A 60948-nucleotide genomic window follows, 5' to 3' on the forward strand; every position below is an offset into this window, starting at 1 on the left:
GTTGAATCAGAGATGATTTTGTTCGTTTTGGTAACCAAGCTGTTGGTGGGATCTCTTTTTATTTTTGTATAGCTGCCATCGTTGAGTAGTTCTTGAATTTTGTTGTTATATTCTGTTTTGTCCATGATGATAGTGGCATTGCCCTTGTCGGCTGAGAGGACGACAATATCATCCCTCTTTTTTAATTAAGATAGTTCAAAACGTTCGTCTTTGCTGGTGTTGCTGGGTGGCAACTTAGCGTTTTTGAGGGTTGCAGCGATTTCAGATCTTGCTATGTCTGCAGCGATGGGACTCAAGCCCTTGAGTGCAACGTCGACATGGGCAATGATATCATTAACCGGTAAGCTCCTAAGGCTAATGATTACTCCGACTACACAATCCGCAAAGCTATCACTCCAACCATGAAGAAGGACCCTCTTGAGGAGCCTTTCAAAACCATCACCTTACCCTACATTGCAGGGGTCACTAAAAAGATCTCCAAAATCCTGAATAAACACAAGATCCAGGTCCGATTCAACACAATACATAAAATCCGTGATCTAGTTCTATCTGTAAAAGATGCTGTTCCAGACATACAGTACCCGAACGTTTACAAACTAAAGTGCCTCTGTGGTAGTAGCTACATTGGAGAAACCAAACGACATATCTCGGACCGCATCCGTGAACATAAAGCAGACTTGAAACACGGTAGGACGAACTCCTCTGCCGTGGCAGATCACTGTTATAATTCAGTGGGCTCACATGACATTGACTTCTCCAAGACGGAGGTTCTTTGCAAACCAACCGGCTACCATGAGAGATTCGTTCATGAGGCCATTCACATATACAAGCACAGAGACAATTTCAACCGAGAAGATGGATTCTGGCTTAGTAACCATTGGAAAGATGTTTTAAACCGTTTCTGTTCTTAATTAATTGTATTTTACGATGACCTTCAGACCGCAGCTCTTTCACCAGCATTGACTCTTAATACCTCTCACACCACGGTTAATGGTATGGTTTACAACATGGAGTATAATAGCGCCTCGCAGCTGTCTCTCTCCCCCTCCTCTGTTCCGACCTTGGATGAACTCGTCCGTCTGAACGGGGCCCGTAGCTATCCGTGTTGCTAAAGTTGAGGGTAAGAATCCACCCATTTTGTCGCCATATAGCATTGTGATATATAACGACTAACATAGCCATTTCTGTGACCAGTCACAAGCTAATCACTCGGCCATTTCAATGCTAAATTATATGCTAATTCCTTTGTCAATGCGCTTTGTTTCTTCTGACACAGCTTAAAGGTCGTGATCTGAACGTGGCTTTTTTCACTCCAGCGCTGTCCTACCAGACAGTCTCGTCCCTTCACCTGATGAAGGCCGCTTGTGTTGTGGCCGAAACGTCGTGAGAATATTATTGTGTTATTTTATTTTATCAATTTATTACTTTATTCTCATTCTAAGTGACTTTACCGAAAGAACCAAAGAAGATTAATCCTTGCAGTCACGAAAGCTTTAAATCGAAATTTAACCGCCTCTACGGGGAGGGATTTCACACATCCTTAAGATCATTCAACAGACTCCGGGATAAGAAGTCTCAACTAATCGAGTCTCTCACCTTTCTGAAGAGATGCCGCGACTCTAAGGTAATACCAACCGCATTTACACTAACCTCTGCTGTTGCAACTTCTCTCAATGCAAAACGAATTCTAGCTAGAACTAGCTTCGCTCTTATCTCGGAAAAAATCAGACTTACACGCACCAAACTCGATCAGTTAGACAAGACACTCTACAAATCACACTTAACATTGACAGCAACAATGTCTACATCGGATTGGGAACATGTAGACAATATGACTACCTCTTCGGCTGCCACTATGTCGACCAAATGTAGGGACAATTTGATTTCCAAATTCAATCACCTCTCCAGCAAAAAATCGGTCCCACACACTGAAAAGATAGACGTCAACAAAGTCGTAATTAATCGCAGTAACAGTTCCATTTCTGATGGTCTGAAATCCGTTTTAGCTAAAGGTCTAAACTTTGCTGTCACACTGAGACACTTACCGGTTAATGATATCATTGCCCATGTCGACGTTGCACTCAAGGGCTTGAGTCCCATCGCTGCAGACGTAGCAAGATCTGAAATCGCTGCAACCCTCAAAAACGCTAAGTTGCCACCCAGCAACATCAGCAAAGACGAACGTTTTGAATTATCTCAATTAAAAAAGAGGGATGATATTGTCGCCCTCTCAGCCGACAAGGGCAATGCCACTGTCATCATGGACAAAACAGAATATAACAACAAAATTCAAGAGCTACTCAACGATGGCAGCTATACAAAAATAAAAAGAGATCCCACCAACAGCCTGGTTACCAAAACGAACAAAATCATCTCTGATTCAACATCATTAATTGATGAGACCAAACAGTTCTCGTTGAAACCCTCTGCTGCCAGACCACCAAGATTATATGGCCTTCCAAAGATACACAAAGAAGATACACCCCTTCGTCCCATCGCCTAGTATCGACAATCAAAGGCATTTCCCTGTCCCCAGACGACCTGCTTGTCAGTTTTGATGTGGTGTCCTTGTTCACCAAAGTCCCGGTACCTGACACCATCGCTATCATTGAAGACCTGGTTCATCAAGGACTGCACACCGATGTACCCCCCTGGTGAGACATTGCTTAACCAACACATACTTCACCTGGAATGGAAATTTCTACAAACAAACTGAGGGCACCCCAATGGGCTCCCCCCTATCTCCGGTTGTAGCCAACGTATTCATGGAAAAATTTGAAACTGACGCAATCCAGACTGCCACTCTATGCCCGACCTTATGGAAGAGGTACGTGGATGACACCTTTGTCATCTGGCCACATGGCCAGCCTGCTCTAGACCAATTCCGCGACCACATCAATTCCATACACCCAGCCATCAGATTTACCATGGAGGTCGAAAAAGATGGCAAACTACCCTTTTTGGATGTCTTAATTAAAAGGAGACATGATGGTTCAATGAGCCACTCTGTCTACAGGAAAGCCACCCATACAGATGCTTACTTGAAACCGGATTCCCACCACCATCCATCACAGAAGAACTCCCTCATCAAGACTCTATACCATAGAGCCCAATGCATTTCCGACCAGGAACACATTGCCAGTGAACTCAAGCACGTACACCAGGCTCTCAGGGCTAATGGTTACTCCGACTACACAATCCGCAAAGCCATCACTCCAGTCATGAAGAAGGATTCTCTTGTGGAGCCACTCAAAACCATCACCTTACCCTACATTGCAGGTGTCACTAAAAAGATCTCCAAAATCCTGAATAAACACAAGATCCAGGTCCGATTCAACACAATACATAAAATCCGTGATCTAGTTCCATCTGTAAAAGATGCTGTTCCAGACATACAGTACCCGGGCGTTTACAAACTAAAGTGCCTCTGTGGTAGTAGCTACATTGGAGAAACCAAACGACATATCTCGGACCGCATCCGTGAACATAAAGCAGACTTGAAACACGGTAGGACGAACTCCTCTGCCGTGGCAGATCACTGTTATAATTCAGTGGGCTCACATGACATTGACTTCTCCAAGACGGAGGTTCTTTGCAAACCAACCGGCTACCATGAGAGATTCGTTCATGAGGCCATTCACATATACAAGCACAGAGACAATTTCAACCGAGAAGATGGATTCTGGCTTAGTAACCATTGGAAAGATGTTTTAAACCGTTTCTGTTCTTAATTAATTGTATTTTACGATGACCTTCAGACCGCAGCTCTTTCACCAGCATTGACTCTTAATACCTCTCACACCACGGTTAATGGTATGGTTTACAACATGGAGTATAATAGCGCCTCGCAGCTGTCTCTCTCCCCCTCCTCTGTTCCGACCTTGGATGAACTCGTCCGTCTGAACGGGGCCCGTAGCTATCCGTGTTGCTAAAGTTGAGGGTAAGAATCCACCCATTTTGTCGCCATATAGCATTGTGATATATAACGACTTCTTGTTGGTAGCTTAACTGATTGGAGAATATAGAGTTGATTGATAACATTAAGGTAATTTATATTTTAGGTTTTTTATTGGTTCACTATGTAGTATTCATTATACATTGTATTGTATACCCGTTACTGTGAATAGCTCAGATGTGTAGACCTTGACTTCAACATAGCCATTTCTGTGACCAGACACTAGCTAATCACTCAGTTATTTCAATGCTAAATTCGCCTAGTTATTTCAATGCTAAATTCTCCTGTTTGATTTGTACTAGGTGCCTCGGTGAATGTGTATGCTCTGACTTTAAACATAGCTATTTCTGTGACCAGTTACAAGCTAATCACTCAGCTATTTCATTGCTAAATTCTATGCTAATTCCTTTGTCAAGGGGTGCCTCTGCAGATGTGTATGCTTTAACTTAGCTATTTCAATGCTGAATTCTATGCTAATTGCTTTGTCAAGGGGTGCCTCTGCAGATGTGTATGTTTTAACTTTAACATAGCCATTTCTGTGACCAGTCACAAGCTAATCACTCGGCCATTTCAATGCTAAATTGTATGCTAATTCCTTTGTCAATGCGCTTTGTTTCTTCTGACACAGCTTAAAGGTCGTGATCTTAACGTGGCTTTTTTCACTCCAGCGCTGTCCTACCAGACAGTCTCGTCCCTTCACCTGATGAAGGCCGCTTGTGTTGTGGCCGAAACGTCGTGAGAATATTATTGTGTTATTTTATTTTATCAATTTATTATTTTATTCTCATTCTACGTGACTTTACCGAAAGAACCAAAGAAGATTAATCCTTGCAGTCACGAAAGCTTTAAAGTGCTGTACTAGTATACTACACTATACACTACACTATACACTAGTGCTGTACTAGTATACTACACTATACACTAGTGCTGTACTAGTATACTACACTATACACTAGTGCTGTACTAGTATACTACACTATACACTACACTATACACTAGTACACTACACTATACACTACACTATACACTAGTGCTGTACTAGTATGCTACACTATACACTAGTGCTGTACTAGTACACTACACTATACATTCGTGCTGTACTAGTATTCTACACTATACACTAGTGCTGTACTAGTATACTACACTATACACTACACTATACACTAGTACACTACACTATACACTAGTGCTGTACTAGTATACACTATACACTACACTATACACTAGTGCTGTACTAGTATACTACACTATACACTAGTGCTGTACTAGTATACTACACTATACACTAGTGCTGTACTAGTATACTACACTATACACTACACTATACACTAGTACACTACACTATACACTACACTATACACTAGTGCTGTACTAGTATGCTACACTATACACTAGTGCTGTACTAGTACACTACACTATACATTCGTGCTGTACTAGTATTCTACACTATACACTAGTGCTGTACTAGTATACTACACTATACACTACACTATACACTAGTACACTACACTATACACTAGTGCTGTACTAGTATACACTATACACTACACTATACACTAGTGCTGTACTAGTATACTACACTATACACTAGTACACTACACTATACACTAGTGCTGTACTAGTATACACTATACACTACACTATACACTAGTGCTGTACTAGTATACTACACTATACACTAGTACACTACACTATACACTAGTGCAGTACTAGTATACTACACTATATACTACACTATACACTAGTACACTACACTATACACTAGTGCTGTACTAGTATACTACACTATACACTACATTATACACTAGTGCAGTACTAGTATACTACACTAGATACTACACTATACACTAGTACACTACACTATACACTAGTGCTGTACTAGTATACTACACTATACACTAGTGCTGTACTAGTACACTACACTATACACTACACTATACACTAGTGCTGTACTAGTACACTACACTATACACTACACTATACACTAGTACACTACACTATACACTAGTGCTGTACTAGTATACTACACTATATACTACACTATACACTAGTACACTACACTATACACTAGTGCTGTACTAGTATACTACACTATACACTAGTGCTGTACTAGTACACTACACTATACACTAGTGCTGTACTAGTATACTACACTACACCATACACTCGTGCAGGAGGGGGTAGGCTTGGTAGAGGCCACGTGCCCAGTCTTGTACCGCATCTTGTCACTGCTGTGCAGATTCCAGGGCCACCTTCCCCTACCACTATGCAGATTCCAGGGCCGCATCCCCCCACCCTCCCCCAGGCTATGCAGATTCTGGGGCTGCATCCACCACCCCCTCCCTCCCCGGCTATGCAGATTCCGGGGCACAGGGGCAGCTGCTATTCAAATTCCAGGGTCTCTCCCACCCCCAACCACCCCCCCCACTCATCCACCGCTCCACGCTTCCTCGCTCCGTCTCCTCCAGAGAGGTTCCACGCGCTCCACCACCACCCCCACCACCTCCACCACCCCCACCACCTCCACTATCACCACCACCCTCCTCCACCACCTCCACCACCACCTCCACCCTCCTCCACCACCTCCACCACCACCTCCACCCTCCACCACCTCCACCACCACCACACTCCTCCACCCTCCTCCTCCACTACCACCACCCTCCTCCACCTCAACCACCACCTCCACCACCCCCACCACCTCCACCACCACCTCCACCCTCCTCCACCACCACCACACTCCTCCACCCTCCTCCTCCACTACCACCACCACCCTCCTCCACCTCAACCACCACCACCACTACCACCTCCACCCTCCTCCACCACCTCCACCACCACCTCCACCCTCCTCCACCACCACCACATTCCTCCACCCTCCTCCTCCACTACCACCACCCTCCTCCACCTCAACCACCACCTCCTCCTGCTCCATCCTTCTCGCTCGAAGCCTCTCAGCGTGGAGCTCTTCCTGCTGCTGCTTTGGCTGAGTAAGTGACCAGGTGTAGTGAGTGACCAGGTGTAGTGAGTGACCAGGTGTGGTGAGTAGCCAGGTGTAGTGAGTGACCAGGTGTGGTGAGTGACCAGGTGTAGTGAGTGACCAGGTGTGGTGAGTGACCAGGTGTAGTGAGTGACCAGGTGTAGTGAGTGACCAGGTGTAGTGAGTGACCAGGTGTAGTGAGTGACCAGGTGTAGTGAGTAGCCAGGTGGTGAGTGAGTAGCCAGGTGTAGTGAGTGACCAGGTGTAGTGAGTGACCAGGTGTAGTGAGTGACCAGGTGTGGTGAGTGACCAGGTGTGGTGAGTAGCCAGGTGTAGTGAGTAGCCAGGTGGTGAGTGAGTAGCCAGGTGTAGTTAGTGACCAGGTGTAGTGAGTGACCAGGTGTAGTGAGTGACCAGGTGTAGTGAGTGACCAGGTGTGGTGAGTGACCAGGTGTAGTGAGTGACCAGGTGTAGTGAGTGACCAGGTGTGGTGAGTGACCAGGTGTAGTGAGTGACCAGGTGTAGTGAGTGACCAGGTGTAGTGAGTGACCAGGTGTAGTGATTGACCAGGTGTAGTGAGTGACCAGGTGTAGTGAGTAGCCAGGTGTAGTGAGTGACCAGGTGTGGTGAGTGACCAGGTGTAGTGAGTGACCAGGTGTAGTGGGTGACCAGGTGTGGTGAGTGACCAGGTGTAGTGAGTGACCAGGTGTAGTGAGTGACCAGGTGTGGTGAGTGACCAGGTGTGGTGAGTGACCAGGTGTGGTGAGTGACCAGGTGTGGTGAGTGACCAGGTGTAGTGAGTGACCAGGTGTGGTGAGTGACCAGGTGTAGTGAGTGACCAGGTGTGGTGAGTGACCAGGTGTAGTGAGTGACCAGGTGTGGTGAGTGACCAGGTGTAGTGAGTGACCAGGTGTGGTGAGTGACCAGGTGTAGTGAGTAGCCAGGTGTGGTGAGTGACCAGGTGTAGTGAGTGACCAGGTGTGGTGAGTAGCCAGGTGTGGTGAGTGACCAGGTGTAGTGAGTGACCAGGTGTGGTGAGTAGCCAGGTGTAGTGAGTGACCAGGTGAAGTGAGTGACCAGGTGTAGTGAGTGACCAGGTGTAGTGAGTGACCAGGTGTGGTGAGTGACCAGGTGTGGTGAGTGACCAGGTGTGGTGAGTGACCAGGTGTAGTGAGTGACCAGGTGTGGTGAGTGACCAGGTGTGGTGAGTGAGTAGCCAGGTGTGGTGAGTGACCAGGTGTGGTGAGTGACCAGGTGTGGTGAGTGACCAGGTGTAGTGAGTGACCAGGTGTAGTGAGTGACCAGGTGTAGTGAGTGACCAGGTGTAGTGAGTGACCAGGTGTGGTGAGTGACCAGGTGTAGTGAGTGACCAGGTGTGGTGAGTGACCAGGTGTAGTGAGTGACCAGGTGTGGTGTGGTGTGGTGAGTGACCAGGTGTAGTGAGTGACCAGGTGTGGTGAGTGACCAGGTGTAGTGAGTGACCAGGTGTGGTGAGTGACCAGGTGTAGTGAGTGACCAGGTGTGGTGTGGTGTGGTGAGTGACCAGGTGTAGTGAGTGACCAGGTGTGGTGAGTGACCAGGTGTAGTGAGTGACCAGGTGTGGTGAGTGACCAGGTGTGGTGAGTGACCAGGTGTAGTGAGTGACCAGGTGTGGTGTGGTGAGTGACCAGGTGTGGTGAGTGACCAGGTGTAGTGAGTGACCAGGTGTAGTGAGTGACCAGGTGTGGTGAGTGACCAGGTGTAGTGAGTGACCAGGTGTGGTGAGTGAGTGACCAGGTGTGGTGAGTGACCAGGTCTAGTGAGTGACCAGGTGTAGTGAGTGACCAGGTGTGGTGAGTGACCAGGTGTGGTGAGTGACCAGGTGTAGTGAGTGACCAGGTGTAGTGAGTGACCAGGTGTGGTGAGTGACCAGGTGTAGTGAGTGACCAGGTGTGGTGAGTGACCAGGTGTGGTGAGTGACCAGGTGTGGTGAGTGACCAGGTGAAGTGAGTGACCAGGTGTGGTGAGTAGCCAGGTGTAGTGAGTGACCAGGTGTGGTGAGTGACCAGGTGCAGTGAGTGACCAGGTGAAGTGAGTGACCAGGTGTAGTGAGTGACCAGGTGTAGTGAGTGACCAGGTGTAGTGAGTGACCAGGTGAAGTGAGTGACCAGGTGTGGTGAGTGACCAGGTGCAGTGAGTGACCAGGTGAAGTGAGTGACCAGGTGTGGTGAGTGACCAGGTGTGGTGAGTGACCAGGTGTGGTGAGTGACCAGGTGTGGTGTGGTGAGTGACCAGGTGTGGTGAGTGACCAGGTGTAGTGAGTGACCAGGTGTGGTGTGGTGAGTGACCAGGTGTGGTGAGTGACCAGGTGTGGTGAGTGACCAGGTGTGGTGAGTGACCAGGTGTAGTGAGTGACCAGGTGTAGTGAGTGACCAGGTGTAGTGAGTGACCAGGTGTAGTGAGTGACCAGGTGTGGTGAGTAGCCAGGTGTGGTGATGACCAGGTGTAGTGAGTGACCAGGTGTGGTGAGTGACCAGGTGTAGTGAGTGACCAGGTGTAGTGAGTGACCAGGTGTAGTGAGTGAGTGACCAGGTGTGGTGAGTGACCAGGTGTAGTGAGTGACCAGGTGTAGTGAGTGACCAGGTGTAGTGAGTGACCAGGTGTGGTGAGTGACCAGGTGTAGTGAGTGACCAGGTGTGGTGAGTGACCAGGTGTAGTGAGTGACCAGGTGTGGTGAGTGACCAGGTGTGGTGAGTGACCAGGTGTGGTGAGTGACCAGGTGGGGTGAGTGACCAGGTGTGGTGAGTGACCAGGTGTGGTGAGTGACCAGGTGTAGTGAGTGACCAGGTGTGGTGAGTGAGTGACCAGGTGTGGTGAGTGAGTGACCAGGTGTAGTGAGTGACCAGGTGTAGTGAGTGACCAGGTGTGGTGAGTGAGTAGCCAGGTGTAGTGAGTGACCAGGTGTAGTGAGTGACCAGGTGTGGTGAGTAGCCAGGTGTGGTGAGTGACCAGGTGTGGTGAGTGACCAGGTGTAGTGAGTGACCAGGTGTGGTGAGTGACCAGGTGTAGTGAGTGACCAGGTGTGGTGAGTGACCAGGTGTAGTGAGTGACCAGGTGTGGAGAGTGACCAGGTGTAGTGAGTGACCAGGTGTGGTGAGTGACCAGGTGTAGTGAGTGACCAGGTGTAGTGAGTGACCAGGTGTGGTGAGTGACCAGGTGTAGTGAGTGACCAGGTGTAGTGAGTGACCAGGTGTGGTGTGGTGAGTGACCAGGTGTAGTGAGTGACCAGGTGTAGTGAGTGACCAGGTGTGGTGAGTGACCAGGTGTGGTGAGTGAGTGACCAGGTGTGGTGAGTGACCAGGTGTAGTGAGTGACCAGGTGTAGTGAGTGACCAGGTGTGGTGAGTGACCAGGTGTGGTGAGTGAGTGACCAGGTGTAGTGAGTGACCAGGTGTAGTGAGTGACCAGGTGTAGTGAGTGACCAGGTGTGGTGAGTAGCCAGGTGTAGTGAGTGACCAGGTGTAGTGAGTGACCAGGTGTAGTGAGTGACCAGGTGTGGTGAGTGACCAGGTGTAGTGAGTGACCAGGTGTGGTGAGTGACCAGGTGTGGTGTAGTGAGTGACCAGGTGTAGTGAGTGACCAGGTGTAGTGAGTGACCAGGTGTGGTGAGTGACCAGGTGTGGTGAGTAGCCAGGTGCGTGAGTCTGTGGTCTCCGTGTGAGTCTCTGTATCTCTTGCGTGAGTCTGTGAGTCTCTGTATGAGTCTCCGGATCTCTTGCGTGAGTCTGTGAGTCTCCGTGTGAGTCTCTGTATCTCTTGCGTGAGTCTGTGAGTCTCCGTGTGAGTCTCAAGTTCTCTTGCGTGAGTCTGTGGGTCTCTGTATGAGTCTCCGGTTCTCTTGCGTGAGTCTGTGGGTCTCTGTGTGAGTCTGTGGGTCTCCGTGTGAGTCTGTGGGTCTCTGTGTGAGTCTCCAGTTCTCTTGCGTGAGTCTGTGGGTCTCCATGTGAGTCTCCGTGTCTCTGTGTGAGTCTGTGAGTCTCCGTGTGAGTCTCTGTATCTCTTGCGTAAGTCTGTTAGTCTCTGTATGAGTCTCTGTATCTCTTGCGTGAGTCTGTGAGTCTCTGTATGAGTCTCCGGATCTCTTGCGTGAGTCTGTGAGTCTCCGTGTGAGTCTCCAGTTCCCTTGCGTGAGTCTGTGGGTCTCTATGAGTCTCCGGTTCTCTTGCGTGAGTCTGTGGGTCTCTGTGTGAGTCTGTGGGTCTCCGTGTGAGCCTGTGGGTCTCTGTGTGAGTCTCCATTTCTCTTGCGTGAGTCTGTGGGTCTCCGTGTGAGTCTCTGTATCTCTTGCGTGAGTCTGTGAGTCTCCGTGTGAGTCTCCGTGTCTCTGTGTGAGTCTGTGTGTCTCCCTGTGAGTCTCTGTATCTCTTGTGTGAGTCTGTGGGTCTCCGTGTGATTCTCTGTATCTCTTGCGTGAGTCTGAGGGTCTCCGTGTGAGTCTCCGTGTGAGTCTCTGTATCTCTTGCGTGAGTCTGTGAGTCTCCGTGTGAGTCTCTGTATCTCTTGCGTGAGTCTGTTAGTCTCTGTATGAGTCTCTGTATCTCTTGCGTGAGTCTGTGTGTCTCCGTGTGAGTCTCCGTGTCTCCGTGTGAGTCTGTGGGTCTCCGTGTGAGTCTGTGGGTCTCCTTGTCTCCGTGTGAGTCTGTGGGTGTCCTTGTGAGTCTCCGTGTCTCCGTGTGAGCCTACGTGTCTCCGTGTGAGTCTAAGTCTACGTGCCTCCGTGTGAGCCTGTGGGTCTCCGTGTGAGTCTCCATGTCTCCGTGTCAGTCTATGGGTCTCTGTGTGGTGAGTCTATGGGTCTCTGTGTGAGTCTGTGGGTCTCTGTGTGAGTCTATGGGTCTCCGGGTGAGTTTTTGAATCTCCGTGTGAGTCTCCGTGTCTCCGCGTGAGTCTACGTGTCTCCGTGTGAGTCTGTGGGTCTCCGTGTGAGTCTCCGTGTGAGTCTCCGTGTGAGTCTCCGTGTCTCCGTGTGAGTCTACGTGTCTCCGTGTGAGTCTGTGGGTCTCTGTGTGAGTCTATGGGTCTCCGGGTGAGTTTTTGGATCTCCGTGTGAGTCTGTGGGTCTCCGTGTGAGTCTACATGTCTCCGTGTGAGTTTGTGGGTCTCCGTGTGGGTCTCCGTGTCTCCGCGTGAGTCTCCGTGTCTCCGTGTGAGTCTCCGTGCCTCCGTGTGAGTCTGTGGGTCTCCGTGTGTCTGTGTCAGTCTACGCGTACGTAGCCGACAGCGCCCATCGGAGGCGCGGTGAGTCGGAGGTCGGGCGATTGCCGCGCCGTTTGGTGCCACCTCGGTGGTGTCGTGCCCGCAGGTGACGCGACGGAGCGACGGAGGCCGCAGGAGGAGATCCTCCCGGCCGTGAGATGTCGCGTCGTAGAGGGGCCAACGAGCCACGGAGACACCCTGCTGCTGCTGATGCTGCCGGTGAGTAGGCCTCTAGGTGCACCTAGCCTGGCACCAGTGGCCGTGATGGTGGCGGTGGCGTCCCAGGACACCCTAACGATGCCTGCTGCTGCGTATTTGGCGTCTGCGTCTCCTTCTGTCACTCTTCGCGTGGTGAGATGTTAACGACATCGCCCGCGTTGCAGGATGCCGTGGGTTCGATCCCAAACGCGGCGCTATTACGATGGATAGGGGATTGTCAGGGTCGGGATCGAACCCACGACCCTCCTGCACACCGGGCGAGGTAGTCAACATCTCCTAGCCACCGTGATGATGATGATGATGATGACAGAGAGAGAGACGCAGACTCCAAATATACAGCAGCAGCAGCAGCAGGCGTCATCAGGGTCGGGATCGAACCCACGACCCTCCTGCACACCGGGCGAGGTAGTCCAACATCTCACCACCGTCGGTCGCTTGGGGGACAGGAGACGTGGAGGAGGAGGAGGATGAGGATGAGGAGGAGGATGAGGAGGAGGAGTCCCCTTCTCTGCCCGTGGAGCTGCTCGTGAAGCGAGAGGAGGAGGAGGAGGAGGCGGAGGAGGCGGAGGCGGGCGACGAGGGGAAGCCGCCAGCGCCCCCCGAGCACGACGCGGCGGCCAGCGCCGGGCGCCCGCTGCTCGTCAAAGAGGAGGAGAGCGGCTGGGCGCGGCGGTGCGGGGGGGCGGGGTCAGCGGCGGTGGCCACGGCCTCGGCGTGGGGCGGCGGCGGCGGCGGCGGCGGCGGCGGTGGGGGCGGCGCTCCGGCGACGATGGACGTGGACCGGCGCCGCCGACGACGCCGCCGGGCGTGGGTGGCGGCGGCGGCGGCGGCGGCGGCATCGCCGGAGGTGGCCGAGATCGAGGTGGTCCTGGAGGAGGAGGACGGTAATGGTGGTGGGGGGTCGGGGGAGAAGGGTGGGGGGTGCGGTCTCAGTGGGGGCCCCTTGCTGGCTAGGAGATGTTGACTACCTCGCCTGGTACGCAGGAGGTCGTGGGTTCGATCTCGGACCCTGACGACACCTGTAGCTCACTGTAGCTCGTGAGATGTTGACTACCTCGCCTGGTACGCAGGAGGTCGTGGGTTCGATCCCGGACCCTGACGACGCCTGTAGCCACTGTAGCTCGTGAGATGTTGACTACCTCGCCTGGTACGCAGGAGGTCGTGGGTTCGATCCCGGACCCTGACGACACCTGTAGCTCACTGTAGCTCGTGAGATGTTGACGACCTCGCCTGGTATGCAGGAGGTCGTGGGTTCGATCCCCGACCCTGACGACACCTGTAGCTCACTGTAGCTCGTGAGATGTTGACGACCTCGCCTGGTACGCAGGAGGTCGTGGGTTCGATCCCGGACCCTGACGACGCCTGTAGCCACTGTAGCTCGTGAGATGTTGACTACCTCGCCTGGTACGCAGGAGGTCGTGGGTTCGATCCCGACCCTGACGACGCCTGTAGCCACTGTAGCTCGTGAGATGTTGACGACCTCGCCTGGTACGCAGGAGGTCGTGGGTTCGATCCCGACCCTGACGACGCCTGTAGCCACTGTAGCTCGTGAGATGTTGACTACCTCGCCTGGTACGCAGGAGGTCGTGGGTTCGATCCCCGACCCTGACGACACCTGTAGCTCACTGTAGCTCGTGAGATGTTGACTACCTCGCCTGGTACGCAGGAGGTCGTGGGTTCGATCCCGACCCTGACGACGCCTGTAGCCACTGTAGCTCGTGAGATGTTGACTACCTCGCCTGGTACGCAGGAGGTCGTGGGTTCGATCCCGACCCTGACGACACCTGTAGCCACTGTAGCTCGTGAGATGTTGACTACCTCGCCTGGTACGCAGGAGGTCGTGGGTTCGATCCCGACCCTGACGACACCTGTAGCCACTGTAGCTCGTGAGATGTTGACGACCTCGCCTGGTACGCAGGAGGTCGTGGGTTCGATCCCGACCCTGACGACGCCTGTAGCCACTGTAGCTCGTGAGATGTTTACTACCTCGCCTGGTACGCAGGAGGTCGTGGGTTCGATCCCGACCCTGACGACACCTGTAGCCACTGTAGCTCGTGAGATGTTGACTACCTCGCCTGGTACGCAGGAGGTCGTGGGTTCGATCCCGACCCTGACGACACCTGTAGCCACTGTAGCTCGTGAGATGTTGACTACCTCGCCTGGTACGCAGGAGGTCGTGGGTTCGATCCCGACCCTGACGACACCTGTAGCCACTGTAGCTCGTGAGATGTTGACTACCTCGCCTAGTACGCAGGAGGTCGTGGGTTCGATCCCGACCCTGACGATGCCTGTAGCCACTGTAGCTCGTGAGATGTTGACTACCTCGCCTGGTACGCAGGAGGTCGTGGGTTCGATCCCGACCCTGACGACGCCTGTAGCCACTGTAGCTCGTGAGATGTTGACAACCTCGCCTGGTACGCAGGAGGTCGTGGGTTCGATCCCGACCCTGACGACACCTGTAGCCACTGTAGCTCGTGAGATGTTGACTACCTCGCCTGGTACGCAGGAGGTCGTGGGTTCGATCCCGACCCTGACGACGCCTGTAGCCACTGTAGCTCGTGAGATGTTGACGACCTCGCCTGGTACGCAGGAGGTCGTGGGTTCGATCCCGACCCTGACGACGCCTGTAGCCACTGTAGCTCGTGAGATGTTGACGACCTCGCCTGGTACGCAGGAGGTCGTGGGTTCGATCCCGACCCTGACAACACCTGCTGCTGCTGCTGCTGTAGATTAGGAGTCTGCGCTCCCCTCTCTCTCTCTCTTCCCGTAGTCGCGTGGAGTTTTTGCCTCCGCATTTAGAATCGTGTAGTGTATAGTGTAGTGTATAGTGTGGTGTATAGTGTTGGAGTGTATAGTATAGTGTGTAGTGTATAGTAGTGTAGTGTAGAGTAGTGTATAGTGTACAGTGTATAGTGTTGGAGTGTATAGGATAGTGTAGTGTATAGTAGTGTAGTGTATAGTGTAGTGTTTAGTGTATAAAGCATCTGAAACTAGTGGGCGACGATGCGGTGAGCAGCGTTTTTGTTCGACAGCCGGCCAAAAGCCGCCCCGTCGCTGCTGCTGCTGACCACGCGAGTTCGTGTGACATTGGCGTTGACGTTGTTGTTGTTGTTGTTGTCGTCGGTGATTTTTGTTGTGGTGGTGGTTGTTGGCTTTGCCGTTCAGGAACGCGCCGAGCTACGGTTCCCGGTGCGGCCTCGGAGGCGTCGCCACCGAACACCGCGACGGTCGGCATCCCCAACGCCCCCAACGGTCAGTTCCACCGTTGGACATCACAGCGAGGTCCACAGCACCGCCACACTACCACCACACCACCACAACCACCACACAACCACCGCCACCACGCCACCACACAACCACCGCCACACCACCGCCACCTCCACACCACCACCACACCACCGCCACCACCATGCTACCACCACCGCCACTACCACACCACCACCGCCACACCACCACCGCCACACCACCACCACCACCGCCAACACACCATCACACAACCACCGCCACACCACCACCGCCACACCACCACCGCCACACCACCACCACCGCCACACCACCACCACACCACCGCCACCACCATGCCACCACCACCGCCACCACCACCACCGCCACACCGCCACCGCCACACCACCACCACCACACTATCGCCACCACCACGCCACCACCACCGCCACCACCACCACCCCCGCCGCCGCCCACCAACACCTTTACCGCCGTCTCTTATTGCGCGCCCTGCCGCCGGTGTGGGAATGACGGCAGCAGCCTTCACACAGCTCACACTTAGTGCTGACTCCTCCCCCTACTCCCCCCCTACCCCCTCCCTCCTCCCCCCTCCTTCCCTACCCTCCCTCCCCTCCCTCTCCTCCCTCTCCTCCCTCCCTCCCTCCCTCAACCCCCCCCCCTCTCCTCCATCCTCCTCACCCCTCCTGTCTAAATAGAGATTTAAATGTTAACTTAAAGCTTTCGTGACTGCAGGAATTCACTTTCTTTGGGTCTTTCGGTAAAGCCACGTAGATAGGTTCAAAGAAAATAACAATAGGATACTTTTGTGATTTTTTTTGTTTTATTTGAACCTATTTACTAGACTTTACCCAAAGACCCAGAGAACAATAAATAGAGATTCTAATGGTTTCCTCTCTCTCTCTCTCACTCCGCAGGATCGCACCAATCGGGCATCCAGTGGGCTCGCGAGGCGATCCTGCTCCTCATCGACACGTACCGCCGCCACCGGGGGGACTTCGAGTCGCCCCTGGTGAAGAAAGTGGACGTTTGGAGACGGATCTCCAGCGTCATGGCCGCGAGCGGCTACACCTACAACCCAGACCAGTGCGATAAGAAGATGCGGGCGCTAAAGTTCAGGCACGTTTCTTACGGCGCTGGGCGGTGCTCGTCGTTACTCATAGACTCAGCACTGCACCATAGACTCAGAACTGCACCATAGACTCAACATTGCACGTTAGACTCAGCACTGCACCATAGACTCAGCACAACACCGTAGACTCAGCACTGCCCATAGACTCAACATTGCACGTTAGACTCAGCACTGCACCATAGACTCAGCACTGCACAATAGACTCAACACTGCACCATAAACTCCACACTGCAGCATAGACTCAGCACTGCACCATAGACTCAACACTACTCATAGATTCAACACTGCACCACAGACTCAACACTGCACCATAGACTCAGGACTGCACCATAGACTCAACACTGCACCATAGACTCAGCACTGCACCATAGACTCAACACTGCACCACAGACTCAACACTGCACCATAGACTCAGCACTGCACCATAGACTCAACACTGCACCATAGACTCAACACTGCCCATCGACTCAGCACTGCACCATAGACTCAGCACTGCAGAATAGACTCAACACTGCACCATAGACTCAACACTGCTCCATAGACTCAGCACTACACCACAGAGTCAACACTGCACCATAGACTCGACACTGCACCATAGACTCAACACTGCACCATAGACTCAACACTGCACGATAGAATGAACACTGCACCATAGACTCAACACTGCACCGTAGACTCAACACTGCACCGTAGACTCAGCACTGCACCACAGACTCAGCACTGCACCACAGACTCAACACTGCACCATAGACTCAACACTGCACGATAGACTCAGCACTGCCCATAGACTCAACATTGCACAATAGACTCTGCACAGCACCATACACTCAACACTGCCCATAGACTCAACACTGCACCATAGACTCAACACTACACCATAGACTCAACACTGCACCATAGACTCAACACTGCCCCATAGACTCAACACTGTACCATAGACTCAGCACTGCACCATAGACTCAACATTGCACAATAGACTCAACACTGCACAATAGATTCGGCACTGCACCATAGATTCAACTCTGCACCATAGACTCAACACTGCCCCATGGACTCAACACTGCACCATAGACTCAACACTGCACCATAGACTCAACACTGCCCATAGACTCAGCACTGCACCATAGACTCAACACTGCACCATAGACTCAGCACTGCACCATAGACTCAACACTGCACCATAGACTCAACACTGCACCATAGACTCAGCACTGCTCCATAGACTCAACACTGCACCATAGACTCAACACTACTCATAGATTCAACACTGCACCATAGATTCAACACTGCACCATAGACTCAACACTGCACCACAGACTCAACACTGCACCATAGACTCAACACTGCACGATAGACTGAACACTGCACCATAGACTCAACACTGCACCGTAGACTCAACACTGCACCGTAGACTCAGCACTGCACCACAGACTCAGCACTGCACCACAGACTCAACACTGCACCATAGACTCAACACTGCACCATAGACTCAGCACTGCCCATATACTCAACATTGCCCAATAGACTCAACACTGCACCATAGACTCAACATTGCGCAATAGACTCAACACTGCACCATAGACTCGGCACTGCACCATAGATTCAACTCTGCACCATAGACTCAACACTGCCCCATGGACTCAACACTGCACCATAGACTCAACACTGCACCATAGACTCAGCACTGCACCATAGACTCAACATTGCGCAATAGACTCAACACTGCACCATAGACTCGGCACTGCACCATAGATTCAACTCTGCACCATAGACTCAACACTGCCCCATGGACTCAACACTGCACCATAGACTCAACACTGCACCATAGACTCAACACTGCCCACAGACTCAGCACCTCACCATAGCCTCAACACTGCACCATAGACTCAGCACTGCACCATAGACTCAACACTGCACCATAGACTCAACACTGCACCATAGACTCAGCACTGCACCATAGACTCAGCACTGCACCATAGACTCAACACTGCACAATATACTCAACACTGCAACATAGACTCAGCACTGCACCATAGACTCAACACTGCACCATAGACTCAACACTACTCATAGATTCAACACTGCACCATAGATTCAACACTGCACCATAGACTCAACACTGCACCACAGACTCAACACTGCACCATAGACTCAGGGCTGCACCATAGACTCAACACTGCACCATAGACTCAGCACTGCACCATAGACTCAACACTGCACCACAGACTCAACACTGCACCATAGACTCAGCACTGCTCCATAGACTCAACACTGCACCATAGACTCAACACTACTCATAGATTCAACACTGCACCATAGATTCAACACTGCACCATAGACTCAACACTGCACGATAGACTGAACACTGCACCATAGACTCAACACTGCACCGTAGACTCAACACTGCACCGTAGACTCAGCACTGCACCACAGACTCAGCACTGCACCACAGACTCAACACTGCACCATAGACTCAACACTGCACCATAGACTCAGCACTGCCCATAGACTCAACATTGCCCAATAGACTCAACACTGCACCATAGACTCAACATTGCACAATAGACTCAACACTGCACCATAGACTCGGCACTGCACCATAGATTCAACTCTGCACCATAGACTCAACACTGCCCCATGGACTCAACACTGCACCATAGACTCAACACTGCACCATAGACTCAACACTGCCCACAGACTCAGCACCTCACCATAGACTCAACACTGCACCATAGACTCAGCACTGCACCATAGACTCAACACTGCACCATAGACTCAACACTGCACCATAGACTCAGCACTGCACCATAGACTCAACACTGCACCATAGACTCAACACTACTCATAGATTCAACACTGCACCATAGATTCAACACTGCCCCATTGACTCAACACTGCACCACAGACTCAACACTGCACCATAGACTCAGCACTGCACCATAGACTCAACACTGCACCATAGACTCAGCACTGCACCATAGACTCAACACTGCACCATAGACTCAACACTGCACCATATACTCAACACTGCACCATAGACTCAACACTGCACCATAGACTCAACACTGTACCATAGACTCAGCACTGCACCATAGACTCAACACTGCACCACAGACTCAACACTGCACCATAGACTCAGCACTGCACCATAGACTCAACACTGCACCATAGACTCAGCACTGCACCATAGACTCGACACTGCACCATAGACTCAACACTGCACCATTGACTCAACACTGCATGATAGAATGAACACTGCACCATAGACTCAACACTGCACCGTAGACTCAACACTGCACCGTAGACTCAGCACTGCACCACAGACTCAGCACTGCACCACAGACTCAACACTGCACCATAGACTCAACACTGCACGATAGACTCAACACTGCACCATAGACTCAACACTGCCCACAGACTCAGCACCTCACCATAGACTCAACACTGCACCATAGACTCAGCACTGCACCATAGACTCAACACTGCACCATAGACTCAACACTGCACCATAGACTCAGCACTGCACCATAGACTCAGCACTGCACCATAGACTCAACACTGCACAATATACTCAACACTGCAACATAGACTCAGCACTGCACCATAGACTCAACACTGCACCATAGACTCAACACTACTCATAGATTCAACACTGCACCATAGATTCAACACTGCACCATAGACTCAACACTGCACCACAGACTCAACACTGCACCATAGACTCAGGGCTGCACCATAGACTCAACACTGCACCATAGACTCAGCACTGCACCATAGACTCAACACTGCACCACAGACTCAACACTGCACCATAGACTCAGCACTGCTCCATAGACTCAACACTGCACCATAGACTCAACACTACTCATAGATTCAACACTGCACCATAGATTCAACACTGCACCATAGACTCAACACTGCACCACAGACTCAACACTGCACCATAGACTCAACACTGCACCATAGACTCAGCACTGCCCATAGACTCAACATTGCCCAATAGACTCAACACTGCACCATAGACTCAACATTGCACAATAGACTCAACACTGCACCATAGACTCGGCACTGCACCATAGATTCAACTCTGCACCATAGACTCAACACTGCCCCATGGACTCAACACTGCACCATAGACTCAGCACTGCTCCATAGACTCAACACTGCACCATAGACTCAACACTACTCATAGATTCAACACTGCACCATAGATTCAACACTGCACCATAGACTCAACACTGCACGATAGACTGAACACTGCACCATAGACTCAACACTGCACCGTAGACTCAACACTGCACCGTAGACTCAGCACTGCACCACAGACTCAGCACTGCACCACAGACTCAACACTGCACCATAGACTCAACACTGCACCATAGACTCAGCACTGCCCATAGACTCAACATTGCCCAATAGACTCAACACTGCACCATAGACTCAACATTGCACAATAGACTCAACACTGCACCATAGACTCGGCACTGCACCATAGATTCAACTCTGCACCATAGACTCAACACTGCCCCATGGACTCAACACTGCACCATAGACTCAACACTGCACCATAGACTCAACACTGCCCACAGACTCAGCACCTCACCATAGACTCAACACTGCACCATAGACTCAGCACTGCACCATAGACTCAACACTGCACCATAGACTCAACACTGCACCATAGACTCAGCACTGCACCATAGACTCAACACTGCACCATAGACTCAACACTACTCATAGATTCAACACTGCACCATAGATTCAACACTGCCCCATTGACTCAACACTGCACCACAGACTCAACACTGCACCATAGACTCAGCACTGCACCATAGACTCAACACTGCACCATAGACTCAGCACTGCACCATAGACTCAACACTGCACCATAGACTCAACACTGCACCATATACTCAACACTGCACCATAGACTCAACACTGCACCATAGACTCAACACTGTACCATAGACTCAGCACTGCACCATAGACTCAACACTGCACCACAGACTCAACACTGCACCATAGACTCAGCACTGCACCATAGACTCAACACTGCACCATAGACTCAGCACTGCACCATAGACTCGACACTGCACCATAGACTCAACACTGCACCATAGACTCAACACTGCACGATAGAATGAACACTGCACCATAGACTCAACACTGCACCGTAGACTCAACACTGCACCGTAGACTCAGCACTGCACCACAGACTCAGCACTGCACCACAGACTCAACACTGCACCATAGACTCAACACTGCACGATAGACTCAGCACTGCCCATAGACTCAACATTGCCCAATAGACTCAACACTGCACCATAGACTCAACATTGCACAATAGACTCAACACTGCACCATAGACTCGGCACTGCACCATAGATTCAACTCTGCACCATAGACTCAACACTGCCCCATGGACTCAACACTGCACCATAGACTCAACACTGCACCATAGACTCAACACTGCCCACAGACTCAGCACCTCACCATAGACTCAACACTGCACCATAGACTCAGCACTGCACCATAGACTCAACACTGCACCATAGACTCAACACTGCACCATAGACTCAGCACTGCACCATAGACTCAACACTGCACCATAGACTCAACACTACTCATAGATTCAACACTGCACCATAGATTCAACACTGCCCCATTGACTCAACACTGCACCACAGACTCAACACTGCACCATAGACTCAGCACTGCACCATAGACTCAACACTGCACCATAGACTCAGCACTGCACCATAGACTCAACACTGCACCATAGACTCAACACTGCACCATATACTCAACACTGCACCATAGACTCAACACTGCACCATAGACTCAACACTGTACCATAGACTCAGCACTGCACCATAGACTCAACACTGCACCACAGACTCAACACTGCACCATAGACTCAGCACTGCACCATAGACTCAACACTGCACCATAGACTCAGCACTGCACCATAGACTCGACACTGCACCATAGACTCAACACTGCACCATAGACTCAACACTGCATGATAGAATGAACACTGCACCATAGACTCAACACTGCACCGTAGACTCAACACTGCACCGTAGACTCAGCACTGCACCACAGACTCAGCACTGCACCACAGACTCAACACTGCACCATAGACTCAACACTGCACGATAGACTCAACACTGCACCATAGACTCAACACTGCCCACAGACTCAGCACCTCACCATAGACTCAACACTGCACCATAGACTCAGCACTGCACCATAGACTCAACACTGCACCATAGACTCAACACTGCACCATAGACTCAGCACTGCACCATAGACTCAGCACTGCACCATAGACTCAACACTGCACAATATACTCAACACTGCAACATAGACTCAGCACTGCACCATAGACTCAACACTGCACCATAGACTCAACACTACTCATAGATTCAACACTGCACCATAGATTCAACACTGCACCATAGACTCAACACTGCACCACAGACTCAACACTGCACCATAGACTCAGGGCTGCACCATAGACTCAACACTGCACCATAGACTCAGCACTGCACCATAGACTCAACACTGCACCACAGACTCAACACTGCACCATAGACTCAGCACTGCTCCATAGACTCAACACTGCACCATAGACTCAACACTACTCATAGATTCAACACTGCACCATAGATTCAACACTGCACCATAGACTCAACACTGCACCACAGACTCAACACTGCACCATAGACTCAACACTGCACCATAGACTCAGCACTGCCCATAGACTCAACATTGCCCAATAGACTCAACACTGCACCATAGACTCAACATTGCACAATAAACTCAACACTGCACCATAGACTCGGCACTGCACCATAGATTCAACTCTGCACCATAGACTCAACACTGCCCCATGGACTCAACACTGCACCATAGACTCAGCACTGCTCCATAGACTCAACACTGCACCATAGACTCAACACTACTCATAGATTCAACACTGCACCATAGATTCAACACTGCACCATAGACTCAACACTGCACGATAGACTGAACACTGCACCATAGACTCAACACTGCACCGTAGACTCAACACTGCACCATAGACTCAGCACTGCACCACAGACTCAGCACTGCACCACAGACTCAACACTGCACCATAGACTCAACACTGCACCATAGACTCAGCACTGCCCATAGACTCAACATTGCCCAATAGACTCAACACTGCACCATAGACTCAACATTGCACAATAGACTCAACACTGCACCATAGACTCGGCACTGCACCATAGATTCAACTCTGCACCATAGACTCAACACTGCCCCATGGACTCAACACTGCACCATAGACTCAACACTGCACCATAGACTCAACACTGCCCACAGACTCAGCACCTCACCATAGACTCAACACTGCACCATAGACTCAGCACTGCACCATAGACTCAACACTGCACCATAGACTCAACACTGCACCATAGACTCAGCACTGCACCATAGACTCAACACTGCACCATAGACTCAACACTACTCATAGATTCAACACTGCACCATAGATTCAACACTGCCCCATTGACTCAACACTGCACCACAGACTCAACACTGCACCATAGACTCAGCACTGCACCATAGACTCAACACTGCACCATAGACTCAGCACTGCACCATAGACTCAACACTGCACCATAGACTCAACACTGCACCATATACTCAACACTGCACCATAGACTCAACACTGCACCATAGACTCAACACTGTACCATAGACTCAGCACTGCACCATAGACTCAACACTGCACCACAGACTCAACACTGCACCATAGACTCAGCACTGCACCATAGACTCAACACTGCACCATAGACTCAGCACTGCACCATAGACTCGACACTGCACCATAGACTCAACACTGCACCATAGACTCAACACTGCACGATAGAATGAACACTGCACCATAGACTCAACACTGCACCGTAGACTCAACACTGCACCGTAGACTCAGCACTGCACCACAGACTCAGCACTGCACCACAGACTCAACACTGCACCATAGACTCAACACTGCACGATAGACTCAGCACTGCCCATAGACTCAACATTGCACAATAGACTCAGCACAGCACCATAGACTCAACACTGCCCATAGACTCAACACTGCACCATAGACTCAACACTACACCATAGACTCAACACTGCACCATAGACTCAACACTGCCCCATAGACTCAACACTGTACCATAGACTCAGCACTGCACCATAGACTCAACATTGCACAATAGACTCAACACTGCACAATAGACTCGGCACTGCACCATAGATTCAACTCTGCACCATAGACTCAACACTGCCCCATGGACTCAACACTGCACCATAGACTCAACACTGCACCATAGACTCAACACTGCCCATAGACTCAGCACTGCACCATAGACTCAACACTGCACCATAGACTCAGCACTGCACCATAGACTCAACACTGCACCATAGACTCAACACTGCACCATAGACTCAGCACTGCTCCATAGACTCAACACTGCACCATAGACTCAACACTACTCATAGATTCAACACTGCACCATAGATTCAACACTGCACCATAGACTCAACACTGCACCACAGACTCAACACTGCACCATAGACTCAACACTGCACGATAGACTGAACACTGCACCATAGACTCAACACTGCACCGTAGACTCAACACTGCACCGTAGACTCAGCACTGCACCACAGACTCAGCACTGCACCACAGACTCAACACTGCACCATAGACTCAACACTGCACCATAGACTCAGCACTGCCCATAGACTCAACATTGCCCAATAGACTCAACACTGCACCATAGACTCAACATTGCGCAATAGACTCAACACTGCACCATAGACTCGGCACTGCACCATAGATTCAACTCTGCACCATAGACTCAACACTGCCCCATGGACTCAACACTGCACCATAGACTCAACACTGCACCATAGACTCAACACTGCCCACAGACTCAGCACCTCACCATAGACTCAACACTGCACCATAGACTCAGCACTGCACCATAGACTCAACACTGCACCATAGACTCAACACTGCACCATAGACTCAGCACTGCACCATAGACTCAGCACTGCTCCATAGACTCAACACTGCACAATATACTCAACACTGCAACATAGACTCAGCACTGCACCATAGACTCAACACTGCACCATAGACTCAACACTACTCATAGATTCAACACTGCACCATAGATTCAACACTGCACCATAGACTCAACACTGCACCACAGACTCAACACTGCACCATAGACTCAGGGCTGCACCATAGACTCAACACTGCACCATAGACTCAGCACTGCACCATAGACTCAACACTGCACCACAGACTCAACACTGCACCATAGACTCAGCACTGCTCCATAGACTCAACACTGCACCATAGACTCAACACTACTCATAGATTCAACACTGCACCGTAGACTCAACACTGCACCGTAGACTCAGCACTGCACCACAGACTCAACACTGCACCACAGACTCAACACTGCACCATAGACTCAGCACTGCTCCATAGACTCAACACTGCACCATAGACTCAACACTACTCATAGATTCAACACTGCACCGTAGACTCAACACTGCACCGTAGACTCAGCACTGCACCACAGACTCAGCACTGCACCACAGACTCAACACTGCACCATAGACTCAACACTGCACCATAGACTCAGCACTGCCCATAGACTCAACATTGCCCAATAGACTCAACACTGCACCATAGACTCAACATTGCGCAATAGACTCAACACTGCACCATAGACTCGGCACTGCACCATAGATTCAACTCTGCACCATAGACTCAACACTGCCCCATGGACTCAACACTGCACCATAGACTCAACACTTCACCATAGACTCAACACTGCCCACAGACTCAGCACCTCACCATAGACTCAACACTGCACCATAGACTCAGCACTGCACCATAGACTCAACACTGCACCATAGACTCAACACTGCACCATAGACTCAGCACTGCACCATAGACTCAGCACTGCACCATAGACTCAACACTGCACAATATACTCAACACTGCAACATAGACTCAGCACTGCACCATAGACTCAACACTGCACCATAGACTCAACACTACTCATAGATTCAACACTGCACCATAGATTCAACACTGCACCATAGACTCAACACTGCACCACAGACTCAACACTGCACCATAGACTCAGGGCTGCACCATAGACTCAACACTGCAACATAGACTCAGCACTGCACCATAGACTCAACACTGCACCATAGACTCAACACTGCCCACAGACTCAGCACCTCACCATAGACTCAACACTGCACCATAGACTCAGCACTGCACCATAGACTCAACACTGCACCATAGACTCAACACTGCACCATAGACTCAGCACTGCACCATAGACTCAGCACTGCACCATAGACTCAACACTGCACAATATACTCAACACTGCAACATAGACTCAGCACTGCACCATAGACTCAACACTGCACCATAGACTCAACACTACTCATAGATTCAACACTGCACCATAGATTCAACACTGCACCATAGACTCAACACTGCACCACAGACTCAACACTGCACCATAGACTCAGGGCTGCACCATAGACTCAACACTGCAACATAGACTCAGCACTGCACCATAGACTCAACACTGCACCACAGACTCAACACTGCACCATAGACTCAGCACTGCTCCATAGACTCAACACTGCACCATAGACTCAACACTACTCATAGATTCAACACTGCACCGTAGACTCAACACTGCACCGTAGACTCAGCACTGCACCACAGACTGAGCACTGCACCACAGACTCAACACTGCACCATAGACTCAACACTGCACCATAGACTCAGCACTGCCCATAGACTCAACATTGCCCAATAGACTCAACACTGCACCATAGACTCAACATTGCACAATAGACTCAACACTGCACCATAGACTCGGCACTACACCATAGATTCAACTCTGCACCATAGACTCAACACTGCCCCATGGACTCAACACTGCACCATAGACTCAACACTGCACCATAGACTCAACACTGCACCATAGACTCAGCACTGCACCATAGACTCAACACTGCACCATAGACTCAACACTGCACCATAGACTCAGCACTGCACCATAGACTCAACACTGTACCATAGACTCAACACTACTCATAGATTCAACACTGCACCATAGATTCAACACTGCACCATAGACTCAACACTGCACCACAGACTCAACACTGCACCATAGACTCAGGGCTGCACCATAGACTCAACACTGCACCATAGACTCAGCACTGCACCATAGACTCAACACTGCACCACAGACTCAACACTGCACCATAGACTCAGCACTGCTCCATAGACTCAACACTACACCATAGACTCAACACTACTCATAGATTCAACACTGCACCGTAGACTCAACACTGCACCGTAGACTCAGCACTGCACCACAGACTCAGCACTGCACCACAGACTCAACACTGCACCATAGACTCAACACTGCACCATAGACTCAGCACTGCACCATAGACTCAACACTGCACCATAGACTCAACACTACTCATAGATTCAACACTGCACCATAGATTCAACACTGCCCCATTGACTCAACACTGCACCACAGACTCAACACTGCACCATAGACTCAGCACTGCACCATAGACTCAACACTGCACCATAGACTCAGCACTGCACCATAGACTCAACACTGCACCATAGACTCAACACTGCACCATATACTCAACACTGCACCATAGACTCAACACTGCACCATAGACTCAACACTGTACCATAGACTCAGCACTGCACCATAGACTCAACACTGCACCACAGACTCAACACTGCACCATAGACTCAGCACTGCACCATAGACTCAACACTGCACCATAGGCTCAGCACTGCACCATAGACTCGACACTGCACCATAGACTCAACACTGCACCATAGACTCAACACTGCATGATAGAATGAACACTGCACCATAGACTCAACACTGCACCGTAGACTCAACACTGCACCGTAGACTCAGCACTGCACCACAGACTCAGCACTGCACCACAGACTCAACACTGCACCATAGACTCAACACTGCACGATAGACTCAACACTGCACCATAGACTCAACACTGCCCACAGACTCAGCACCTCACCATAGACTCAACACTACACCATAGACTCAGCACTGCACCATAGACTCAACACTGCACCATAGACTCAACACTGCACCATAGACTCAGCACTGCACCATAGACTCAGCACTGCACCATAGACTCAACACTGCACAATATACTCAACACTGCAACATAGACTCAGCACTGCACCATAGACTCAACACTGCACCATAGACTCAACACTACTCATAGATTCAACACTGCACCATAGATTCAACACTGCACCATAGACTCAACACTGCACCACAGACTCAACACTGCACCATAGACTCAGGGCTGCACCATAGACTCAACACTGCACCATAGACTCAGCACTGCACCATAGACTCAACACTGCACCACAGACTCAACACTGCACCATAGACTCAGCACTGCTCCATAGACTCAACACTGCACCATAGACTCAACACTACTCATAGATTCAACACTGCACCATAGATTCAACACTGCACCATAGACTCAACACTGCACGATAGACTGAACACTGCACCATAGACTCAACACTGCACCGTAGACTCAACACTGCACCGTAGACTCAGCACTGCACCACAGACTCAGCACTGCACCACAGACTCAACACTGCACCATAGACTCAACACTGCACCATAGACTCAGCACTGCCCATAGACTCAACATTGCCCAATAGACTCAACACTGCACCATAGACTCAACATTGCACAATAGACTCAACACTGCACCATAGACTCGGCACTGCACAATAGATTCAACTCTGCACCATAGACTCAACACTGCCCCATGGACTCAACACTGCACCATAGACTCAACACTGCACCATAGACTCAACACTGCCCACAGACTCAGCACCTCACCATAGACTCAACACTGCACCATAGACTCAGCACTGCACCATAGACTCAACACTGCACCATAGACTCAACACTGCACCATAGACTCAGCACTGCACCATAGACTCAACACTGCACCATAGACTCAACACTACTCATAGATTCAACACTGCACCATAGATTCAACACTGCCCCATTGACTCAACACTGCACCACAGACTCAACACTGCACCATAGACTCAGCACTGCACCATAGACTCAACACTGCACCATAGACTCAGCACTGCACCATAGACTCAACACTGCACCATAGACTCAACACTGCACCATATACTCAACACTGCACCATAGACTCAACACTGCACCATAGACTCAACACTGTACCATAGACTCAGCACTGCACCATAGACTCAACACTGCACCACAGACTCAACACTGCACCATAGACTCAGCACTGCACCATAGACTCAACACTGCACCATAGACTCAGCACTGCACCATAGACTCGACACTGCACCATAGACTCAACACTGCACCATAGACTCAACACTGCACGATAGAATGAACACTGCACCATAGACTCAACACTGCACCGTAGACTCAACACTGCACCGTAGACTCAGCACTGCACCACAGACTCAGCACTGCACCACAGACTCAACACTGCACCATAGACTCAACACTGCACGATAGACTCAGCACTGCCCATAGACTCAACATTGCACAATAGACTCAGCACAGCACCATAGACTCAACACTGCCCATAGACTCAACACTGCACCATAGACTCAACACTACACCATAGACTCAACACTGCACCATAGACTCAACACTGCCCCATAGACTCAACACTGTACCATAGACTCAGCACTGCACCATAGACTCAACATTGCACAATAGACTCAACACTGCACCATAGACTCAACACTGCACGATAGACTCAGCACTGCCCATAGACTCAACATTGCACAATAGACTCAGCACAGCACCATAGACTCAACACTGCCCATAGACTCAACACTGCACCATAGACTCAACACTACACCATAGACTCAACACTGCACCATAGACTCAACACTGCCCCATAGACTCAACACTGTACCATAGACTCAGCACTGCACCATAGACTCAACATTGCACAATAGACTCAACACTGCACAATAGACTCGGCACTGCACCATAGATTCAACTCTGCACCATAGACTCAACACTGCCCCATGGACTCAACACTGCACCATAGACTCAACACTGCACCATAGACTCAACACTGCCCATAGACTCAGCACTGCACCATAGACTCAACACTGCACCATAGACTCAGCACTGCACCATAGACTCAACACTGCACCATAGACTCAACACTGCACCATAGACTCAGCACTGCTCCATAGACTCAACACTGCACCATAGACTCAACACTACTCATAGATTCAACACTGCACCATAGATTCAACACTGCACCATAGACTCAACACTGCACCACAGACTCAACACTGCACCATAGACTCAACACTGCACCGTAGACTCAACACTGCACCGTAGACTCAGCACTGCACCACAGACTCAGCACTGCACCACAGACTCAACACTGCACCATAGACTCAACACTGCACCATAGACTCAGCACTGCCCATAGACTCAACATTGCCCAATAGACTCAACACTGCACCATAGACTCAACATTGCGCAATAGACTCAACACTGCACCATAGACTCGGCACTGCACCATAGATTCAACTCTGCACCATAGACTCAACACTGCCCCATGGACTCAACACTGCACCATAGACTCAACACTGCACCATAGACTCAACACTGCCCACAGACTCAGCACCTCACCATAGACTCAACACTGCACCATAGACTCAGCACTGCACCATAGACTCAACACTGCACCATAGACTCAACACTGCACCATAGACTCAGCACTGCACCATAGACTCAGCACTGCTCCATAGACTCAACACTGCACAATATACTCAACACTGCAACATAGACTCAGCACTGCACCATAGACTCAACACTGCACCATAGACTCAACACTACTCATAGATTCAACACTGCACCATAGATTCAACACTGCACCATAGACTCAACACTGCACCACAGACTCAACACTGCACCATAGACTCAGGGCTGCACCATAGACTCAACACTGCACCATAGACTCAGCACTGCACCATAGACTCAACACTGCACCACAGACTCAACACTGCACCATAGACTCAGCACTGCTCCATAGACTCAACACTGCACCATAGACTCAACACTACTCATAGATTCAACACTGCACCGTAGACTCACCACTGCACCGTAGACTCAGCACTGCACCACAGACTCAGCACTGCACCACAGACTCAACACTGCACCATAGACTCAACACTGCACCATAGACTCAGCACTGCCCATAGACTCAACATTGCCCAATAGACTCAACACTGCACCATAGACTCAACATTGCGCAATAGACTCAACACTGCACCATAGACTCGGCACTGCACCATAGATTCAACTCTGCACCATAGACTCAACACTGCCCCATGGACTCAACACTGCACCATAGACTCAACACTGCACCATAGACTCAACACTGCCCACAGACTCAGCACCTCACCATAGACTCAACACTGCACCATAGACTCAGCACTGCACCATAGACTCAACACTGCACCATAGACTCAACACTGCACCATAGACTCAGCACTGCACCATAGACTCAGCACTGCACCATAGACTCAACACTGCACAATATACTCAACACTGCAACATAGACTCAGCACTGCACCATAGACTCAACACTGCACCATAGACTCAACACTACTCATAGATTCAACACTGCACCATAGATTCAACACTGCACCATAGACTCAACACTGCACCACAGACTCAACACTGCACCATAGACTCAGGGCTGCACCATAGACTCAACACTGCAACATAGACTCAGCACTGCACCATAGACTCAACACTGCACCACAGACTCAACACTGCACCATAGACTCAGCACTGCTCCATAGACTCAACACTGCACCATAGACTCAACACTACTCATAGATTCAACACTGCACCGTAGACTCAACACTGCACCGTAGACTCAGCACTGCACCACAGACTCAGCACTGCACCACAGACTCAACACTGCACCATAGACTCAACACTGCACCATAGACTCAGCACTGCCCATAGACTCAACATTGCCCAATAGACTGAACACTGCACCATAGACTCAACATTGCACAATAGACTCAACACTGCACCATAGACTCGGCACTGCACCATAGATTCAACTCTGCACCATAGACTCAACACTGCCCCATGGACTCAACACTGCACCATAGACTCAACACTGCACCATAGACTCAACACTGCACCATAGACTCAGCACTGCACCATAGACTCAACACTGCACCATAGACTCAACACTGCACCATAGACTCAGCACTGCACCATAGACTCAACACTGTACCATAGACTCAACACTACTCATAGATTCAACACTGCACCATAGATTCAACACTGCACCATAGACTCAACACTGCACCACAGACTCAACACTGCACCATAGACTCAGGGCTGCACCATAGACTCAACACTGCACCATAGACTCAGCACTGCACCATAGACTCAACACTGCACCACAGACTCAACACTGCACCATAGACTCAGCACTGCTCCATAGACTCAACACTGCACCATAGACTCAACACTACTCATAGATTCAACACTGCACCGTAGACTCAACACTGCACCGTAGACTCAGCACTGCACCACAGACTCAGCACTGCACCACAGACTCAACACTGCACCATAGACTCAACACTGCACCATAGACTCAGCACTGCCCATAGACTCAACATTGCCCAATAGACTCAACACTGCACCATAGACTCAACATTGCGCAATAGACTCAACACTGCACCATAGACTCGGCACTGCACCATAGATTCAACTCTGCACCATAGACTCAACACTGCCCCATGGACTCAACACTGCACCATAGACTCAACACTGCACCATAGACTCAACACTGCCCACAGACTCAGCACCTCACCATAGACTCAACACTGCACCATAGACTCAGCACTGCACCATAGACTCAACACTGCACCATAGACTCAACACTGCACCATAGACTCAGCACTGCACCATAGACTCAGCACTGCACCATAGACTCAACACTGCACAATATACTCAACACTGCAACATAGACTCAGCACTGCACCATAGACTCAACACTGCACCATAGACTCAACACTACTCATAGATTCAACACTGCACCATAGATTCAACACTGCACCATAGACTCAACACTGCACCACAGACTCAGCACTGCTCCATAGACTCAACACTGCACCATAGACTCAACACTACTCATAGATTCAACACTGCACCGTAGACTCAACACTGCACCGTAGACTCAGCACTGCACCACAGACTCAGCACTGCACCACAGACTCAACACTGCACCATAGACTCAACACTGCACCATAGACTCAGCACTACCCATAGACTCAACATTGCCCAATAGACTCAACACTGCACCATAGACTCAACATTGCACAATAGACTCAACTCTGCACCATAGACTCAACACTGCCCCATGGACTCAACACTGCACCATAGACTCAACACTGCACCATAGACTCAACACTGCACCATAGACTCAGCACTGCACCATAGACTCAACACTGCACCATAGACTCAACACTGCACCATAGACTCAGCACTGCACCATAGACTCAACACTGCACCATAGACTCAACACTACTCATAGATTCAACACTGCACCATAGATTCAACACTGCCCCATTGACTCAACACTGCACCACAGACTCAACACTGCACCATAGACTCAGCACTGCACCATAGACTCAACACTGCACCATAGACTCAGCACTGCACCATAGACTCAACACTGCACCATAGACTCAACACTGCACCATATACTCAACACTGCACCATAGACTCAACACTGCACCATAGACTCAACACTGTACCATAGACTCAGCACTGCACCATAGACTCAACACTGCACCACAGACTCAACACTGCACCATAGACTCAGCACTGCACCATAGACTCAACACTGCACCATAGACTCAGCACTGCACCATAGACTCAACACTGCACCATAGACTCAACACTGCACCACAGACTCAACACTGCACCATAGACTCAGCACTGCACCATCCTCTCTCTCTTCTTTCTCCGCGATCGCGAGCGCAGCGTCGCGTCACGCGGTTCACGTTTGCCGCCCTGAACCAGCAACGCTGCCGTCAGTAAGGCACCGCGCGGACAACATTCCCCCCGCTGCGCCCCGACCCACCCCATGGTCCAGGTACAAGACGATCCGGGACAACGTGGGCAAGGCGACGGCACGCGGCCGCTCCTCCTGGGAGTTCTTTGACCTCGTGCGGGACCTCGTGGGCGCAGCGCCCCACCGCGGTGGTGGGACGGCGGCGGCGGCGGCGGCAGTGACCTCGGCGCCACCGCCCAAAGCACGCAGAGGTCGGTGACTTATAATGATATGGGTTTTGCCCTTTTTTTCTGGCAACAAAACTGAAATCGTTTTTTACAAGGATTCGTGTTACTGCATTATCCACAATACCTGCAGTCAAAATGCAAACAAAAAACACACTATGATATTATATGATGCATTGTCCTTGAAACTGATTGGTCCACACCAAGGGACGGCTTTCTTTTGAGCCTCGACCCAATTGGTGCTCGACCAGATGACACCAGAAGGCGTACAGCTCAAAGACAATGCACTATCAAAGTAATGAGGGCTCGGGGTGAGCATCTACATCATTAGACCTCCTTTGCCAATACCAAAATGTAATAATAGGGTTTTTCCCATTTTTTCTGGCAACAAAACTGAAACCTTTTTATGAGGATTCATGTCTGCATTAACCACAATACCTGCAATCAAAATGAAAACAGAAATAACACACTATGATAATTTATCATGCATCTTCTTTGGTTCTTTCGGTAAAGTCACGTAGAATGAGAATAAAATAATAAATTGATAAAATAAAATAACGCAATAATATTCTCACGACGTTTCGGCCACAACACAAGCGGCCTTCATCAGGTGAAGGGACGAGACTGTCTGGAGGACAGCGCTGGAGTGAAAAAGCCACGCTCAGATCGCGACCTTTAAGCTGTGTGAGAAGAAACAAAGCGCCTTGACCTGATGAAGGCCGCTTGTGTTGTGGCCGAAACGTCATGAGAATATTATTGTGTTATTTTATTTTATCAATTTATTATTGTATTCTCATTCTACGTGACTTTACCGAAAGAACCAAAGAAGACGAATCCTTGCAGTCACGAAAGCTTTAAATCGAAATTGAATATATGATGCATTGTCCTTGAAACTGATTGGTCCACACCAAGGGACGGCTTTCTTTTGAGCCTCGACCCAATTGGTGCTCGACCAGATGACGCCAATAGGCGTTGCACAGCTCAAAGACAATGCACTATCAAAGTAATGAGGGCTCGGGGTGAGCATCTACATCATTAGCCATCTTTTGCCAGTACAAAAATATATTATCATAGTAATGTTTTTTGTTTGCATTTTGACTGCAGGTATTGTGGTTAATGCAGTAACATGAATGATTGTAAAAAGGTTTCAGTTTTGTTGCCAGAAAAAAGGGGAAAAGCCCTATTATTATATTTTGGTACTGGCAAAGGAGGTCTAATGATGTCGGTGACTTAGTTGATTTATTTGTTATTGTTATAATTTTATTATCATTGTTCGATTTATTCATTTGCCTCGATTTTTTTCTCTCTTTCTCTTTTTGTCTTCTTCTTCTCCCCGCCACAGATTTTGTCTTTTGTCGCTGGGGCACCCGAGTGACATGGGGGGGGGGTGGGGGTGGAGGGGGTGGGTTGCGGGGGGTCACATGGCATTTGAACCACCCCTGTACAGGGACTCCTTTACATACGAACGAGTTAGGTTCCAGAGATCTGTTCGTAAATCGATTCGTTCGGAGGTCCAACTTGACTCCTGTCGATTTCAAACGTGTCGTACCATACATAATATTCTACAGCGCTACATTATATACTACAACACTATGGTATATACTCCTATATACGATATTATATACTACACTGCATTATATACTGCTACACTACATTACAGAGACTCCTCTACTTATGAACGTGGAAGGTTCCGGAGATCTGTTCGTACGTCGATTCGTTCGTAAGTCCAACTTGACTTCTGTCCATTCCAAACGTGTTGTACGGCGTGTACACTAAACATGGGGAATAGCTTTAAAAGTTGTATAATTTCCTGCAGATGTAGATGCCACTGGTTCTTCACATTCTGTAGACGTAGATGCCACTGGTTGTTCATGTTCTGTAGATGTAGATGCCACTGGTTCTTCACGTTCTACAGATGTTGATGGCACTGGTTCTTCACGTTCTACAGATGTAGATGCCACTGGTTCTTCATGTTCTTTAGATGTAGATGCCACTGGCTCTTCACGTTCTGCAGATGTAGATGCCACTGGTTCTTCACATTCTGCAGATGTAGATGCCACTGGTTCTTCACATTCTGCAGATGTAGATGCCACTGGTTCTTCACATTCTGCAGATGTAGATGCCACTGGTTCTTCACATTCTGTAGATGTAGATGCCACTGGTTGTTAACCTTCTGCAGATGTAGATGCCACTGGTTCTTCACGTTCTGCAGATGTAGATGCCACTGGTTCTTCACATTCTCCAGATGTAGATGCAACTGGTTCTTCACGTTCTGCAGATGTAGATGCCACTGGTTCTTCACGTTCTGCAGATGTAGATCCCACTGGTTCTTCGCCTTCTCCAGATGTAGATGCCACTGGTTCTTAACGTTCTGTAGATGTAGATGCCACTGGTTGTTAACCTTCTGCAGATGTAGATGCCACTGGTTCTTCATCTTCTGCATATGTAGATGCCACTGGTTCTTCACGTTCTGCAGATGTAGATGCCACTGGTTCTTCACGTTCTGCAGATGTAGATGCCACTGGTTCTTCACATTCTGCAGATGTAGATGCCACTGGTTCTTCACATTCTGCAGATGTTGATGCCACTGGTTCTTCACATTCTGCAGATGTAGATGCCACTGGTTCTTCAGATTCTGCAGATGTAGATGCCACTGGTTCTTCACATTCTGTAGATGTAGATGCCACTGGTTGTTAACCTTCTGCAGATGTAGATGCCACTGGTTCTTCACGTTCTGCAGATGTAGATGCCACTGGTTCTTCACATTCTGCAGATGTAGATGCAACTGGTTCTTCACGTTCTGCAGATGTAGATGCCACTGGTTCTTCACGTTCTGCAGATGTAGATCCCACTGGTTCTTCGCCTTCTCCAGATGTAGATGCCACTGGTTCTTAACGTTCTGTAGATGTAGATGCCACTGGTTGTTAACCTTCTGCAGATGTAGATGCCACTGGTTCTTCATCTTCTGCATATGTAGATGCCACTGGTTCTTCACGTTCTGCAGATGTAGATGCCACTGGTTCTTCACGTTCTGCAGATGTAGATGCCACTGGTTCTTCACGTTCTGTAGATGTAGATGCCACTGGTTCTTCACGTTCTGCATATGTAGATGTTACTGGTTCTTAGCCTTCTGCAGACGTAGATACCACTGGTTCTTCATGTTTTGCTGATGTAGATGCCACTGGTTCTTCACGTTCTGTAGATGTAGATGCCACTGGTACTTCACATTATGCAGATGTAGATGTCACTGGTTCTTCACGTTCTGCAGATGTAGATGCCACTGGTTCTTCGCCTTCTGCAGATGTAGATGCCACTGGTTTTTCGCCTTCTGCAGATGTAGATGCCACTGGTTCTTCACCTTCTGCAGATGGAGACACCACTGGTTCTTCACGTTCTTTAGATGTAGATGCCACTGGTTCTTCACGTTCTACAGATGTACAGTGAGGGAAAAAAGTATTAGATCCCCTACTGATTTTGTACGTTTGCCCACTGACAAAAAAATGATCATTCTATAATTTTAATGGTAGGTTTATTTGAACAGAATAACAACAACAAAATCCAGAAAAACGCATGTCAAAAATGTTAGAAATTGATTTCCATTTTAATGAGGGAAATAAGTATTTGACCCCTCTGCAAAACATGACTTAGTACTTGGTGGCAAAACCCTTGTTGGCAATCACAGAGGTCAGACGTTTCTTGTAGTTAGCCACCAGGTTTGCACACATCTCCGGAGGGATTTTGTCCCACTCCTCTTTGCAGATCTCCAATACATTAAGGTTTCGAGGCTGACGTTTGGCAACTCGAACCTTCAGCTCCCTCCACAGATTTTCTACGGGATTAAGGTCTGGAGACTGGCTAGGCCACTCCAGGACCTTAAAGTGCTTCTTCTTGAGCCACTCCTTTGTTGCCTTGGCCGTGTGCTTTGTGTTATTGTCATGCTGAAATACCCATCCACGACCCATTTTCAATGCCCTGGCTGAGGGAAGGAGGTTCTCACCCAAGATTTGACGGTACATGGCCCCGTCCATCGTCCCTTTGATGCGGTGAAGTTGTCCTGTCCCCTTAGCAGAAAAACACCCCCAAAGCATTATGTTTCCACCTCCATGTTTGACGGTGGGGATGGTGTTCTTGGGGTCATAGGCAGCATTCCTCCTCCTCCAAACACGGCGATTTGAGTTGATGCCAAAGAGCTCCATTTTGGTCTCATCTGACCACAGCACTTTCACCCAGTTGTCCTCTGAATCATTCAGATGTTCATTGGCAAACTTCAGACGGGGATGTATACGTGCTTTCTTTACTTCTCTCAGACGACGACGCCGCCGCCGTGCCTCCCGGGAGCTCTGCGCCCAATGTCGCTGGGACGTCGTCGCCTCCTCCTCTTCCTCCGCCTCCTCCTCTTCCTCCACATCCTGACAACAATGTAGCGGCGGCGTCACCATCGTCGTTTGACCGTCGGAGGAAACGGAAGAGAGGAGGTGGAGGAGGTGGTGGAGGAGGCGCGGGGGAGCCGGAAGATAATGGACCCCCGCCGCGGTGGTTCCGGGAGTTTGCGAGGTCGCAGGACGAGGCGATGAGGGAGTTGATGAGCATACAGCGGGAGGCGCTGAGGGTCGCCCGCGACAGGAACGACCTCCTCCACTCGTTCACCGACCTGCTGAAGGAATCCCTGAGGAAGTAAACGAATAAAGGGAATGTCTGTTGGCGCGGTTCTAACTTAACGATTAAACTCACCTGGGTCTCTGTGTGGTGAGTCTGTGGGTCTCTGTTTGGTGATTCTGTGGGTCTCTATGTGGTGAGTCTGTGGGTCTCTGTGTGATGAGGCTATAGGTCTCTGTGTGGTGAATATTTGGGTCTCTGTGTGATTAGTCTATGGGTCTCTGTGTGATAAGTCTATGGGTCTCTGTGTGATGAGTCTATGGGTCTCTGTGTGCTGAGTCTATGGGTATCTGTGTGATGAGTCTATGGGTCTCTTGTGTGGTGAGTCTATGGATCTCTGTGTGATGAGCCTATGGGTCCCTGTGTGGTGAGTCTATGGATCTCTGTGTGATTAGTCTATGGGTCTCTGTGTGATAAGTCTATGGGTCTCTGTGTGATGAGTCTATGGGTCTCTGTGTGCTGAGTCTATGGGTATCTGTGTGATGAGTCTATGGGTCTCTTGTGTGGTGAGTCTATGGATCTCTGTGTGATGAGCCTATGGGTCTCTGTGTGGTGAGTCTATGGATCTCTGTGTGATTGGTCTATGGGTCTCTGTGTGCTGAGTCTATGGATCTCTGTGTGATTAGTCTATGGGTCTCTGTGTGATTAGTCTATGGGTCTCTGTGTGCTGAGTCTATGCGTCTCTGTGTGCTGAGTCTATGGGTCTCAGTGTGCTGAGTCTATGGGTCTCCGTGTGCTGAGTCTATGGATCTCTGTGTGATTAGTCTATGGGTATATGTGTGATGAGTCTATGGGTCTCTATGTAATTAGGCTATAGCCTAAAACTAAACAATGTTTATTTTACCAGGTGTGAAGTCCCAGCATCCCACGTCAGAGAATGAGGAGGCTTACCGCAGCCTTCGCTTGGAGGTTCGGCGAGCCATGAGGCGCTGCAAGGATGGGTGGTGGTCACGGGTTATTGAGGAGATGGAATTTGCCTTAATGGCCCATGATCACAAATCACTCTTTAATTTCTTCAAAAAAGTAACTTGCAGCGCCACGCCTATCACCATCATTAGGGGAAAGAACGGTGATCCAATTTCCAACCCCCAGGAACAGCTTTGCAGATTTGCTGAGCATTTTTGTGAAGTCTTGGGGGAGGGAAAATTGCTCAGTCTGGAATACATCATGGGGCAAATTGGGGATGACCCTGCTGAGGCTACGGTACCTCAAATATTGGAGGAGGAAGTCAGCACCTGTGAGTGGCTGGCTGAGGTGCCATCAGTTGAGTCTGAGACCAGGAAAAGCACCGGGCAGAGAAGATATCTTTAGCGAAATGCTGAGGGAGGGTGGCGTTTGTACAAAGACTGCTTTACATGACATCATTATAAATCTGCACCCCTGGATGGGTTCCGCAGGGTTGGAAGGATGCCCTAGTAATCCCCCTCTTTAAGAACGGGGTCCGCACAGACTGTAACAACTACAGGGGCATCTCATTCCTCAGTGTGCCGGGAAAGGTCCTGGGAAGGATTATTCAACATCGCCTTGCCAGGCACGCTGAGGAGAGGATTGCGGAGCCCTAATGCGGTTTCAGGAAAGGACGGTCCTGCACAGATGCCATATTTTCTGTCCGTCTGCTACAACAGAGGTGTAGGGAATTCCAGCAAGACCTACATCTCTGCTTTATTGACCTGGTCAAGGCCTATGATACCATCAGTAGGCCTGGGCTCTGGGTTGTTCTTTGTGCTTTCGGAGTCCCTGACCCTCTGCTCATGATCATTAAGGACCTTCATGATGGTGAGCGGGCCCGGGTAAAACTACGTGGCCGGGAGTCAGAGCCATTCCCTGTACACCTTGGGGTGTGACAGGGATGTCCTCTGGCTCCCACATTATTTAATATCTATTTTGACCATGTAGTTCGCGAAGCCTTCGATGGCTTTACCGGAGGAATTTTCTTCTGGTACAGATATAATGGGAGGCTGATCGATGCCCGGGTGCGGTCAAGGGATGGCTCCCTATTGCTCAACCACGTTATGTTTGCCGATGATTTGGTAATTGCAGCTCACTCAGAGCAGGAGTTGGAGGTACTGCTGCTGAGACTGGAGCGTGCCACTATGAGGTGGGGCCTTACCATCAGCCCCACCAAAACTAAGCACCTGCCTGGGCATTTTGTACCATCAGGCACTCTACCCCAACAACTCTCAATTGGTGATGGGGCAGTCGTTGAGAGAGTGGAGCGTTTCCTATACCCGTGCAGTGTGCTCATGACCAGCTCCAGTTTGACAGCAGAGGTCTCGCTCCGAATCAGTCGAGCGGCATTATTTTCATCGGTTGCGTAACGCTGTGTGGAAGCTACCTGGTCTGTTGCTCCGCAACTAAGTTTCAGGTCGTCTCGGCCACGGTCATTTCCTCCCTTCTCTAAAAGTGGACCCCCCTAATGGAACATCTTTGCCGGTTATAAACATTTAGGCTAGCCTGCCTACAATCCATCCTGAGTTTAACCAGGCTGGATTGTTTGAGCAGCTCACAAATCCTTCAAAGAGCTGGAAAAAGTCCCATCGATGAGCTCCTCCGGCAGGCAAGGATGCATTGGCTGGATCATGTAGCCCGCATGCCCAGCCACCACATGCCTAAACAGCTTTTGTTCGGCCGGATGGAGGGGGCTGAACGGGCACGGCACTGGCTAGAGAAGAGATGGAGTGATGTGGTACAAGAGGATGTGGAGCTGAGTGGACTTACCGATGATTGGTACCAGCGGTGTCAACATCGACCTCTATGGAGGAGGTTCGTGACAAACGCTACTGGGCAGTTGGAGGCAGTCGCCGTCCAACAACATCGGAGGGCACAGGTGGTGCATCAGCCAGTCATCTCAGTCGACCCGTGGCACCTGGGTCTGCCCCATGAACTCCTGCCAGCGGGCGTTCGACACTTCATGTGGCCTCAATGTACTTGTTCACTGGCACAGCGCCATGGTGATGTCACCGCTAATTAGTAGCGACTAGCGGTTGTTGTTGAGTGTGTGAGTGTGAATGGGTGGGTGAGTTGGTGAGTGGTTGTGTGAGTGAGTTGGTGAGTGAATGAGTGTGTGAGTGGGTGAGTGGGCGAGTGAGTGGGTGTGTGAGTGGGTCAGTGGGCGAGTGTGTGAGTTTCATGCACTTGGACAATGTGGTGGACCGTAGGTTGGTGCAACGTCTCAGATAACCGTGCCTATTTCATTCAGAATATACTTCAGGAGGAATCCCGATGAGCTATAAAGCTATTTAATCACAGATGTCCAGTCGAGGCCACACGGGGTCGTCAGAACGTTACAGGAACAAAAACAACACAGTACCCACACGATGGGAGTGCAAAGTACAATGCAGGTAAACACAATCACCTAGACACACACATACACAGAGACACACACACAGAAACACACACAGACACACACAAACACACAGACACAGACACAAACACAGACACATACATAGACCCACAGACACATACATAGACCCACAGACACATACATAGACCCACAGACACACATACACTCACACAGACACACACAGACACACAAACACACACAAACACAGACACACACAAACACAAACACTGACACAAACACACAGACACATACATAGACCCACAGACACACACATAAACTCACACAGACACACACACACATAGCTACAACAACAACAACCGCCATTCGCCACTAAGTGGCGGTGACGTCACCACGACGCTTGTGCCAGGCCGTGCACACCTTGAGGCCACGTGGAGTGTCGAACGCCCGCTGGCAGGAGGTTGTTGGGGAGGCTGCCCCCCGCCTCCCCGCTCATCTGCGACCCACTGCTCTCCGACTGTCTCCCTCCCCTCGCTGCGGTCCCTCGAGGCATGATTTGAAAGGCTGTGCGAACCACCTCGCGAACACGCCGCTGTGCCCCTCTCGCACACGCTAACCACGAGCCGCGCAGCGGCGAGCGCACCCACGCGGGTAGAACACACGCTCGTGCGAAAACACAGGAAACCACAGCGAGCAGGCTCACAACACCGTGCAGCCATCCTCTCCGCACTCGCAGAGACGACACGGCACAAGGTTCAACGTCTACGGGCGATTTATTCTCCGATTATTTGAAGTTAATCTACCCGTGTCGGTGTGGGCCGGCAGGCCAGGTCTAAGCCTATCTCCCGGCGGGTCCAGGACTCAAATTTGCCTGGTCTCTCCCTACTCCCCTTCCCTGAGGGATTACTCCCCTTTGTCTCGCCTCTCTCCTATCGATCCGATCTCGAGGCGTAGGGAAGCCGCGGAAAGGCTGGGAACTGGGCTCTGGCTGCTCTGCGACTCGTCTCGCGGACGTTCCAGTAGCAGGTAGCACGGCGACTCCCCCGCTCCCTCTCTCCAGAAGAACCCGAACAAAAAGAGAGCTTGCCCCTGACTTCCCTCCCTTTTTATCGCCCCGACATCAAAGCGACCGTGCCGCTAATCCGGTGGCCTCTCGTCCAATCCCGGAGCCTCGGATTTCCCGCTCTTTGTTAATCGGATCGGTGCTCTCTCCGACGTCCGCCCCCCCCGGACGTCGCTCGCTACTCCGCCCCACCGCCCACCTGCCTTGCCGACCCGCGTCGAGTGTGGATGTTTTCTACCCGCGGCGGCTCAGCAGCCCCCCGGCCGTGGCCACGCGATTACAACCCGCGTCACGGCGCCGCGGTGCGCGCCGGCCTCGGGGGAGGTCGCTCAAGTCCCTGGTCGCAGGAAACCGTGAAGTTCCGCCCCCATCAGAGGGCTTCTGGGTGAAAACCTGTCGGCCAGGTGGCCTCCCCTCGGGGCTCTATGTGGGGGTGCGTGCGTGTGCGCGCGTGTTCGTGTGGGCGGTGGTGGGGAAGCGCCGTGACGGAAGCCGGGAGGCTTCGCTGCTGTGGCACCGCAAGGTCACGGGACACAGACCCAGCAGGTGCCACGGGTCGACTGAGATGACTGCCTGATGCACCACCTGTGCCCCCCCCTACTGTGCCGACCTGCTGTGCTTTAGCCACCCGGCGCTCCGCTCGTTGTTGTGGGCGTCGCTCCTCCGCCCTCCGTTGTTGTTGGAGGGCAGGTAAACACACAATCGCACACATACACAATCACCTAGACACACACAGATACAACACTAAACCATCCCCCATCCATATCAAGCAAAGCCCTACTGAGGGTGTGAACTGTTTGTTCAGTAGCGACCTGGCCATTAACAAATGATAGCTCAACTAAGTGGCAGATGTCGTCATCATTTATATCGGCAAAATCATCTACATGAATCTAAACGCGTGACGTTGACCCGGAGACAAATCCACGCGGCCATGGGAGAGAGAGAGAGACGCAGACTCCAAATATACAGCAGAGGACCAGGCGAGGTAGTCAACATCTCACCACAGTGAGAGAGACTCCAAATATACATCAGCAGGCATCGTCAGGGTTGGGATGGAACCCACGACCTCCTGCGTACCAAGGGAGGTAGTCAACATCTGCTAGCTACCGTGATGATGATGATTACAGAGAGACGCAGACTCCAAATATTCAGCAGCAGGCGTCGTCAGGGCCAGGATCGAACCCACGACCTCCTGCACACCAGGCGAGTTAGTCAACATCTCCTAGCCACCGTGATGATGATGATGACAGAGCGAGAGACGCAGACTCCAAATACACAGCAGCAGGCGTCGTCAGGGTCGGGATGGAACCCACGACCTCCTGCACACCAGGCGAGTTAGTCAACATCTCCTAGCCACCGTGATGATGATGATGACAGAGCGAGAGACGCAGACTCCAAATACACAGCAGCAGGCGTCGTCAGGGCCAGGATCGAACCCACGACCTCCTGCACACCAGGCGAGGTAGTCAACATCTCCTAGCCACCGTGATGATGATGATGATGATTACAGGGAGAGAGACGCAGACTCCAAATACACAGCAGCAGGCGTCGTCAGGGTCGGGATGGAACCCACGACCTCCTGCGTACCAAGGGAGGTAGTCAACATCTGCTAGCTACCGTGATGATGATTAGAGAGACGCAGACTCCAAATATTCAGCAGCAGGCGTCGTCAGGGCCAGGATCGAACCCACGACCTCCTGCACACCAGGCGAGTTAGTCAACATCGCCTAGCCACCGTGATGATGATGATGACAGAGCGAGAGACGCAGACTCCAAATACACAGCAGCAGGCATCGTCAGGGCCAGGATCGAACCCACGACCTCCTGCACACCAGGCGAGGTAGTCAACATCTCCTAGCCACCGTGATGATGATGATTACAGGGAGAGAGACGCAGACTCCAAATACACAGCAGCAGGCGTCGTCAGGATCGGGATGGAACCCACGAACTCCTGCACACCGGGCGAGGTAGTCAATATCTCCTAGCCACCGTGATGATGATGATGACAGAGCGAGAGACGCAGACTCCAAATACACAGCAGCAGACGTCGTCAGGGTCGGGATGGAACCCACGACCTCCTGCACACCAGGCGAGTTAGTCAACATCTCCTAGCCACCGTGATGATGATGACAGGGAGAGAGACGCAGACTCCAAATACACAGCAGCAGGCGTCGTCAGGGCCAGGATCGAACCCACGACCTCCTGCACACCAGGCGAGGTAGTCAACATCTCCTAGCCACCGTGATGATGATGATGATGATTACAGGGAGAGAGACGCAGACTCCAAATACACAGCAGCAGGCGTCGTCAGGGTCGGGATGGAACCCACGACCTCCTGCACACCAGGCGAGGTAGTCAACATCTCCTAGCCACCGTGATGATGATGATGATGATTACAGGGTTAGAGACGCAGACTCCAAATACACAGCAGCAGGCGTCGTCAGGGTCGGGATGGAACCCACGACCTCCTGCACACCGTTCACTTTCTAATCCCCATGAACGCCGGGTTCGCGGGGCTCTTTCCTCAATTCGCAGCTCTCACGGTCCCTGGGTACAAAATGCACACCGACTACTACCCCCCCATATAGCAGGATGCCGTGCCACCCGATGATGCACAAGGGGGCCGTCCATAAATGACGTCACGCACCTGGGGGGGGTGGTAGTGGGGTCAGACATTTGTGACGATGTGTGACGTGGGGGGGGGGGGGTTGAGAAATGTGACGTCACGTCAAAATGCGCAACTTAATATAGACAACACGTTCTACTTAATTAGACTTTTTTGATGATTGTTTTCTACCTACAACATCAGAGTGTGCAGCGCCACATTAAATACGCACTACAATGACGATAGCCTAAAGCGATTTGAAGCATGTTTTTTTTTTGGGGAGGGGGGGGGCAGAGCTTTGTGACGTCATATTTGAGGGGGAGGGGGGTCTGACTACTTGTGACGCCGTGTGACGAGGGGGGGTGGGGGGGTTAAAAATCGTCCAAAATCGCGTGACGTCATTTATGGACGGCCCCTGACCCCTGCCAAGTCAACCCCTTGATCCAGTCCACCACCACCCCCCCCATCGCCACAAAGTCAGCTCGTGAGCCTTAGGCCATGCAAAAGGCTGCTTGTAACCCTGGTGTACGCCAATCAATTTCAAAGTCAATGCCATACACAGGGCGCTTAAAAAAATGTTAACTTGTCCCTGGTGTACGCCAATCAATTTCAAAGTCAATGCCATACACAGGGCGCTTAAAAAAAATGTTAACTTGTCCCTGGTGTACGCCAATCAATTTCAAAGTCAATGCCATACACAGGGCGCTTAAAAAAAATGTTAACTTGTCCCTGGTGTACGCCAATCAATTTCAAAGCCAATGCCATACACAGGGCGCTTAAAAAAAATGTTAACTTGTCCCTGGTGTACGCCAATCAATTTCAAAGTCAGTGCCGTACACAGGGCGCTTCAAAAAAATGTTAACTTGTCCCTGGTGTACGCCGTCAATGCCATACACAGGGCGCTTCAAAAAAATGTTAACTTGTCCCTGGTGTACGCCAATCAATTTCAAAGTCAATGCCATACACAGGGCGCTTAAAAAAAATGTTAACTTGTCCCTGGTGTACGCCAATCAATTTCAAAGTCAATGCCATACACAGGGCGCTTAAAAAAATGTTAACTTGTCTCTGGTGTACACCAATCAATTTCAAAGTCAACGCCATACACAGGGCGCTTGAAAAAATGTTAACTTGTCCCTGGTGTACGCCAATCAATTTCAAAGTCAATGCCATACACAGGGCGCTTAAAAAAAAATTTTACTTGTCCCTGGTGTACGCCAATCAATTTCAAAGTCAATGCCATACACAGGGCGCTTGAAAAAAATGTTAACTTGTCCCTGGTGTACGCCAATCAATTTCAAAGTCAATGCCATACACAGGGCGCTTAAAAAAAATGTTAACTTGTCCCTGGTGTACGCCGTCAATGCCATACACAGGGCGCTTCAAAAAAATGTTAACTTGTCCCTGGTGTACGCCAATCAATTTCAAAGTCAGTGCCGTACACAGGGCGCTTCAAAAAAATGTTAACTTGTCCCTGGTGTACGCCAATCAATTTCAAAGCCAATGCCATACACAGGGCGCTTGAAAAAAATGTTAACTTGTCCCTGGTGTACGCCAATCAATTTCAAAGTCAATGCCATACACAGGGCGCTTAAAAAAAATGTTAACTTGTCCCTGGTGTACGCCGTCAATGCCATACACAGGGCGCTTCAAAAAAATGTTAACTTGTCCCTGGTGTACGCCAATCAATTTCAAAGTCAGTGCCGTACACAGGGCGCTTCAAAAAAATGTTAACTTGTCCCTGGTGTACGCCAATCAATTTCAAAGTCAATGCCATACACAGGGCGCTTAAAAAAAATGTTAACTTGTCCCTGGTGTACGCCAATCAATTTGAAAGTCAATGCCATACACAGGGCGCTTCAAAAATGTTTTAACTTGTCTCAGGAGTACGCCAATCAATTTCAAAGTCAAAGCCATACACAGGGCGCTTAAAAAAAATGTTAACTTGTCCCTGGTATACACCAATCAATATCAAAGTCAAAGCCATACACAGGGCGCTTCAAAAAAACGTTAACACTTCGGACAATTTGCAACTATACCACAAGAAATGTGCTCCCTCCCCCCGGGGCTCTGGAGGACCGCCTGGAGAAGGTTCCAGGCACGCGTTGGACAACGATGGCGAACAAGGGGAGACTCTTTATTCTTGGTTCTTTCGGTAAAGTCGCCGCGTAGAAGGGAAACAATAAAATAATAACAAATATAAAACAATAAAATTCTCACGACGTTTTCGACCGCAACACGAGCAGCAATCGTCATCATCAGGTGTGAAAACCACAGCAAGAAAATTTGAAAAAAAAGTGGCGGTTTATTTTGAACGTCAGCACCACGGAGAGCGATTTGACAGTTTTGTTCAGATGGACGAGTCCATCTTCGTTCGGAAAAGAAGAGGGGGGAAACGAAAATAATGGATGCGGTCTGAAAGCCACCGTAAGCGTGAACAATCAATTGATTGTTCACGCTTACCGTGGTGCTGACGTTAAAAAAAACGCCACTTTTTTCAAATTTTCTTGCTGTGGTTTTCACACCTGATGACGATTGCTGCTCGTGTTGCAGTCGAAACGTCGTGAGAATTTTGTTTTATATTTTTGTTATTTTGTTGTTTCTCTTCTACATGGTGACTTTACTGAAAGAACCAAGAATATGAATCCCTGCAGTCACGAAAGCTTTAAATCTAAATTTAAGGGGAGACTATTCACATTACATGTTTATCATGTTACGGTGCAGTGTTATCCCGTTCTTTTTACATCTAAAAACGATAGTCCCATAAAAAAAAGTGTTTACATTTTTTCGAAGCACCCTGTACTATGAGAGAGCGCCGTGTTTGTTTGCAAGTTTTGCCACAAGTGCCGTGTTGTGTGGTTAACGCAGACCTGATGGCTTGCGAGGGGGTGTCCATTTTTGAGTTTGAACATCTGAGCACACAACTCCTGGTTTTATGAAGCCTATTCCCATTGTCTCAACGTTCGTGGAAGGTTTAACACGTAGACTTTCGCGACCAATATTCATAATAAAGGTTTTTGGGTTACATCGCGTTATTTATAAATGTGTCGTAACCCTCCACCACCCGACACGGCCAATCAGTGCGGCTTGGAAGCGTATTATTAAATAATACATATTACAATTCCTTATAGGGGAAACACATACTAATTAACGGATTACTAACGTAGCATATAATCACAATAACACACATTACAACTGATTACTAATCTACAACTCATTACTAATCATAACCATTGACTGATTACTAATCGATTATATAATTACAATACCCCCCCCCCGCCTCTCATCACTGCACCTGATATGAGTTAAGTGATGACGTCACCCTGCTGCTCTATTTAAGACCGGGAGCAAGTGAGGGCTTTACCATTCTGGCGAATTGCCCGATGATGCTGGATGTAATTACCAGCGAAACGTCACAGTTACTTAAACTGTCAATGTTGTGGATTCACTCTTCAACACACCGGTGGGCTAAAGCGGTGAACTATTTTGTCTTTTGTCAACGTGACACTTTCTTGCTGATTGGCCGTGTCGGGTGGTGGAGGGTTACAACACATAAATAACGCGATCTAACCCTCAAAAACCTTGATTATGAACGTCCGTGGAAAGTCAGGGTTCAGGACGTCTCAAATGAACTCGTAAGCCCTCAGCCGGCGTCGCGAGCTCTTGTTTCAGAATCTCCGTTGTCGTCTGCGCCCAGACATCCCCTTGCTTCTAGACTTGAAGTTTCACGCGACTGCAATGATCCACACTCTTTGTTTTCGTTCGGTAAAGTCACCAAGTAGGTAGAAAAAAATAAAGTTAATCAAATCACGACGTTTCGGAGGCAACACTAGCTTCCTTCATCGGATGTAACTAGCACAAACAAACTTACTGTAAAGATATTAAACTGATAAGAACAGATACAACACTTGATCTTAGCCAAAAGGCCGAGAAACTTACTGTAAAGAGCTATATTCTTGGTTCTTTCGGTAAAGTCACGTAGAGTCCATCCGAACGTAGATGGACTCGTCCATCTGAACAAACTGTCAAATCGCTCTCCGTGTTGCTAACGTAAAAAAAAATCGCTACTTTTTTCAAATTTTCTTGCTGTGGTTTTCACACCTGATGATGATTGCTGCTTGTGTTGCAGTCGAAACATCGTGAGAATTTTATTGTTTTATATTTGTATTATTTTATTGTTTCCCTTCTAACGTGGTGACTTTACCGAAAGAACCAAGAATATGAATCCCTGCAGTCACGAAAGCTTTCAATCAAAAAGTAAAGAGAGCTGTTTGTAATGAGAGATTATTATTATATAGGGTAAGAGGAGGGGGGGGGCGGAGCTTTACTATCCCCATCTCCCAACCCTTCCCCCACTCTGCATCTATCCTCCCTGGCTCCTCCCCCCGCCTCCTCCTCCTCTTACCCTATATAATAATAATAATCTCTTATTACAAATAGCTCTCCTTCAAGTAAGTTTGCTGTGCTAGTTACATCTGATGACGGAAGCTAGTGTTGCCTCCGAAACGTTGTGATTTGATTAACTTTATCTTTTTTACCCAAGTGGTGACTTTACCGAAAGAAACCAAAGATGATCCCCTTCCTTGTCCCCCCACCCCCCGAGCCCCTCAAATCTCCAGAGCCTCAGGCTACCTGGGGGCTCTCGTTTTTTTTTTTTTGGGTTCGAGCGAAGCCCCCCCCCCCCGGGGGTTTTAAACGGCCCACGCTCCGGGCCCAAGAGGCCCGTAGTGGTTCAGACACTTGACGTGAAAGTCGAGGTTCGAAAGCTCCACAAAGCTCCTCCCGCACACGAAGCACTTGTGCGGCCTCTCCGCGCTGTGCGTCCTCGCGTGCTTGTCGCGAGCCGACGGGTTGACGAAATCCTTGCCGCACGTCGGGCACTTGTACGGACTCCTGCCCGCGTGGGTCATCTCGTGAATCTTGAGCGCCGACAGACGGGCGAAGTCCTTCCCGCACGCGTCGCACCTGCGCGAATCTCCCGCGTGGGTCCTCGCGTGAGCGTTGAACGCCGACAGCTGCGCAAAGTCCTTGCCGCACGCGGAGCACGTGAACGGCTTGCGCCCCGTGTGGCTCATCATGTGGTACCGGAGGGACTTGGCGACGACGAATCCCCTCCCGCACACGGGGCAGCGGAGGGGCTTCTCGTCCGCGTGGACCTTGGCGTGGACCCTGAGGTCCGAGAGCTGCGCGAAGGCCTCGCCGCACAGCGAGCACCGGCGAGTCCTCTCGCCGGCGTGGACCCCGACGTGGGCCCGCAGCGACGGCGTGTCGCCGGGGGTCCGGCCGCGCGGCGGGCAGGCGCTGGCCCCGGCGCCGTGGCTCGCCATGTGCCTCTTGAGGGAGAAGGAGAGGACGAAGCCCCTCGCGCACCTCGGGCACCCGAACGGCTTCTCGCCGCCGTGCACCGCGGCGTGGCTGGCGAGGGTCGACGCCTTCCGGAAGGTCTTGCCGCACGCGGGGCACACGGCGGGACCCTGCCCGGCGTGCGTCGCCTTCGCGTGCGCCTTGAGGGACGACGGGTGCAGGAAGGCCCTGCCGCACACGTCGCACCGGTGCGTCTTCTCGCCCGCGTGAGCCCTCGCGTGGGCGTTGAAGGCGGAGCGCTGCGCGAAGGCCTTGCCGCACACGGGGCACCGGTGCGGCTTCTCCCCGGTGTGGCCCATCATGTGGTACCGGAGAGACTTCGCCGCCACGAAGCCCTTTCCGCAAACGGCGCAGCGCAGCGGCTTGTCGTCGGCGTGAACTTTCGCGTGCCCCCTGAGGTCCGACAATTCGGCAAAAGTCTCTCCGCACAGGGAGCACCTGTGTGACTTCTTCTTCTTATTATTATTATTCCCCTGCTTGTCGTGGGTTCTCCGGCGATTCCTCAGCTTGCCGCGACCCCTTTCACCCTCCAGGACCACCTCGATCTCCGCCACTTGCCGTGAAGTCGGAGGGCCTCTGCACGAGACCGCCGCCTCGCCCGGCCTCCCGCTGGAAGCGACATTCTGTAGGTCCTCCCCCTCCTCCCCCTCCTCCTGCGATGGCTCCTCCTTGATGCGAATGTCCTCTCCGTCGGAATGAAGATCGGCCTCCTCATCAAATAGCTCATCCCCTGCCTTGTGAAGCTCATCTCCCGCAGTACGCAGGGCTTCTTGAACTTGCGCGTCGCAGCCATTCCCTAGGCGATAAAACGACAGCACAGCGGGTCCTCGGTTAAACGCACTCGTAGTAGTAGTGGCAGTAGTAGCGGTAGTAGTGGTAGTGGCGGTAGTAGTAGTGGTATGTGGTAGTAGTGGTGGTAGTAGTCGTGGCGGTAGTAGCGGTAGTAGTGGTAGTCATGGTAGTAGTGGTGATAGTAGTGGTAGTAGTGGAAGTAGTGGTAGTAGTGGTGATAGTGGTGGTAGTAGCAGTGATAGTAGTGGTAGTAGTAGTAATATTAGTGGCCATAGTAGTGGTGATAGCAGTGATAGTAGTGGTATTAGTTGTGGTGATGGTAATATTGGTAGTAGTGGTGATAGTGGTAGTAGTGGTATTAGTAGTGGTAGTACTAGTGGTGATAGTAGTGGTAGTAGCAGTAATAGTAGTGGTCACAGTAGTGGTGATAGTGGTGATAGCAGTGGCAGTAGTAGTATTAGTAGTGGTGATAGTGTTGGTAGTAGTGGTGATAGTAGTGGTTATAGTAGTGGTAGTAGTAGTGGTGATGGTAGTAGTGGTATTAGTAGTGATGGTGGTATTGGTAGTAGTAGTGATAGCAGTGGTAGCAGTGGTGATAGCAGTGGTAGTAGTAGTAGTATTTAGTAGTGGTGATGGCAGTAGTGATATTAGTTGTGGTGATGGTGTTATTGGTAGTAGTGGTGATAGCAGTGGTAGTAGTGGTGATAGCAGTGGTAGTAGTAGTATTTAGTAGTGGTGATGGCAGTAGTGATATTAGTTGTGGTGATGGTGATATTGGTAGTAGTGGTGATAGCAGTGGTAGTAGTAGTATTTAGTAGTGGTGATGGCAGTAGTGATATTAGTTGTGGTGATGGTGATATTGGTAGTAGTGGTGATAGCAGTGGTAGTAGTAGTATTTAGTAGTGGTGATGGCAGTAGTGATATTAGTTGTGATGGTGATATTGGTAGTAGTGGTGGTCGGGGCAATGTCGATGCGTCGCGTCAAAGGGGATCTTTCGATGCGGACAATTTTCACGGTCGCAAATCTTCGCCAGGTCAGGGTAGATCACTCACCACCACCGTCACCACCACCGCCATCAGAGTCGGCTCTCTCCACCTTGACGGGTGGCCACGTCTCAGCGGCCAGCTCCACCACCTCCTCCTCCTCCATCTCCTCCTTCACCTCCTCCTTCTCTCGCTTCAAGAGCGGCTCCACGCGCAGAGAAGGGGACTCCACAACCTCCTGCTGCTGCTGCTCCTCCTGCTGCTGCTCCTCCTGCTGCTGCTGCTCCTCCTGCTGCTGCTGCTGCTCCTCCTGCTGCTGCTGCTTAACCGCCACGTCTCCTGTCCCAAGAGGAACCCATCGCAGTGAGAGTCTCAAGACGCTGCCGCTGCCGCCGCTCTCCATGGGTGAGTGAGTAGCTGAGTGGGTGGGTGGGTGGTTGAGTGTGTGGGTGGGTGGTTGAGTGTGTGGGTGGGTCAATGGGTGGTTGTCTCAGTGTGTGAGTAGCTGAGTGAATGGGTGGATGAGTGGGTGGGTGGTTTTGAGTGTGTGAGTAGCAGAGTGGATGGGCAGCTGAGTGAGTGGGTGGGTGAGTGGGTGGGTGTCTGAGTGTGTCAGTAGCTGAGTGGGTGGGTGAGTGGGTAGGTGGGTGGGTGATTGAGTGGGTGAGTGTGTGAGTAGCTGAGTGGGTGGGTGAATGGGTGGGTGTCTGAGTGTGTCAGTAGCTGAGTGGGTGGGTGAGTAGGTGGGTGGGTGATTGAGTGGGTGAGTGTGTGAGTAGCTGAATATGAGCCAGACAGAGTGAGCCAGACAGAGTGAGCCAGACGGAGTGAGTGAGCCAGACTGAGTGAGCCAGACAGAGTGAGCCAGACAGACTGAGTGAGCCAGACAAAGTGAGTGAGCCAGAAAGACAGTGAGTGAGCCAAACAGACAGAGTAAGCCAGACAGACTGAGTGAGCCAGATAGACTGAGTGAGTGAGCCAGACAGACTGAGTGAGTGAGCCAGACAGACTGAGCCAGACTGAGTGAGTGAGCCAGACTGAGTGAGCCAGACAGACTGAGTGAGTGAGCCAGACAGACTGAGTGAGCCAGACAGACTGAGCGAGTGAGCCAGACAGAGTGAGCCAGACAGACTGAGTGAGCCAGACAGACAGACTGAGTGAGCCAGACAGACTGAGCCAGACAGACTGAGTGAGCCAGACAGACTGAGTGAGCCAGACAGACAGACTGAGTGAGCCAGACAGACTGAGTGAGTGAGCCAGACAGACTGAGTGAGCCAGACAGACTGAGTGAGTGAGCCAGACAGACTGAGCCAGACAGACAGACTGAGTGAGCCAGACAGAGTGACTGAGCCAGACAGACTGAGTGAGCCAGACAGAGTGAGCCAGACAGACTGAGCCAGACAGACTGACTGAGTGAGCCAGACAGAGTGAGACTGACTGAGTGAGCCAGACAGAGTGAGCCAGACAGACTGAGCCAGACAGACTGAGTGAGTGAGCCAGACAGACTGAGTGAGCCAGACAGACTGACTGAGTGAGCCAGACAGACTGAGTGAGCCAGACAGAGTGAGCCAGACAGACTGAGTGAGCCAGACAGACTGAGCCAGACAGACTGAGTGAGTGAGCCAGACAGACTGAGTGAGCCAGACTGACAGAGTGAGCCAGACAGACTGAGCCAGGCGAAGCCACTCAGCGATCGTCCCAGCGTATCGCGGATAGGGTGGAGTCGAGGGCGTGAGACGCGGTAGATGCACGGCCAAGACGAAGCACTCCACGTAGACTCCACACGACACGCAGCAACTGCCCCGACTGACAACTAGGGTTTGCAGGAGGCTCTGTCTACTACACTACATTAAACACTACATTATATACTACTACACTACATTATATACTACTACACTACATTATATACTACTAAACTACATTATACACTACTACACTACATTATATACTACTAAACAACATACACTTCTAGACTACATTATATACTACTACACTACGCTACATTATACACTACATTATACACTAATACACTACATTATATACTACTATACTACATTATATACTAATACACTACATTATACACTACTACACTACATTATACACTACTACACTACATTATACACTACTACACTACATTATACACTACTACACTACATTATATACTACACTACATTATATACTACTAAACTACATTATACACTACTACACTACATTACACAATACTATACTACACTATACACTACTACACTACATTATACACTACATTATATACTACTATACTAAATTATATACACTACATTAAATACAATACTACATTTAACACATTATATACTATACTACATTCTACACTACTATACTACATTATACACTACTATACTACATTATATGCACTACACTACATTATATACTACTACACTACATTATACACTACACTACATTATACACTACTATACATTAAATACTGCTATACTACATTAAATACTACTATACATTATATACTACACTACATTATACACTACTACACTAGATTATATACTACTACACTACGTACTACTATACTACATTATACACTACTATACTACATTATACACTACTACACTACATTATACACTACTGCACTACATTATATACTACTATACTATGGTGCAGTTCAGAGTCTTTGGGTAGTGTCGAGTCTAAGGGGCGGTGTTGAGTCTATGGTGTAGTGCTGAGTCTATGGGGCAGTGTTGAGTCTGTGGTGCAGTGCTGAGTCTGTGGTGCAGTGCTGAGTCTATGGTGCAGTGCTGAGTCTATGGGCAGTGCTGAGTCTATGGTGCAGTGCTGAGTCTATGGTGCTGTGCTGAGTCTATGGTGCAGTGCTGAGTCTATGGTGCAGTGTTGAGTCTATGATGCAGTGCTGACTCTATGATGCAGTGCTGAGTCTATGGTGCAGTGCTGAGTCTATGGTGCAGTGCTGAGTCTATGTGCAGTGCTGAGTCTATGGGGCAGTGTTGAGTCTATGATGCAGTGTTGAGTCTATGGTGCAGTGTTGAGTCTATGGTGCCGTGCTGAGTCTATGGTACAGTGCTGAGTCTATGGGGCAGTGTTGAGTCTATGGTGCAGTGTTGAGTCTATGATGTAGTGCTGAGTCTATGGTGCAGTGCTGAGTCTATGGGCAGTGCTGAGTCTATGGGGCAGTGTTGAGTCTATGATGCAGTGTTGAGTCTATGGTGCAGTGTTGAGTCTACGGTGCAGTGCTGAGTCTATGGTGCAGTGCTGAGTCTATGATGCAGTTGTGATGCCGCCGCCACGGAGCCGATCGGCGGGTGGCCCACCTGCGATCTCGCCGCCCCCGAGCGGCGAGGCCGACATTGCTCCACCTCACCCCCCCCCCCCCCCACCGAAACACACACGCACGCACTCCCCCACCATTAGAGCGCGTGGGGAGACACCCTGGCCGACAGGTTTTCACCCAGAAGCCCTCGTAAAGGGATAATCTTCACGGTTTCCTGCGGCCAGGGAATTGGACGGTCTCCTCCGACGCTAACACACACCGTGGCGCCGTGACTTGAGTAGAAATGACATGTTCACGGCGGGGCTGCCCCGCCACCGCGGTTAGTACGCACCTCACGCACACGGGTCGGCAGGGCAGGTAGGGGGGAGGGCGGAGCCACGAGCGGCGGGAAAGCAGGGTCGCCCTCTGGTTGGATGGCCGCTGAGCAGGTAAATTTAGATGCGGACGTCGCTGAAAGCAACGGCCCGGGGGATGCTGGGATACAGATGGGCCTACCGATTGGCGGGTGATCCCAGCGAGCTGATTGGCCCGCGAGTCGGCACCAGGTAGCCCCTTTGATGTAGAAAGAATAAAGCGGGTCAGGGCGAAGGGAAAAAGCTCTCTGGCTACTCGAGTCAACCCCAGGCCCGTCAACTCCCAAGTCCAGCCGCGCGAACGTCCGTGGGACGTATCGACGCGCCGCGAGGACCAGCCGACAGTGACGATGAACCGTGAGTAAGGGAGGGAGAGAAAGAGGGAGTTGGGACTTAGCTTAAAAAGAAAACCTGAGAGGGTTAAGGGGAGAAGGACAGGTAGAGTATAGTGCCGACTATCGAGAGATAGATTGGTCCTGCCCCGCTGATCCCGACTGACTCGGTTAAATAAGGGCTCGCCGACCCGGTGGAATAAATCGTCGGCGATTAAATAACGGACTGGTGTGGTTTTTGCGAGGGTGTGGAAAGAGAGTGGAAGCGTGGGTGCGCTTGCTGTTCGCGGTGGTCGCCGCGTGTGGAGCGGCGCCGCGTGGGGTGTGTGCACTACAAACCCTCGGCTGCGGACTCCCACGTTGCGAGCGGATACCCATCTCGCACGCATGCCCATCGCATAGCCCTTTAAACCTGTTTAATCCAATCCCCCCAATCGCCGGAGTGGGTATGAACGACGTCGCTTACCGTCTGACCTCTAACCCCCTGTTACCCGCGTGTGATTGGTGCGTGGGACTGCGCGGGCGGGGAGCGTCGCGTTCGAGTGCCGGCGAAGCGCTAGCGGGTCCCAGGGCGGTCGAGGGTGATGCCTCACCGGCAGGAAACCCGGACTCGGGGGGGGGGACAGCACAGGGGGGGAACAGGAGCGCGGCGACCTTTCCCCGCCCGGTGAGGAGTGCAGCGGCGGCAGCTCCCACACTACTGGAGAGTCTGGGGGCGTCGGTACTTCGCGGACAGGGTCGCAGGCAGGAGATCCCGGGGGCCGACGACCCTAACATAGTGTTGAGTCTATGGTGCAGTGTTGAGTCTATGGTGCAGTGCTGAGTCTATGGTGCAGTGCTGAGTCTATGGTGCAGTGCTGAGTCTATGGTGCAGTGCTGAGTCTATGGTGCAGTGCTGAGTCTATGGGCAGTGCTGAGTCTATGGGGCAGTGTTGAGTCTATAGTGCAGTGCTAAGTCTATGGTGCAGTGTTGAGTCTATGGTGCAGTGTTCAGTCTGTGGTGCAGTGCTGAGTCTATGGTGCAGTGCTGAGTCTATGGACAGTGCTGAGTCTATGGGGCAGTGTTGAGTCTATAGTGCAGTGCTAAGTCTATGGTGCAGTGTTGAGTCTATGGTGCAGTGTTGAGTCTATGGTGCAGTGCTGAGTCTATGGTGCAGTGCTGAGCCTATGGTGCAGGGCTGAGACTATGGGCAGTGCTGAGTCTATGGTGCAGTGTTGCGTCTATAGTGCAGTGCTAAGTCTATGGTGCAGTGTTGAGTCTATGGTGCAGTGTTGAGTCTATGGTGCAGTGCTGAGTCTATGGTGCAGTGTTGAGTCTATGGTGCAGTGCTGAGTCTATGGTGCAGTGTTGAGTCTATGATGCAGCGCTGAGTCTATGATGCAGTGCTGAGTCTATGGTGCAGTGTTGACTCTATGATGCAGTGATGAGTCTATGGTGCAGTGCTGAGTCGATGGTGCAGTGCTGAGTCTATGGGCAGTGCTGAGTCTATGGGGCAGTGTTGAGTCTATGGTGCAGTGTTGAGTCTATGGTGCAGTGCTAAGTCTATGGTGCAGTGTTGAGTCTATGGTGCAGTGCTGAGTCTATGGTGCAGTGCTGAGTCTATGGTGCAGTGTTGAGTCTATGGTGCAGTGTTCAGTCTGTGGTGCAGTGCTGAGTCTATGGTGCAGTGCTGAGTCTATGGACAGTGCTGAGTCTATGGGGCAGTGTTGAGTCTATAGTGCAGTGCTAAGTCTATGGTGCAGTGTTGAGTCTATGGTGCAGTGTTGAGTCTATGGTGCAGTGCTGAGTCTATGGTGCAGTGCTGAGCCTATGGTGCAGGGCTGAGACTATGGGCAGTGCTGAGTCTATGGTGCAGTGTTTCGTCTATAGTGCAGTGCTAAGTCTATGGTGCAGTGTTGAGTCTATGGTGCAGTGTTGAGTCTATGGTGCAGTGCTGAGTCTATGGTGCAGTGTTGAGTCTATGGTGCAGTGCTGAGTCTATGGTGCAGTGTTGACTCTATGATGCAGTGATGAGTCTATGGTGCAGTGCTGAGTCGATGGTGCAGTGCTGAGTCTATGGGCAGTGCTGAGTCTATGGGGCAGTGTTGAGTCTATGGTGCAGTGTTGAGTCTATGGTGCAGTGCTAAGTCTATGGTGCAGTGTTGAGTCTATGGTGCAGTGCTGAGTCTATGGTGCAGTGCTGAGTCTATGGTGCAGTGTTGAGTCTATGATGCAGTGCTGAGTCTATGGTGCAGTGCTGAGTCTATGGTGCAGTGCTGAGTCTATGGGCAGTGCTGAGTCTATGGGGCAGTGTTGAGTCTATGGTGCAGTGTTGAGTCTATGGGGCAGTGTTGAGTCTATGATGCAGTGTTGAGTCTATGGTGCAGTGTTGCGTCTATAGTGCAGTGCTAAGTCTATGGTGCAGTGTTGAGTCTATGGTGCAGTGTTGAGTCTATGGTGCAGTGCTGAGTCTATGGTGCAGTGTTGAGTCTATGGTGCAGTGCTGAGTCTATGGTGCAGTGTTGAGTCTATGATGCAGTGCTGAGTCTATGATGCAGTGCTGAGTCTATGGTGCAGTGTTGACTCTATGATGCAGTGATGAGTCTATGGTGCAGTGCTGAGTCGATGGTGCAGTGCTGAGTCTATGGGCAAAGCTGAGTCTATGGGGAAGTGTTGAGTCTATGGTGCAGTGTTGAGTCTATGGTGCAGTGCTAACTCTATGGTGCAGTGTTGAATCTATGGTGCAGTGCTGAGTCTATGGTGCAGTGCTGAGTCTATGGTGCAGTGTTGAGTCTATGGTGCAGTGTTGAGTCTATGATGCAGTGCTGAGTCTATGGTGCAGTGCTGAGTCTATGGTGCAGTGCTGAGTCTATGGGCAGTGCTGAGTCTATGGGGCAGTGTTGCGTCTATAGTGCAGTGCTAAGTCTATGGTGCAGTGTTGAGTCTATGGTGCAGTGTTGAGTCTATGGTGCAGTGCTGAGTCTATGGTGCAGTGTTGAGTCTATGGTGCAGTG

The 60948-nt window shown here is 50.5% G+C and overlaps 2 protein-coding genes and 1 pseudogene across 5 annotated transcripts; 1 reads left to right on the forward strand and 2 right to left on the reverse strand.

The window, feature by feature from the left end:
* The first annotated feature begins 6308 nt into the window (after window positions 1-6308).
* LOC116958526 (uncharacterized) lies at window positions 6309-39975 on the forward strand. 2 transcript variants are annotated; one of them, XM_032981180.2, is made up of 7 exons: window positions 6309-6939; window positions 12167-12382; window positions 12829-13266; window positions 15548-15634; window positions 16540-16741; window positions 35091-35260; window positions 39541-39975. In XM_032981180.2, exons 2-7 carry the CDS (start codon window positions 12322-12324, stop codon window positions 39909-39911), a joined length of 1329 nt encoding a protein of 442 aa, XP_032837071.1. In that variant the 5' UTR covers window positions 6309-6939; window positions 12167-12321; the 3' UTR covers window positions 39912-39975. The 2 variants fall into 2 exon arrangements, with proteins under 2 accessions (XP_032837071.1, XP_032837070.1); XM_032981179.2 differs by having other exon boundaries at window positions 6310-6939; window positions 12270-12382.
* A 3969-nt stretch (window positions 39976-43944) lies between these two features.
* LOC116958518 (uncharacterized) lies at window positions 43945-55733 on the reverse strand. 3 transcript variants are annotated; one of them, XM_076056990.1, is made up of 3 exons: window positions 55646-55733; window positions 54065-54334; window positions 43945-53015 (listed from the first exon to the last, which is right to left on the reverse strand). In XM_076056990.1, the coding sequence occupies exons 2-3, from the start codon at window positions 54159-54161 to the stop codon at window positions 51547-51549; spliced, it is 1566 nt and encodes a 521-aa protein (XP_075913105.1). In that variant the 5' UTR covers window positions 54162-54334; window positions 55646-55733; the 3' UTR covers window positions 43945-51546. The 3 variants fall into 3 exon arrangements, with proteins under 3 accessions (XP_075913105.1, XP_075913106.1, XP_032837055.1); XM_076056991.1 differs by having other exon boundaries at window positions 55664-55723; XM_032981164.2 differs by lacking the exon at window positions 55646-55733 and having other exon boundaries at window positions 54065-54398.
* Window positions 50633-50793, reverse strand: LOC116958537 (U2 spliceosomal RNA; annotated as a pseudogene).
* Window positions 55734-60948: the final 5215 nt, after the last annotated feature.

This window comes from Petromyzon marinus, chromosome 79, assembly GCF_048934315.1.
Source record: "Petromyzon marinus isolate PM22_M1 ecotype Great Lakes invasive population chromosome 79, UKy_Petmar_22M1.pri1.0, whole genome shotgun sequence".
NCBI lineage: Eukaryota > Metazoa > Chordata > Hyperoartia > Petromyzontiformes > Petromyzontidae > Petromyzon > Petromyzon marinus.

Coding starts and splice junctions, on each gene's coding strand:
- LOC116958518 (XM_032981164.2), bottom strand. CDS start 54,398: ATGGAGAGCGGCGGCAGCGGCAGCGTCTTGAGACTCTCACTGCGATGG. Junction 53,016..54,064: donor CGGTGGTGGTGACGGTGGTG/GTGAGTGATCTA, acceptor TTTATCGCCTAG/GGAATGGCTGCGACGCGCAA.
- LOC116958526 (XM_032981180.2), top strand. CDS start 12,322: ATGTCGCGTCGTAGAGGGGCCAACGAGCCACGGAGACACCCTGCTGCT. Junction 13,267..15,547: donor GGTCCTGGAGGAGGAGGACG/GTAATGGTGGTG, acceptor TTTGCCGTTCAG/GAACGCGCCGAGCTACGGTT. Junction 15,635..16,539: donor CATCCCCAACGCCCCCAACG/GTCAGTTCCACC, acceptor CTCACTCCGCAG/GATCGCACCAATCGGGCATC.